This window comes from Eurosta solidaginis, chromosome 1 (genome assembly GCF_040869045.1).
Source record: "Eurosta solidaginis isolate ZX-2024a chromosome 1, ASM4086904v1, whole genome shotgun sequence".
In the NCBI taxonomy this organism is placed as follows: Eukaryota; Metazoa; Arthropoda; class Insecta; order Diptera; family Tephritidae; genus Eurosta; species Eurosta solidaginis.
The window spans coordinates 149,437,419-149,509,507 of record NC_090319.1 but is presented as its reverse complement, the minus strand read 5'-3'; positions in this window follow the sequence as shown (position 1 = coordinate 149,509,507).

Here is a 72,089-nt window from a genome sequence, read left to right as displayed (position 1 = left end):
CACGGGGAAAAGGTGTCAATAAAATATGACACTATGGCAGCATTGCCATTAAACAAATCCAATTTTCGAATTCATTCTGCAACAGATGTCGCAGTGTTGTGAATATCAATTGGCAAGAACCAGAATAGAAGTAGGATTAATGACGACAAACAAAAAACCGCAGTGATGGCTGAATGGTTATAGCAGCGGCGCCTAAACGTTGCCGATGAAGGAATTTAGCAGTTCCAGAAATGGATCTATACAACGAGCTTTGGCAGTTGTCTAAATTTTTTCTTTCTTCTATTCTAATTTAATAAGTTTTTTAATTAAGAAAAAGTTATCATAACAATAATAATGATAAAATAAAATTTGTTAGGCCTTGAGCTCGATTCAAACCCGCGATCTTACAAATCAGTAGGCCGATATAACAACAAAAATTGTTAATACATCCCAGAGCACGGGGAAAAGGTGACAATAAAATATGACACTATGGCAGCATTGCCATTAAACAAATCCAATTTTCGAATTCATTCTGCAACAGATGTCGCAGTGTTGTGAATATCAATTGACAAGAACCAGAATAGAAGTAGGATTAATGACGACAAACAAAAAACCGCTGTGATGGCTGATTGGTTATAGCAGCGGCGCCTAAACGTTGCAGATGAAGGAATTTAGCAGTTCCAGAAATGGATCTATACAACGAGCTTTGGCAGTTGTCAAAATTTTTTCTTTCTTCTATTCTAATTTAATAATTTTTCAATTAAGGAAAAATTTATCATAACAATAATGATGATAAAATAATTATTGTTAGGCCTTGGGCTCGATTCAAACCCGCGATCTTACAAATCGATAGGCCGATATAACCAAAATTGCTAATACATCCCAGAGCACGGGGAAAAAGTGTCAATAAAATATGACACTATGGCAGCATTGCCATTAAACAAGCCCAATTTTCGAATTCATTGTGCAACAGATGTCGCAGTGTTGTGAATATCAATTGGCAAGAACCAGAATAGAAGTAGGATTAATGACGACAAACAAAAAACCGCTGTGATGGCTGAATGGTTATAGCAGCGGCGCCTAAACGTTGCCGATGAAGGAATTTAGCAGTTCCAGAAATGGATCTATACAACGAGCTTTGCAGTTTTCTAAATTTTTTATTTCTTTTATTCTAATTTAATAATTTTTTAAATTAAGAAAAAATTTATCATAACAATAATAATGATAAAATAATTATTAATAGGCCTTGAGCTCGATTCATACCCGCGATCTTTCAAATCAGTAGGCCGATATGACAACAAAAATTGTTAATACATCCCAGAGCACGGGGAAAAAGTGTCAATAAAATATGACACTACTGCAGCATTGCCATTAAACAAATCCAATTTTTGAATTCATTCTGCAACAGATGTCGTAGTGTTGTGAATATCAATTGGCAAGAACCAGAATAGAAGTAGGATTAATGACGACAAACAAAAAACCGCTGTGATGGCTGAATGGTTATAGCAGCGACGCCTAAACGTTGCCGATGAAGGAATATAGCAGTTCCAGAAATGGATCTATACAACGAGCTTTGGCAGTTGTCTAAATTTTTTCTTTCTTCTATTCTAATTTAATAAATTTTTCAATTATGAAAAAATTTATCATAACAATAATAACGATAAAATAATTATTGTTAGGCCTTGAGCTCGATTCAAACCCGCGATCTTCCAAATCAGTAGGCCGATATAACAATAAATTTTTTTTATATATTACCTATATAAATTTACATTTTCTACCAAACGATATCCGTTACTATTTGCACATAGTGGCTAGTCAGAAAGTATAAATTGTAGCGGATGGATATTAATGTCCTGGCGCCGAAGAGCAAAGCTGAAGTTCCATTTCAATTCCACCGTTTCCCCAAGGCGAATTTCTTGTTTTTAGCCAAATTTTATCTTCTGAATATATTCCTGATACCGAAATAGCACTCACTTCTCGACTTTTCAATTCGAGTTTATTATTTGTTCTTCCGCGGGGATATTTAAAAAAACAACCTGATTTTCTGAAGGCTCTGGACATCGAACGGTATTTGTTGTACAGTTTTCCGTTCCGCTTTTCCTTTTGAAAATATTCCTGTAAACAATAAAATAGGATCAAACAGTTGTATATGTATTTTTCCTGATGCAAATCGTTTTACTATGTCTCATGTTATACTATCGAACATAGCATAATTCATGGGCACGTCTTTCTCTAAATGATCTCTGACTATATTTGATATAAAAGTCTCTCTATCTGATGCACCCAATTCATTGTTTGCGTTGTAATTAGCGCAAATTTTTATTCCAATTGTGGAATCCAAGTAATTACGTAAACTCTGCAATATTAAAAATTTGTTATATATCCAAAATTTGTGAGAGGAAAAAAGTGTCATACAAATTTGTATGTAGAGCTACCCGATTTTGAAAATGAAGAAATCGACTCCGACTGACTGATTGAGCCACTAGCTGAAGATTGGTCTGTATGTTTGCAAGAACATGTTGAAATTGGGGCCAATTGCTGCGATTTAAAAAATTCAATGTATTATACTATTATTCATATAAAATTTTCTTTCTCACATTTGCAAGTCGCCACTTATTGACTAGGCCACAAAACTTTATGCGAGTGCCAATTTCGTCATTAAAAATCTCTTTAATGTCAGCTTCTGTCATAGCCTTGAAGCAGTCGATATTTATTTTGGCATTTGTTAAGGACAAATAATAGTCTTCTAGTCCATATTTATTAAATAGATTGAAAAATTCAGAGTCTACTTCTCGTACAGTGACAATATCAGCGCCTGAAAAATCGCAATTAAAAGGAAAAAAAATAAACAGAAATGTAGCATTACACTGAACCATCGCAGAAATAATAGCAAATTAAATTAAAATCTAAATATTAATACGCTAACAAAATTTCCATACAATCAATTGACAGTCTGTTTCGCATACTTAGCATACGTAAAATCATATAAAAGTTATATGAATCGATTCGTATTGATCAGCCGCAGTGCATAGGCTTATTTTTGTTAACAAATATTACTCTATTTGTTTATAATTAATAGAAAAAATTTTTTGTAAATTCGAACAATTCATACAAATATCGTAAGTCATTTTCGTGCACAAGCGCGCCGTCTTTGGGAACAATTGTCTAAGTTTTCTAATGTGAATTTAAATTTTATGTATACTCGCTAAATTCGAAAGCACAAATGTTTCACCTACATACAAATATGGTTCCCCATTGTATCCGCTTACCTATAATAGTCTCTACCAAAATCCTAAAAAATTGTATGGTTACCCATTGTTGCCGCTTACCTATAATAGTCTCTACCAAAATCCTAAAAAATTTCACTTAAACGTAAATACATAAGTCTTTATTGAACAGATTCTTTGTTTTTTATTTTAGTTGTTTTCAAAAAAGTATGAAATCACAAATAATGAGTTAACTTTAGTTGAAACTAACTAATTTATTTAAAACAATTAATGGCAAATTTGCCCGAAAATGTTTTTTCATTTGCAGATTTAATCCTCATTTTAGATAAAGTACGTATTATACTGAACGAAAAAAAAGTTACAAAAATATAACATACAATTTTTTATATTGCCTTTTATGCTAATTTATCTCAGTTCTTATTTTATTTTATTATATATTCTCTTATTTCAAATTGGTTTATTATTATTTAACTGCAACTTGACTGAATCGGAAAATTTCACTTTGTATATTAACGAAACAAAAAAACGTCCCAAAAACGTCTTTGATTTTAGGTCAAAACGGCAACCGGCATCATAGCGTGCATAGTCAGTATATTACCCACTATCTATATATTAATACGCTCACAAAATATCCATACAATCAATTGACAGGCTGTTTCGCATACTTAGCATACGTAAAATCATATAAAAGTTATATGAATCGATTCGTATTGATCAGCCGCAGTGCATAGGCATATTTTTGTTAACAAATTTTACTCTATTTGTTTATAATTAATAGAAAAAGTTTTTTTGTAAATTCGAACAATTCATACAAATATCGTAAGTCATTTTCGTGCACAAGCGCGCCATCTTTGGGAACAATTATCTAAGTTTTCTAATGCGAATTTCAAAGGCCTAAACCTTTATGCACAAGCGCGCAGTCTTTGGGAACAATTGTCTAAGTTTTCTAATGTGAATTTCAAATTTTATGTATACTCGCTAAATTCGAAAGCACAAATGCTTCACCTACATACAAACATGGTTCCCCATTGTAGCCACTTACCTATAATAATAGTCTCTACCATAATCCTAAAAAATTGTTCCAAAATAATTTGTAGCGTACCAAAAAATCTTAAATAGAATTAGTTTTTGACCGGCCCATTTTTTGTGGCAAATTTCACTTAAACGTAAATACATAAGTCTTTATTTAACAGATTCTTTGTTTTTTATTTTAGTTGTTTTCAAAAAAACATGAAATCGCAAATAATGAGTTAACTTTAGTTGAAACTAACTAATTTTTTTATAACAATTAATGGCAAATTTTCCCGAAAATGTTTTGCATTAGCAGATTTAATCCTCATTTTAGATAAAGTACGTCTTATACTGAACGAAAAAAAAAAGTTACAAAAATATAACATTAAATTTTTTATATTACCTTTTATGCTAATTTATTTTAGTTCTTATATTATTTTATTATATATTCTCTTATTTCAAATTGGTTTATTATTATTTAACTGCAACTTGACTGAATCGGAAAATTTCACGTTGTATATTAAACGAAACAAAAAAACGTCCCAAAAACGTTTTTGATTTTAGGTCAAAACGGCAACCGGCATCATAGCGTGCATAGTCAGTATATTACCCACTATCTATATATTAATACGCTCACAAAATATCCATACAATCAATTGACAGGCTGTTTCGCATACTTAGCATACGTAAAATCATATAAAAGTTATATGAATCGATTCGTATTGATCAGCCGCAGTGCATAGGCATATTTTTGTTAACAAATATTACTCTATTTGTTTATAATTAATAGAAAAAGTTTTTTGTAAATTCGAACAATTCATACAAATATCGTAAATTATTTTCGTGCACAAGCGCGCCATCTTTGGGAACAATTATCTAAGTTTTCTAATGCGGATTTCAAAGACCTAAACCTTTATGCACAAGCGTGCCGTCTTTGGGAACAATTGTCTAAGTTTTCTAATGTTAATTTCAAATTTTATGTATACTCGCTAAATTCGAAAGCACAAATGTTTCACCTACATACAAATATGGTTCCCCATTGTAGCCGCTTACCTATAATAGTTTCTACCAAAATCCTAAAAAATTGTTCCAAAATAATTTGTAGCGTACCAAAAAATCTTAAATAGAATTAATTTTTGACCGGCCCATTTTTTGTGGCAAATTTCACTTAAACGTAAATACATAAGTCTTTATTTAACAGTTTCTTTGTTTTTTATTTTAGTTGTTTTCAAAAAAACATGAAATCACAAATAATGAGTTAACTTTAGTTGAGACTTACTTACTTACTTAATTGGCGCTTAACCGTCTAAACGGTTATGGCCGTGCAACAAGGCGCGCCAGTCGCTCCTTCGCTCCGCCAACCGGCGCCAATTGGTCACACCAAGGGAGTTTAAATCGTTTTCCACCTGGTCCTTCCAACGGAGTGGGGGCCGCACTCTACCTCTGCTTCCATAGGCGGGTTCCGATAGAAACACTTTCTTGGCCGGAGCATCATCTTTCATTCGCATAACATGGCCTAGCCAGCGCAGCCGCTGCGTTTTATTTCGCTGGACTATGTTGATGTCTGCGTATAGCTCGTACAGCTCATCATTAAATCTTCTTCGGTACTCGCCATCGCCAACGCGTAGAGGTCCATAAATCTTTCGAAGAACTTTTCTCTCGAACACTCCCAAAGCCGCTTCATCTGCTGTTGTCATGGTCCATGCTTCTGCCCCATATAGCAGGACGGGTACGATAAGTGACTTGTAGAGTATGATTTTCGTTCGCCGAGAGAGGACTTTACTTTTCAATTGCCTACCTAGTCCAAAGTAGCATTTATTGGCAAGATTGATTCTTCGCTGGATTTCAGTGCTGATGTTGTTGCTAGTGTTGATGCTGGTTCCCAAATAAACGAAGTCTTTTACTATTTCGAAATTATGGCTGCCAACCGTAGCGTGGTTTCCAAGGCGCATATGCGCTGACTCTTTGCTCGATGACAGCAGGTACTTCGTTTTGTCCTCATTCACCATCAAACCCATCTTTACCGCTTCTTTTTCCAGCTTGGAGTAAGCAGAACTAACAGCGCGGGTGTTTAGGCCGATGATATCAATGTCATCAACATATGCCAGTAATTGCACGCTTTTATAGTATATTGTTCCAGTGCGGTTAAGTTCTACAGCTAGTATAATTTTCTCCAGCATCAAATTATAGAAATCGCACGATAGGGGGTCACCCTGTCTGAAACCTCGTTTAGTTTCGAACGGCTCGGAGAGGTCCTTCCCAATTCTGACTGAGCTGATGGTGTTGCTCAACGTCATTTTGCACAGCCGTATAAGTTTTGCGGGGAAACCAAATTCAGACATAGCGGCATATAGGCAGCTCCTTTTCGTGCTGTCGAAAGCGGCTTTAAAATCGACGAAGAGGTGATGTGTGTCGATTCTCTTTTCACGGGTTTTTTCCAAGATTTGGCGCATTGTCGATGGTAGATTTACCAGGTCTGAAGCCGCACTGATTAGGTCCAATCAGCCGGTTCACGGTGGGCTTCAATCTTTCGCACAATACACTTGAAAGGACCTTATATGCGATATTAAGAAGGCTGATTCCACGATAGTTGGTGCATTTTGCAGTATCCCCCTTCTTGTGGACTGGGCAAAGAACACGTAGATTCCAACCGTCGGGCATGCTTTCGTCCGCCCATATTTTGCTAAGAAGCTGCTGCATGCGCCTTACCAACTCCTCGCCGCCGAACTTGAATAGCTCCGCAGGCAATCCATCAGCGCCCATGGCCTTGTTGTTTTTAAATCTGGTTATTGCTATTCTAACTTCGTCATAATCGGGCGGGGGGACATATATTCCATCATCTTCGATTGCGGGATCGGGTTCTTCATCTCTGCGCGGTGAATTGCTGCCTCCATTTAGGAGAGCAGAGAAGTGTTCCCTCCATAATCTAAGCACTCTCTGGACATCAGTTACAAGGTCGCCTTTTTCATTCCTACAGGAGTTTGCCCCGGTCTTAAAACCTTCCGTCTGTCGCCGTATTTTTTGGTAGAATTTTCGGGCGTTATTCCTGGTGGCTAGCAGCTCAAGCTCCTCGCACTCACGCCTTTCTGCTTCTGCTTTTTTCTTCCTGAAAAGGCGTTGTTGAAACTAACTAATTTTTTTATAACAATTAATGGCAAATTTGCCCGAAAATGTTTTTGCATTTGCAGATTTAATCCTCATTTTAGATAAAGTACGTCGTATACTGAACGAAAAAAAAAGTTACAAAAATATAACATTAAATTTTTTATATTGCCTTTTATGCTAATTTATTTTAGTTCTTATTTTATTTTATTATATATTCTCTTATTTCAAATTGGTTTATTATTATTTAACTGCAACTTGACTGAATCGGAAAATTTCACGTTGTATATTAAACGAAACAAAAAAACGTCCCAAAAACGTCTTTGATTTTAGGTCAAAACGGCAACCGGCATCATAGCGTGCATAGTCAGTATATTACCCACTATATTTTTTATTAGGCTAACTCTGTTGGATTATATATCCATTAATCGGATGCTTAGGTCCCATAACCCTAATTTTTTTATGTCGCTTAAAGTTATGAAATCAATTTTATTTTAGTAAATATGTTTACGTGAATAACTTTAATGTTTTTGTTTGTTTTTCTTTTCTTTGTAATTTATTCTGCTTTGTTATATCTTAGTATTGTATTTTTCACAGACGATACTTTATGGTAGATATGGTCATATATATTCATGAAATGGAGTGTTTACAAATTTAATACAAATTAATTACGTACATAGATCTCAATGGGAATCCCAACATTAAATATCCGAACATTAGAATCTTCATATTTCCACAATGATCACATCAAACCCCGGAAAAAGTCTAAGTGCACTTATTGCGTTTTTATATGGAATTGTTTGTTCACTTCACTTAATTTTTTCGCAATTTAATTTTTTTATATTTTTATTTTATTTTTTATGAAGGTATCCTCTATTCTACTCGAAATTTTTGTTTTCTGTCACACTTACATATTATATATGTATTTATACAAAAATAAACGGGTGGCGTGAAATAGGCTAAATTCCTTTAGCAAATTTCTTCGTTTTTAACTAAAAGTTCGTGTTTTTTGAATTATGACACTATTGAAGTAAATGGGCGATATATGTATATGGGTTATATAGGCCTACTGAGGAACCGAACTCCCAAAACTAACTTCGGTAGCGCGCCAACGGGGAACTTCCGGGTGGTGTGGAAAACCCTATTTTTCAATTCAATTTCAAGTAATTTCACCATAATTCTATGTCAAATTCATTTGATTTTACATAATTTTTATTTTTTTGTTTAAGGAGCTCCATACCAAAACGTTATAATTACACGTGAAAAGTTTGTAGAAAGTGTAAGAAAATAAATTCAAAAAGTACAGAGTCTTAGATCAAATTCAAAATTTTAAAGAAAAAGTTAAGTAAGTTAGACCAGTTTGCTATATTTCCAACACTTGATGCATAGACTGAGTTGAAAAAAATACACGTTGGTCGAATTTCGACCACAGGCGATACTAGTATAAATTAATACCTTCCAAATTTGTAGAAAACATATATTCACTGCTTTGTTGACCTGCCACATTTTCCATATTTAGCACTTCAATGTATTTACACTATTTCGTTATTAAAAAAAACCATCGTAAATGTCATAACTGCAGTGATAAATATATGATAATCAGCCCTATTCTAGAATCCATCGTATACTCGATTTTCGTAAATTCTACGAAAGTACGTTTACTGAATCCATCGTAAGTTCGAAATTCGTAGAATGCCTTCACTGAACACACTCGAATTGTCAAAATGTAGAGTTTCGTACAAATTTTTTACGACGCGTATCAGCTTGCGGGAAAAAGTAAAATCATTAAAAATTCAGAATAAAAAGGCATATTAAACAAATAAAATGTAAGTATATTATTAAAAGTGATATGTATACTAATTAAATTACAATCTATCGTTATAATAGGTAAAAAATTGTCACAACTCGCCAACAAAGTTCCCCCTTACTTGACCTATTGCAGCAGCAACCTGAAATGGCGCAAGGTTTTGCAAAGTGCCCAAAGGAGGAGGTTAACAAATTTTGGGATAACATTGCAAAGGAGCTTAATAGTCTTGCGCCACCAACAAAAGATGCATCTATCTGGAAAAAAGTAATGCTTTTGTAATACGTATGCATGTATTGTATGTGATTTCATTGTTTGCTTTTGTTTTAGGTATATTTGGACGGAAGTCGTATGTATGTAAAACCGAAACTCTTGGAAAATAAAAGGGGCAGACAGCCACAGGAGGCGGAAGAAATCCACAACATGGCTTCACACATTTGGAAGAAGGCTTAAAAGAATTAAATTAAAATGAAATTACTAAAATATTTATTTTAATTTTTATGGGTGTTATAATAATGAAAATTACTAAAAAAAACCATAAAACCTGATTACACCCTGAAACTTATATTTTTCGTAGAACTCCCTTTTTACGCTACGTTTCTCTTCGTTGGTCATATCTAAGTGTATCAATTGTGGATATAGCCGCGTTTGGAAAATTAGTAAGGCATCTTTCAAAAGTTTGGAAAACGTGGACTGACACATCGGAGAGTCAAAATCTTTTCCAACTCCGTGCTGATAGCTACCTTCTGCAAAAAAAAAAACCTAATACCGATTCTAAGCGTTTTATAGAACTCATTAAAGAAGACGCACCGAACGCTGTACTTCCTTCATTTATTACAACGAGCACGTAGGTAAAGGCAGCCTTGTTTACGCGGAAGGTTTTTAAAAAACTATATTTTTTAAAACCTTTATAAGTTCATTAAAACACGGATCCTTTCACTTACATAGCCTCTTCTAATCTCAAGACTCCTCGCAATTTTTAAATCACGTCTTTCTTGCTCATTTTCTTCTAACAAAACTGCAATTGATAGGGAATCCATTTCAAACACTAAACTTTTTTTAAATGATATAATGCAATTTTAAACTAAAATTTAATTTGATATTTTTTTTACAAACACTCAGTTCACTTCGATTAACCGAAATTTCACATTTTATGTTGGCAGCACTTTTTTCGGTTTCATATGAGTTCAGTGATAGCAAATTCTCCGTATTCGCAGCGAAGGGTTGTATTCGTAGATTTTCTACGACGGATTCAAGAATAACTCAATACTTACCTCTGGTTTTCTTAATTTCCACAATTATATATTTCTAAACAATATTAATGATATATAAACACACTTCAACAACCGGCACTCTTGACACAAAGAGCATAAGTGAAACTAAGTCGCAATTAACCCTGCAGGAAATGAAGCTACTTTATAAGTCACTTTTAATTGGTGTCGGTAGAGCCTAGTGCTGACTATTTTTTGTATATTCTAATAGGCTTTGATTAACTATTTTTACGAGGCGATGGCCAAAAAGTTACATTACACTGAACTATAGCAGAAAGTGGTAAGTTTTCACAACCTCTGCATGACCTGTAAGCTAGATATTAGCCGTGTCTTTTTATACACGCGTATACCTTTACGTTTGCGCGTAAAAAAAACGCCTATCCTCGCTTAGATAATGCTTAGGAGACCCATCTAGCGGCAGTGGTTAAATAACTAGCTACAGCCACAGGGTGTACCGAAAAGCGGAGACACAACCCTCTGATGGCCATAGGGTATAACATATAGCTGAATCAGTTGCGATGAATTGTGGACACACATAGAATACATAGAATTGGTGTAGAGGGTAAAGCATATGCATATATTTCAGTTACATCTGAGTATAATGCGTATTGAAATTTAGTAGTACACATTTTATGCGCAGCGATTTCAGAGGTGTATTTAAAGTTTGGCGCTTAGCAGTCCATATAAAGTTTAAGCGTATAGACGTTTACGTGTAAAAAACAACACGGCTATTATCAAACTACCTTTACTCACATGATAACCATGTCTACATTCGACCGGTTTTACTAGAAACTAAATACTTATATGTTGCTTACTTAAAACTTTGGTTTTTTACCCAAATAATGATGGCTATAAAAAAACTAGCTGGTACTTAACTTCTTATCACCTTGTTAGTATCTGGAAATTAAATAGGCGGTTTAAAGCTCGCTTCCTTTCACTGGAAACTAAATACTTACGTGTTGCTCATTTAAATTTGGTTTAGTACACGTTACAAAATACTAGTTTTCAGTCTTTGAAATACACTTTATGAAATAATCTCAATTCACATTCCCTTTGGGAGATATGCTTATATTATTTGAGTAAATTAAAACTTAAATTTTTTTAATTAAATTTTCCATTTCGTAGATTAGTTTACATTGAATTATTAAAAATGAAAATAAAAAAAAAAACATATCTAAAATAAATGTGGATAACGTTAATTGCATTAAGTTAATTAACTTCAATTCATTTTTCCATTTGGTAGATAAGTTCGTATTGAATTATGTAAAATAAAATTTCAAAATATATCAAATTGGTATGTTATAACATTGATTGCCTTAGGCCCACTTGCTCGATGTAAATTTAAATTTTGACTTTAACCCTAGAGTTAATGTCAAATGAGGGGTTAAACACATACATTTTTGAAAAATTCTCAAATTTGGAAATTTAACTTGCAATCGAGCAAGTGGGCCTTAAGGTACATAAATCAAAAAAATGTTCCATTTGAATTATTTAACGTCCAAAGTAAATGTGGAGTAACTTAAATTGTTACATAATTCAGTTTACTTAGGAATAGATTTTCCCATTTGGTACATTTATATTTCTATTTATTTATGGTAAAAATTACACCGTTTGCAAAAAACACGATAAATGTGGTAAGTCTTGGATGCTGGATCTCCGACCAGTTGAATTTAAAATCACAATCATTCTCCCCTCCATCCAAAACGTCAAATTCCGGCAAACTTTAGCACACATCCGACATCCAATGAATTCTTGTTAAGGGAGCTAGTGGATGTGGAACATGTGCTTAAAGCTAAGATAGACGTTTCTGATTACGGCTTTTCGAGTAGCATCATCAAATGCAGAAGCGCTGAGAGGAATACCTAAATTTTCTTCATTTAAAATTAGAAGAAATGCTTCAAAAGCTTTTCGGGAAATTATGCTATCGAAGTACCATTCTTTTCCTAAATGTTTTTCTCTGCTCATGGTGTTGCACATTGAGGGTAGACACAACCTCCGGAGCGGTAAATGCAACAGAAGCAGTCACTGTTTCTTGCACATTATTACTAATACTTCGCAGTCGATTTAAATACACTTCTTGTTTTTTTTTTTTTATCAATCTACGCCGATCGCTTCCACTTGCACCTTTGTTGTACATTATTTTCTATTAACTTAACAAATTATTCACTCTAATTCACGAATTTGCACAAATTTCCACGACCGCCTCTGCAAACTTTTAGTTTACTTTTAAATTTGGCATTTTACGAACAGCTGATGTTCGATTGTCAAAACAACCCGACTTTCGTGGTGAGAGTGGGGTCGTGTATTTCTCTGCTCGACTATTAAACGACTTTGTAGTTAGCGTAATTGCGTTTGATATAGATTTGATATTTTTTCCCAATTAACACAAAGTAGTTATTTAGAAGGTTACTTTTTCAGCAATTTATAATATTTCAAACATTTTATAGAAGTTTTAGAAATCTGTCGTGAAAATTTAATAAATGTTTTACAATCTGATTATATATATCCAATAATAATTTATTTGCTTAGAATTATTTCCATTTCAGTTTATCAATTTAACAGCAACAGCTGTCGTTGATAGGCCACCATTGCATGATTTTGAAACCAGTTAATAGCTGATTTCTTTTAATTCACTAAAAGTGAGTAACTTTTCGGAATCCCGCTAAATAGTCAGCTATTAGTTAGATTGCTTTTTCCAATTGGCATATTTTTTTCTGCAGGGAATGCATACTCATTATCCATGTGTACGCATTGTTCATAATCTATGCATAAATGGGCAGAACTTATGAACAATAACTGTTTATAGTCACATATTATGCACAATGTTCATATATTATGATCAATTGTGTTTGATTTTCAAATAATTAAGCTATGAACAATGTTCACAAACTGCACATTTTTTGTGTACAACTTATGCACAATTTTAATAGATTGTGCAGAATTTATGATTATTAGGAATAATTTATGCCAAAGTTGCATATTCAAAAATGTACCTAAACATTTTAAAGTTATGAACAGCTTGTGCATAAATAATGCACAACAGTTTTCTCCGTGGACCCTTGTAACCCCTGTCCGAATAGAAGGAATATTTATTAGACAGAAAACCACTAGGGAAATAAGCGACATAGGAATAGAGAAAAGTTAATTAAGATAATAGGCTTTAAGGGAGATTGGAATTAATGTAGAATTTGGTTGGGAGTAAAAATTTTAAAGGGAAGTGAAATGGTAAGTGAACAGATAATTAATTGAGCTATTTCGTGGGTGTAACGATAGAAAAACGCACAGGATTCAATAAGGGTTAAAAGTAAAACAAAATTTAACAAAGGAGAAATGGTAAGAATTTAAGAGATAGCAAAAAAATGTTTAAGAAAATTTTGGAGAATAAGAGGTAAAATAAGAAATGAAAAGATATTGGACATAAAAGGTGATCGCGCTATTTCGTTGGGCGCCATTGTAATGTAACTGCTTGGTCCGAGGCAAGAAGGGTGGCGGGTAGGCATGGTGGTAGCCCGGCTTAGGCTCGTCGGCGTTGCGGCGCGGTTCTTGCCACCTTACTAGACCCACAGTCACAAAAATAAAATTAGGGATTCATGCCTAGGTTGAGAGACACAGGGACCTGGGGAGTTTAGTAGAAAGGAAGCAGAAAGGAAAGCGGGAGAAGACTGTCCGTGTCAGGTGGAGTCTTCCCATCCATCTTGTTCATGAGGCATGAACAACCTTGAACTCCACTTTGACTCCGATAATCGAGTGGAGTTCCCTTTGTCCTGACGTTCGTCCGTCTGTTAATGTCGGGCCTAATCCATCGTCTGTCCGTCTATTCGCAACACCTCTCTCAACCTAGGCATGAATCCCTAACTATGTTTTTATGAATTTAGGTCGAGTAAGGTGGCAAGAACCGCGCCGCAACGCCGACGAGCCTCAGCAGGGCTACAACCATGCCGCCCGGACCAAGCAGTTACATTACAACAAAACCAAGGTCTTTGATTTTATTACTGGATCTAAGGACAGTATCAGAAATAGAATACGAAGACTGAAGTGATGACTTAATTTTACAGTAGGTGACCGAGCAACATTTATCAATATTAGTGGACAGTTTATTAAGAAGACACCATTCTTGAAAATATTTTACTTCACGCTGCAATGTTACAAAATCAGAGGGAGTTTTAACCTTTTTGAATATCTTTAAGTCGGCTGCATAAAGTAGATGTTCACACGTTGTAAAGCCCTTTGTACAATTATTGATGAAAATAACAAAAAAATAGAGGACCAAGAATACTTCCTTGGGGAACCCCAAAGGTTGCTCTATATTAAAATGATTTTACACCATCAACAAACACAAGGTTAACTCTGTGTGTTAGATATGATTTCACCCAGGCTAATGAGTGAAACCCAAATAACTGTAGTATGTGAATTAATAAGGTGTGAGATACTCTATAAAATGCTTCAGATAGATTCGTATAGATGGAATTGGCTTGCAAATCAACTGCAAACGCTAAGAAGCTGGAATTGGAAAAACACGGCTAGACAGTAGATCGACCAAGTATAGAACAATGTTGGGATAGCGATATGTATGGTGTGATAGCGCATGAAAGCTTTGAGCCAATGATCTTCGAACAATTTGGCAGTATTAGTTATTTTAGAAATTGGTCGATAGTTCGATGCATAATTTTTACTTTTAGATTTAAAAACTGGAATTACTGAAGTATCTTTCCACTCATCCAAAAAATTACCTGAACTATCGATTTCTTGCTTAGTAGGAGGATTGTATAAACATTTTTGAGCTATAGTGTTGAAAAATAAATATTCTGTGTTAATACCCTTAAAAGGATCACAACAGCAATTAAAAAGTTTTTCTATTTTACATTTTTCATCCGACGGGACTATCGGAATGATTATGTCTGACAATAATGTAAACATCTGTTTGGTTATTATATCTGTAAAATATGCTAATATTGATTGAATAGCTTTCATGGTCATACGATTTCCACTGAAAATATTGCTAACAAATACTGTAGATTTTGCTTCAATTGGAAAATGTGATTCATTTGTTAAGATTTTAACCTGGCAAACACTTAAAATATGTTTGTTATAGATAGAAAGGTCATGAAATTTGAAATGACATTTGGAACATACTAATTGGTTATGCTTTTTGAGGGAGTGTATTAGTTTCAAATGGCTTATTAGTACATCCGCAGATGCGAACGACGAATTGCAAAGAAAACAGTTAAAGCTCATGATTATAAATTTTTTTTGTTCAACAATACTTAAATTTCTGTTTTAATTGTGTGAAAATATCTATTTTTGGTGAGTTAATTGTAGTGGTTTGTATATCATAAAAAAAATGTTGAACAAAGTTCCAGAAAATTGTGTTTTCAAACGGGTATTCTAGGTTGAAGACGAAAAAAGACTTGAAATATATATCAAAAGCATTAAAAGCGTCAGCAAAAAGATAAATTAGACTTTCCACGATTAGAATATATTGATATGAATTTATATCATTTCGATCGTTAAGAATGATCAAAAAGGGTTGAAAATTTATGTTCTTGGCCTCACAAAATTCTTTACGTTTATTTATAGTGCTTTGCATGTCAGCAGCGCTGTTTATTTCAACGACGAAGGAATTCCAAGCGTCGCCTGTGCTAACGCTGCCCGTCTGTTTCGCAATTGTTTTTCTTGCCACAGGCTTAAAAATTGCTGCCAGCACCTTCGAGACTTCAATTAATTCTAAATCTGGAAGAAAATTCAAAAATAATAATTAACTTAGTTCTTTATATCATAAGTTTAAATTGTTTTTTTTTTCTTTGTTTGTTGGAAGATTATTTATATTTTTTTTAGCAGCTGGCAATTAAACAATATTTTTGCATGCTGCTATGATGTTATCCTTCAGTGAATTCCAGTTGTTAAGAAATAAGTTTGACTTTTCCGTGTACAAATTATGGAAGTCAATATCGATCTAAATATAAAAATATAAATTTTTTATTTATATATTACCTATATAAATTTACATTTTCTACCAAACGATATCCGTTACTATGCGCATATAGTGGCCAGTCAGAAAGTATAAATTGTAGCGGATGGATATTAATGTTTTGGTGCCGAAGAGCAATGGATCCATTTCAATTCCACCGTTTCCCAAGGCGAATTTCTTGTTTTTAACCAAATTTTATCTTCTGAAAATATGCCTGATACCGAAATAGCACTCACTTCTCGACTTTTTAATTCGAGTTTATTATTTGTTCTTCCGCGGGGATATTTTTAAAAAAAAAACCGGATTTTCTGAAGGCTCTGGACATCGAACGGTATTTATTGTACAGTCTTCCGTTCCGCTTTTCGTTTTGAAAATAATATTCCTGTAAACAATAAAATAGGATCAAACAGTTGTATATGTATTTTTCCTGATGAAAATCGTTTTACTATGTCTCATGTTATACTATCGAACATAGCATAATTTAGGGGCACGTCTTTCTCTAAATGATCTCTGATTATATTTGATATAAAAGTCTCTCTGTCTGATGCACCCAATTCAGTGTTTACTTTGTAATTAGCGCAAATTTTTATTCCAATTTCGGAATCCAAAAAATTATGTAAACTCTGAAATATTAACAACTTGTTATATATCCGAAATTTGTGAGGTGAAAAAAGTGTCATACAAATTTGTATGTAGAGCTACCCGACTTTGAAAATGAAGAAATCGACTCAGACTGACTGATTGAGCCACTAGCTGAAGATTGGTCTGTATGTTTGCAACAACATGTTGAAATTGGGGCCAATTGCTGCGATTTAAAAAATTAAATATATTTACACTATAATTCATATAAAATTTGCTTTCTCACATTTGCAAGTCGCCACTCATTGACTAGGCCACAAAACTTTATGCGAGTGCCAATTTCGTCATTAAAAATCTCTTTAATGTCAGCTTCTGTCATAGCCTTGAAGCAGTCGATATTTATTTTGGCATATGTTAAGGACAAATAATAGTCTTCTAGTCCATATTTATTAAATAGATTGAAAAATTCAGAGTCTACTTCTCGTACAGTGACAATGTTAGCGCCTGACAAATCTCAATTAAAAGGAAAAAAATAAACAGAAATGTAGCATTACACTGAACCATCGCAGAAATAATAGCAAATTAAATTAAGATATAAATTAATACCTTCTAAATTTGTAGAAAACATATATTCACTGCTTTGTTGACCTGCGACATTTTCCATATTTAGCATTTCAATGTATTTACACTATTTCGTTATTAAAAAAGCCATCGTAAATGTCATAACTGCAGTGATAAATATATGATAATAACCCAATACTTACCTCTGGTTTTCTTAATTTGCACAATTATATAATTCTAAACAATATTAATGATATATAAACACACTTCAACAACCGGCACTCTTGACACAAAGAACATAAGTGAAACTAAGTCGCAATTAACCCTGCAGGAAATGAAGCTAATTTATAAGTCACTTTTAATTGATCTCGGTAGAGCCTAGTGCTGACTATTTTTTGTATATTCTAATAGATTTTGATTAACTATTTTTACGAGGCGATTGTCAAAAACGGGTAAGTTATCACAACCTCTGCATGACCTGTAAACTAGATATTAGCCGTGTTTTTTTATACACGCGTATACCTTTACGTTTGCGCGTAAAAAAACGCCTATCCTCGCTTAGATAATGCTTAGGAGACCCATCTAGCGGCAGTGGTTAAATAACTAGGTACAGCCACAGGGTGTACCGAAAAGCGGAGACACAACCCTCTGATGGCCATAGGGTATAACATGTAGCTGAATCAGTTGCGATGAATTGTGGACACACATAGAATACATAGAATTGGTGTAGAAGGTGAAGCATAGACAAATATTTCAGTTACATCTGAGTATAATGCGTATTGAAATTTAGTAGCACACATTTTATGCGCAGAAATTTCAGAGGTGTATTTAAAGTTTGGCGCTTAGCAGTCCATATAAAGTTTAAGCGTATAGACGTTTACGTGTAAAAACAACACGGCTATTATCAAACAACCTTTACTCACATGATAATCATGTCTATCTTCGACCTTACTTAAAACTGTGGTTTTTTACCCAAATAATGATGGCTATTAAAAATCTAGCTGGTACTTTACTTCTTATCACCTTGTTAGTATTTGAAAATAAATAGGCGGTTTAAAGCTGGCTTACTTTCACTGGAAACTAAATATTTACGTGTTGCTAATTTAAATTTGGTTTAGTAAACGTTACAAAATACCAGTTTTCAGTCTTTGAAATACACTTTATTAAATAAATTCAAATCACTTTCCCTTTGGGAGATATGCTTATATTATTTGAGTAAATTAAAACTTAAATTTTTTTAATTCAATTTTCCATTTGGTAGATTAGTGTGCATTGAATTATTAAAAATGAAAATTAAAAAAAAGCATGATTAAAATAAATGTGGATAATGTTATTTGCATTAAGATAATTAAATTCAATTCATTTTTCCATTTGGTAGATATGTTCGTATTGAATTATGTAAAATAAAATTTCAAAATATATCAAATTAGTATGTTATAACATTGATTGCCTTAGGCCCACTTGCTCGATGTAAATTTAAATTTTTAACCCTAGAGTTAATGTCAAATGAGGGGTTACATTTTTGACAAATTTTCAAATTTGAAAATTTAACTTTCAGTAGAGCAAGTGGGCCTCAAGGTACATAAATCCAAAAAATGTTCCATTTGAAATATTTAACGTCCAAAGTAAATGTGGAGTAACTTAAATTGTTACATAACTCAGTTTACATAGGAATAGATTTTCCCATTTGGTACATTTATATTTCTATTTATTTATGGATCTATCTGCGCAGCTATGGCAGGTTGTCTGAAAAATTTTCTACTTACTATTCCAAAAACAAAATACAATTTTTCAAATTTAGAAAAATTAAAAAATAACAATAATTATCATTAGAAAAAATTATTGTTCTGGCCTTGAGCTCGAATCGAACCTTGAATCTATTTATTTATGGTAAAAATTACAATACACCGTTTGCAAGAAACACGATAAATGTGGTAAGTCTTGGATGCTGGCTCTCCGACCAGTTGCATTTAAAATCACAATCATTCTCCCCTCCATCCAAAACGTCAAAATCCGGCAAACTTTAACACACATCCGACATCCAATGACTCCTTGTTAAGGGAGCTAGCTTAAAACTAGGGCATACGTCTCTAATTACGGCTTTTCGAGTAGCATCTTCAAATGCAGAAGCGCTGAGAGGAATATCTAAATTTTCTTCATTTAAAATTAGAAGAAGTGCTTCAAAAGCTTTTCGGGAAATTGTGCTATCGAAGTACCATTCTTTTCCTAAATGTTTTTCTCTGCTCATGATTGAGGTTAGACACAACCTCCGGAGCGGTAAATGCAACAGAAGAAGTCGCTGTTTCTTGCACATTATTACTAATACTTCGCAGTCAATTTAAGTACACTTCTTTTTGTTTGTTTTTTTTTTTTATCAATCTACGCCGATTTCTTCCACTTGCACCTTTGTTGTACATTATTTTCTATTAACTTAACAAATTATTCACTTTAATTCACGAATTTGCACAAATTTCCACGACCGCCGCTGCAAACTTTTCGTTTACTTTTAAATTTGGCATTTTACGAACAGCTGACATTTGATTGTCAAAACAACCCGAACACAAATGAATTTCGTGGTGAGAGTGGAGTGGTGTATTTCTCTGCACGACTTTGTAGTTAGCGTAATTGCGTTTGATACAGATTTGATATTTTTTTCCCAATTAACACAAAGTAGTTATTTATAAGGTTACTATTTTCAGCAATTTATAATATTTCAAAAATTTTATAGAAGTTTTAGAAATCTGTCGTGAAAATTTAATAAATGTTTTACAATCTGATTATATATAGCCAATAATAATTTATTTGCTTAGAATTATTTCCATTTCAGTTTATCAATTTAACAGCAACAGCTGTCGTTGGTAGGCCACCATTGCATGATTTTGAAACCAGTTAATAAAATTAAATTTCTTTTAATTAACTAAAAGTGAGTAACTTTTCGGAATCCCGCCAAATAGTCAGCTATTAGTTAGCTTGCTTTTTCCAATTGGGATTTTTTTTCTGCAGGGAATGTATACTCATTATCCATGTGTACGTATTGTTCATAATCTATGCATAAATGGGCACAACTTATGAACAATAACTATTTATAGTCACATATTATGCACAATGTTCATATATTATGATCAATTGTGTTTGATTTTCAAATAATTAAGCTATGAACAATGTTCACAAACTGCACATTTTTTGTGTATAACTTATGCACAATTTTAATAGATTGTCCAGAATTTATGATTATTAGGAATAATTTATGCGCAAAGTTGCATATTCAGTAATGTACCTAAACATTTTAGAGTTATGAACAGCTTGTGCATAAATAATACACAACAGTTTTCTCCGTGTACCCTCGTAACCATAACCTGTCCGAAGAGAAGGAAAATTTATTATACAGAAACCCACTAGGAAAATAAGCGACATAGAAATAGAGAAAAGTTAATTAAGATTAAGATAATAGGCTTTAAGGGAGATTGGAATTAATGTAGAATTTGGTTGGGAGTAAAGATTTTAAAGGGAAGTGAAATGGAAAGTGAGCAGATAATTAATTGAGCTATTTCGTGGGTGTAACGATAGAAAAACGCACAGGGTTCAATAAGGGTTAAAAGTAAAAAAAATTTAAACAAAGGAGAAATGGTAAGAATTTAAGAGATAGCAAAAAATGTTTAAGAAAATTTTGGAGAATAAGAGGTAAAGTAAGAAATGAAAAGGTATGGGACATAAAAGGTGAACGCGCTATTTCGTTGGGCGCCATTGTAATGTAACTGCTTGGTCCGAGGCAAGAAGGGTGGCGGGTAGGCATGGTGGTAGCCCGGCTAAGGCTCGTCGGCGTTACGGCGCGGTTCTTGCCACCTTACTCGACCCACAGTCACAAAAATAAAATTAGGGATTCATGCCTAGGTTGAGAGAGACAGAGGGACCTGGGGAGTTTAGTAGAAAGGAAGCAGAAAGGAGAGCGGGAGAAGACTGTTCTTGCCAGGTGGAGTCATCCCATCCCTTGAACTCCACTTTGACTCCGATAATCGAGTTGAGTTCCCTTTGTCCTGACGTTCGTCCGTCTGTTAATGTCGGGCCTAACCCATCGTCTGTCCGTCTAGTCGCAACAACTCTTTCAACCTAGGCAATCCCTAACTATGTTTTTATGAATTTAGGTCGAGTAAGGTGGCAAGAACCGCGCCGCAACGCCGACGAGCCTCAGCAGGGCTACCACCATGCCGCCCGGACCAAGCGGTTACATTACAACAAAACCAAGGTCTTTGATTTTATTACTGGATCTAAGGACAGTATCAGAAATAGAATACGAAGACTGAAGTGACGACTTAATTTTACAGTAGGTGACCGAACAACATTTATCAATATTAATGGATAGTTTATTAAGAAGACACCATTCTTGAAAATTTTTTGCTTCAAGCTGCAATGTTACAAAATCAGAGAGAGTTTTTATCTTTTTGAATACCTTTAAGTCGTTGGCATAAAGTAGATGTTCACACATTGTAAAGCCCTTTGTACAATCTTTGATGAAAATAACAAAAAATAGAGGACCATGAATACTTCCTTGAAGAATCCCAGAGGTTGCTCTATATTAAAATGATTTTACACCATCAACAACCACAAGGTTAACTCTGTGTGTTAGATATGATTTCACCCAGGCTAATGAGTGAAAGCCAAATAACTGTAGTATGTGAATTAACAAGGTGTGAGATACTCTATCAAATGCTTTAGATAGATTCGTATAGATGGAATCGGCTTGCAAATCAACTGCAAACGCTAAGAAGCAGGAATTGAAAAAAAACGGCTAGACAGTAGATCGACCAAGTATAGAACCATGTTGGGACAGCGATATGTATGGTTTGATAGCGCATGAAAGCTTTGAGCCAATGATCTTCGAACAATTTGGCAGTATTAGTTATTTTAGAAATTGGTCGATAGTTCGATACATAATTTTTACTTTCAGATTTAAAAACTGGAACTACTGAAGTATCTTTCCACTCATCCAAAAAATTACCTGATCTAAGGGACAAATTAAATAGGAATAGTATTGCCCTATAGGCATTAAAATAAATTCGCTTTCTTTCATCGTTAAAGTACTTCGACTTTTTTATATATACATATGTGATACAGAACTATCGATTTCTTGCAACAGCAATTAAAAATTTTTTCTATTTTACATATTTCACCCGACGGGACTATTGGAATGATTATGTCTGACAATAATGTGAACATCTGTTTGGTTATTATATCTGTAAAATATGCTAATATTGATTGAATAGCTTTCATGTTCATACGATTTCCACTGAAAAGATTGCTAACAAATGCTAATGCGTTGTCTCTCATATTTTTTAAAAAAATTTCAATATCTGCCTTATTTATGATTTAAAGTTTCTGTCTTTTTTCAAGGATCACAATTTCTGTAATATTGCTTTGTTGATCACGATTCATGTTATTATATATTGTTGGAGATTTTGCTTCAATTGGAAAATGTGGTTCATTTGTTTGCATTTTAACCTGGCAAACACTTAAAATATGATTTTTATAGATAGAAAAGTCATGGAATTTGCAATGACATTTGGAACATACTAATTGGTTATGCTCTTTGAGGGAGTGTATTAGTTTCAAATGGCTTATTAGTACATCCGCCGATGCGAACGACGAATTGCAAAGAAAACAGTTAAAGCTCATGATTATTAATTTTTTTTTCAACAATACTTAAATTTCTGTTTTAACTGTGTGAAAATATCTAATTTTGGTGAGTTTATTTTATTTTTTATTTATTTATTAAACAATTTATTTACATAATTAAATTACATAAATAAACGTTAAATTAGGCAACTAACTACTGTGGTCTTCGGCCTAATAGAAGTCATTTCGATACGTATTCATAGTAATCTGAATTGAGTAATAAATTCTACATCTTTTCAAGAGTAATAAAGTATTAGTTATATTTTCTGAGGTAGCATTTTTTAGCAATTTGGTAAAACATATTTCGTTAAAGAGATACAATTGCATGTTCTTAACATAGCTACAGTTATTAACTAAATGATCAAATGTTAGTGTGCTGTTTTGGCAAAGGTGACATAAAGGCGGTGGTACCTTCTCCATGATATGTTTGTGCGTTAGTCGTGTATGACCAAGTCTTAGACGTGTATATTTTATCAGATCTTTTCTGGAAAAGTTATTTGGATACCTTGTGGCCACTCCTTCTTCGTTTACGTTCTTGTACCAGTGTATGTAATTGTTCCATTGATATCTTTTAATTGCAGCATAGTGGTGTTTTACTAACCTCAGTATGTCGTTTTTGTTGGTGGTTTTTTGGGTGATGATAGGTGCAGTAGTCGCAAATTTGGCCGCTGCATCTGCTAGTTCGTTTCCACGGATACCCACATGGCTTGGAATCCACATTATTTTTATCTTGGTAGGGTTTTGGATTAATATATTTCTGATCTTCTGGATGGTCTCATTTTTATGCTGTATATTAAGCAGTGCTTTCATAGCAGATAATGAGTCAGAACAAATGAGATGTTTTCCGCGAATTATTTTACATGTTTTAATGGCTTCTAGTAGTGCTTGAGTTTCAGCTGTAAAAATGGAGCTGCATTCGTCAAGGCGGAAAAATTTTTCAATTTGTAAATCTCTACTAACCACTGAAAAGGAGGTAGCGTGATCACTTTTAGACCCATCTGTATTTCATTAAATTTTGCTATAAAAACAGGTGGGCTCATTGTTGATTTTGGTAGACCCATTAAGTCGGTAACTATGGAGTTATTATTGAAGTGCCAAGGAGGCTTCTGAGGAAAGAAGACTTTGTGCACTCTTATAACAATGCCTATTCTATGCGCGTATATAATGGCGGCCACCGTGGTGTGATGGTAGCGTGCTCCGCCTATCACACCGTATACCCTGGGTTCAACTCCCGGGCAAAGCAACATCAAAATTTTAGAAATAAGATTTTTCAATTAGAAGAAAATTTTTCTAAGCGGGGTCGCCCCTCGGCAGTGTCTGGCAAGCGCTCCGATTGTATTTCTGCCATGAAAAGCTCTCAGTGAAAACTCATCTGCCTTGCAGATGCCGTTCGGAGTCGGCATAAAACATGTAGGTCCCGTCCGGCCAATTTGTAGGGAAAAATCAAGAGGAGCACGACGCAAATTGGAAGAGAAGCTCGGCCTTAGATCTCTTCGGAGGTTATCGCGCCTTACATTTATTTTTTTTTATTCTATGCGCGTTTTTTATGATACGACATATTGCTGCGGGATATCGTGGAACTCTGGTCCTTACGGCGACTTGGTGTATATTTGTTACCAAATGGTTGTCCGTGTATAGAATAAGTTTGTGAGTCTGTTTGGATGTGACCTCGTTGTATCTACTGAGGATATCTGGAATTGCAGTCTCTATATATATATTTTGAACAGGTGTTGTTCGAAACGCTCCGATGCTGTGTCTTACCGCAGCATTGTAAACGCCCTTAAGTTTATTAAGTTGTCTTTTCGAAGTATTGCCGTATATAGTAAGCCCATAATCAACTTTCGATAGCACCAACGCCTTTGTTATGTTGATAACGCTATTAGGATGTGCACTGCTGTGATACGAAGTTAAACATCTAACTAAATTTAATCGATTAAACAATGACGTTCTTAACGCATCTATGAGTGAAGACCACATATACTTATTATTAAAAACTAGGCCTAATATTTTAAGTGAGGTGACATTCTCTATTCGCTTATTATCTATAACGACATCGCTCAATCTACATCTAGTTTTTTTGCATACATGTAGAAGATTCGTTTTCTGAAATGAAATCCTTGATCCAGAGTAATTGCACCAGTCCAAGATTTCTTGGAATAGTGCATTTAATCTGTTCTTAAATTCTTCTTTGTTCTCAATTTTCGCTAGCACATAAAAGTCATCTGCGTAAATACAGTAGTTAAAGCAAGGGTACCCAAGCATTATCTTGTTAATGTGTTCTGTGCCAATTTGAAATAGTATAACTGACAATGGCGACCCTTGGGGTATTCCATTGTCAAGCGGATAAGTTTTAGAATGTATACCGTTGATCCTAATACAAAACTTTCTGTTTGACAGAAATGAGTGAATATAATTGAGTATTCTTGGCCCCACTCTCCATTCCATCAGCTGATTGAGAATTGCGTGTTTGCCAACCCGGTCATATGCTCTCTCAAAACCAACTGATAAAATGGATACGTGATGTCTCCTGGATATGGCTTGTGAAATCTGGTTATCAATGTACAGGAGTGCATCTAAAGTACTTTTCCCTGCCTCAAATGCCATTTGGTGTGGGCTTATGAGTTTTCGCTTCAATAGAAACCAAACCAGTCTTTTGGCTACTATCTTTTCGAGGATTTTTGCGGGGCAAGATAAAAGGGAAATGGGTCGGTATCCATTCACTTCTGTTTTAGATTTACCTGACTTTTGTATAGGGAGAACTGTAGCTGTTTTCCACTCTTGTGGGATCTGTCCTAGCTGAAATATTTTATTGTAAAGCTCAATGTATCGATTTTTTATATTATATGGAAGGTGTTTTAGCATTAAATAAGAGATCTTATCGAAGCCGGCAGATTTGCCTTTGGCAGTGTTAAGAGCAGAATCGAATTCAATTTGTGTTATAGGATTTTCTAAAAAGTTGGCAGTTGCTTCGACTGCATACTCTACTGATAAGTTTATATTTGCTTTGTGGGAGGTGAAAGACGTAGAGAAATGTGTATCTTTAGCTTGCTCCGACCACGTAGTGGCGAAAGTTTGGGCAATGTCGATGGGATCAGTTACCGCTCCACCATCTTTAGTTTCCAGTGAACGAACATGGAGGTTAGTTGACTTCCCATATAATTTGTTCACTTTATCCCATAATAGCTTTACTGATGTTTGTGGGTTGATTGTTTCAGTGAATGTGGTGAAGGCTTTGAAGCCTTGCATTCCCGCTTAAAAACAGCATTTGCTTTTTATATGCTATTCTGTTAGCCATAGTTGGATGTTTTTTAAAAGCTTTCCAAGTAGCCGTCTTCAGATTGCGCAAATTAGAGAGATCCCCATTCCACCAGTATGTAGTGTTTCTATTATAGGATTTAGTAATATGGGGCATGGATTCATTTGCTGCTACAGTAACTAGTCTGTGAAATACAGCTGCATTTTTATTTACATTGGAAGATATTTAAAATTTTTCACCAAGACTTACAAGCTTATTTTCGAACTTGAGCCAGTCAGCTTTGTCAGTATTAAAACGATTGGGTATACTAACCACTCCATTTGAGTTACGCGTTTCCCTCATTTTTGAAAATTCGATGTAGATAGGGAAGTGATCACTCCCATGTAGTTGTGGGTCAGTTTCACAAGAGAAAAATGGGCGGAGATTTGTGGGTACAATTGAGAGATCTATATGGGTATACGTAGACCTAGTCGAAAAATGGGTAGGAGATCCATCATTTAAGGTACACATGTTCGAGTTTAGCAGAAAGTTTTCCACAATAGTTCCTCTTCTGTCTGTTCGAGGAGAGCATTAAAATCACCCAAAATAATAGTGTTACACTGATTATTCCCACATATAGTTTGTAACTCGTTAGAGGGTATATTTTCCCCAGGGGTTATATAAATAGAGCACACTGCAATTTTGATTTCCGCAGTTATTATCGCTGTCACCGCGCATATATTAGGGTGTATTGGTAGAAAAGAGTGTTCTAAGGTTTTCTTGATAAATAAGGCAGTTCCACCCTTTGCATTTGTTTGTGTTGGTGTATTACATAGAGAATTTGTATAATTGTTAAGATTAATAAGAGTGGTAGAAAGATGTGTTTCTTGAAGAGCTATGATATCAGGAGAGTAGTTGTTAACAATTAGTTGTAGCTCATGTAGATTATTATAGTAACCATTAAGATTCCATTGTAGAATCTTTAGGACCATAAAAAAAAAAAAACAAACAGAGAGAAAAAAGTCTCAATAAGTATATATTTCTAATATATACCTGAGACTGACAAATTGACGGGCTCAGAGCGGGAATGATGAAACTCACTGGTTCTAGCCCAGTGATTCTCATCGTTTCCGCCTTGAGCCCGCCACTTAAGTTTACTGATCCGTATACATATCTATATTGAGAGAGCTGTTGCCAAAGTTGAGTGCTTGTGGTGGGTTATATTGTAAATATTGTTGTATGACTGAGGAGTCGGATTGGTGTAAAAGAGAATAACCTTTGTCATTAGTTGTGTTTTCTTTGTTAGAAATTGATATTGTTGTTGAAGTTTTGTTTACTGTGTTTATATTTTCTTTTGTTTGATTTTCGTAAGTGGAAGAAGAAAGATTTGTTTCGTAAATTGAGTTTGGTGCAATGGAAGATTTGTCGTTTTGTATGATTTTTGATCGAGAAGAGAGCCGTTTTTGTCTAACTCAGTAGCTTTTTCGAGTGTTTCTGTTGGGATGTCGTAAACTTTGGCTTGTGATTTGACTTTCTCAATAGCTGTTTTGTATGTACATTTTGTTATTGTTTTTATTTTAATTGTTTCTGCTCTTGTTTGAATGGCTGGACAATTTTTGTTGTTGGCTCTATGGGCATGACTGCAATTTATGCATTTTACCTCTTTGCACATCGTAGGGTCATGGACGTTTGTACTACATACCTCGCATTTCTCTTCACTACTACAATATTTTTTGGTGTGACCTAATTTGAAGCAGTTTTTGCATTGGATAGGTGCTTGTATGTATGAAGGAGATGATATGTAGTGAGGTGTTCACAAGCTCCCCATTTACATATTTTTTTATCTTTTGACAGTCTGTAACAGCCTGGTCTCTAAGACCTTCAACGATATCTGCATCAGATAGGTGTCGTAGGGAGGGTGCAAATATTACGCCCTTGATTGTGTTCAAGGTTGGGTGCAACTCTGTTTTTATGGGGCAGACATTTACTAGGTTCTTTGCTCTAAGAAATTTATTTGTCTGTATATCATTTTTAGTTATCACTAACAAGTTTCCGTCCCTTGTGAACGAAATTTGTTGCGGCGGTTCGGCACAAATATTTTCGAGTGCTTTTGAAACGAGAAATATATTGTAGTTGGTAATAAGTTTTCTGTCCTAGTAGTGGGAACGAAGTAGTGCTATTAATGTTCACTTCACTTTTCTTTCTCTTCTGATTAGGAGATTTACAGGCACTATCTCCTGGATCAAGTAAAGAAAAATAGTTTCCTCCAGAGGAGGACGCCATCTTACACTAAAGATAACTCTTCACCACTTATTTAAAGCACCAATAATTATAGATAAGTCAAGCACCCACGTGCGAATTAAGTGTTAAAGGAGAATGTAAAAAATAGTAGCAACAGCTAAACTGTTAATGACAAAGCGATCGACTATGACTGTTCTCTATGAGCACCGATTATCGACTGTTTTTGGTGAGTTAATTTTAGTGGTTGGTATATCATAAAAAAAATGTTGAAAAAAGTTCCAGAAAATTGTGTTTTCAAACGGGTATTCTAGGTTGAAGACGAAAAAAGACTTGAAATATGTATCAAAAGCATTAAAAGCGTCAGCAAAAAGATAAATTAGACTTTCCACGATTAGAATATATTGATATGAATTTATATAATTTCGATCCTTAAGAATGATCAAAATGGTTGAAAATTTATGTTCTTGGCCTCACAAAATTCTTTCCGTTTATTTATAGTGCTTTGTATGTCAGCAGCGCTGTTTATTTCAACGACGAAGGAATTCCAAGCGTCGCCTCTGCTAACGTTCCACGTCTGTTTCGCAATTGTTTTTCTTGCCACAGGCTTAAAAATTGCTGCCAGCACCTTCGAGACTTCAATTAATTCTAAATCTGGAAGAAAATTCAAAAATAATAATTAACTTAGTTCTTTATATCATAAGTTTAAATTGTTTTTTTTTTCTTTGTTTGTTGGAAGATTATTTATATTTTTTTTAGCAGCTGGCAATTAAACAATATTTTTGCATGCTGCTATGATGTTATCCTTCAGTGAATTCCAGGTGTTAAGAAATAAGTTTGACTTTTCCGTGTACAAATTATGGAAGTCAATATCGATCTAAATATAAAAATATAAATTTTTTATTTATATATTACCTATATAAATTTACATTTTCTACCAAACGATATCAGTTACTATGCGCATATAGTGGCCAGTCAGAAAGTATAAATTGTAGCGGGTGGATATTAATGACCTGGTGCCGAAGAGCAATGGTTCAATTTCAATTCCACCGTTTTCCAAGGCGAATTTCTTGTTTTTAGCCAAATTTTATCTTCTGAAAATATTCCTAATACCGAAATAGCACTCACTTCTCGACTTTTTAATTCGAGTTTATTATTTGTTCTTCCGCGGGGATATTTTTTAAAAAACCGGATTTTCTGAAGGCTCAGGACATCGGACGGTATTTATTGTACAGTTTTCCGTTCCGCTTTTCCTTTTGAAAATAATATTCCTGTAAACAATTAAATATAGATCAAACAGTTGTATATGTATTTTTCCTCGTTTTGTACTTTTTTTGACACAAATCGTTTTACTATGTCTCCTGTTATATTATCGAAAATAGCATAATCCATGGGCACGTCTTTGTCTAAATGATCTCTGATTATATTTGATATAAAAGTCTCTCTGTCTGATGCACCCAATTCATTGTTTGCGTTGTAATTAGCGCAATTTTTTATTCCAATTTCGGAATCCAAGAAATTATGTAAACTCTGAAATATTAACAATTTGTTATATATCCGAAATTTGTTAGAGGAAAAAAGTGTCATACAAATTTGTATGTAGAGCTACCCGACTTTGAAAATGAAGAAATCGAGTCCGACTGACTGATTGAGCCACTAGCTGAAGATTGGTCTGTATGTTTGCGACAACATGTTAAAATTGGGGCAAATTGCTGCGATTTAAAAAATTCAATATATTATACTATAGTTCATATAAAATTTGCTTTCTCACATTTGCAAGTCGCCACTCATTGACTAGGCCACACAACTTTATGCGAGTGCCAATTTCGTCATTCAAAATCTCTTTAATGTCAGCTTCTGTCATAGCCTTGAAGCAGTCGATATTTATTTTGACATTTGTTAAGGACAAATATTAGTCTTCTAGTCCATATTTATTAAATAGATTGAAAAATTCAGAGTCTACTTCTCGTACAGTGATAATGTCAGCGCCTGACAAATCTCAATTAAAAGGAAAAAAATTAACAGAAATGTAGAATAACACTGAACCATCGCAGAAATAATAGCAAATTAATTTAAAATATAAATTAATACCTTCTAAATTTGTAGAAAACATATATTCACTGCTGTGTTGACCTGCGACATTATACATATCACTGGACCACGAATTTCAACTTTTTCTCTTTACCAGAAACGCCGTTATGAAATTCGTATGTAAAATCACCACCTGATTTCGAAAATTGAGTTCATTTTTCTATGGTACCGTTTTTGAGATATTTGCAATTTACCGTTATTCGAAAAAACCAAAAAGATGACTCCCTTTAATTACGTATATCTCAAGAACGGGTAAAGCAATTGCAAAAGAGTTTACAGAATCGGAAAGACGATAAAATTTTCTATGAACACATCATACACTGTTTTTTGCTCAACCAAACAGTTTTCGAGATATTAGCTTATCATTTCAGATTTTTGTTTTTTTTTTATGAAAAAATATGAAAAAAATTACTTTTTGCGAGGGCAACATTCCAAAACCACAACTTTTTATCCAGCTATTTTTTCTTTACGTAAAGATCTGTTTAATTAGAAAAAAGATAAGCTATCATCGAATAAAATCGATGCAAAACTACGTAAGTTATAAGCGATCAAATAAAAATACCCAGGTTGCGCAACTTCAATGTATGTATACATACATATATTAAAGGTATAAAGTGCAAATGGGATATTATCCGGATAAACGAATAACACCATAACAATGATAATACTTTTTCTTTAAATAAATCAAATAGTACTTTTAATACTCGAATTGTTTTATAGTAGGTAGAGAGGTTGCATCGAAAGGAAGAGTGGTTGGGTTCGAAACCTGCTGTAGGCATGTAGTTATAAACATGTATTTCCGTCACTTATGGGTAAGTATGCAGGTAGATTTTCAAAATTATAAGACACAACAAATTTTTAAAGCCTACATCTAAAGCAGGTAGTATTTTCTTTTCCCGGCTTCGTATAAAAAGGAACCTTTCTGTCTAGGTAAGATTTGATTTTTTCAATTTTATTCTTGTTCCGAGTATAAATATGAGTTAATGCGCCTTGAAGCTTCATAACATCTGCAAGGCTCGCCGAAGATAGTTCAGTTCATAAGTCAAATTTCAAAACCGTGATTTATTAAAAAAAAATAAAATGAGTAAAAGGACGCGAGAATTTGTTTGTAATAACGATCCAGATATGTTCTGTTTCATGTGTGGCCAATATACTATCATAAGGCGACGACGAGTATTCTCAGATCATATGAAAACTTTATACTCCAAGTATTTTGGCATTGAGCCTAAAAAGATGAAAAACCATGGACACCGAACACTTTGTGTACATCGTGTCGAGTATAATTGATTAAGTCGGAATCAGGACAAGAAATAAAATTTGATACACCAATGATATGGAGAGAACCTACTTGCCATTCAATGGAGTGTTATATTTGTCAAACAAAAGTACTTGGCATTGGAAGATCAAGAAGAGTAACCTATGCCAGCGTACCTACAGTGACATTACCAGTACTACATTCAACGGCAGTTGCGGATCCAGTTCCATTGTCAATAGTAATATCTGAGTGCGGGGAATCAAGTTGTACTGAATTTCGCATGGGAAATGAGAGAAACGTTCTGTCACAAGCACAACTTAATTATTGGATAAGAGATTTGGAACTATCCAAGGAAAAGGCCGAGATCCACGCTTCTCGTATGCAACAATTTAAATTTGTGTCATCCTATGTTAAGATGATATATTGTAGAACTCTTCACGAACAATTTTCCAAACACTATACCAAGAAAGACAGTATATGCTACTGCAACGACACTCCTGGTTTATTCAAAGAGTTTGGTCAAACATATGATTGAAAAGACTGGCGATTGTTCATAGACAGCAATAAACTGAGTTTGAAGGCTGTATTATTGCATATTGGTAACAAAAAGCCTTCTATCCCGATCGTACATGCAGTAAATACACAGGAAACCTACGAGGAAACGCAAAAACTACTCAAATTTATCAAATATGAAGAGCATGATTGGAAAATATGTTCGGATCTCAAAGTCGTTGCAATGCGATGCGGTCTACAAAGTGGCTACACCAAGCACTGCTGCTTCCTTTGCAAGTGGGATAGCCGAGCTCGTAAGGACCACTACGTCAGAAAGGATTGACCGGAAAGAGTGGAGTTTACCGTTGGTGTGGATAACATCAAATACACCCCTCTTGTCAAGAAAAAGAAAATCATACTTCCACCCTTACACACCAAGCTCGGTCTCATTAAAAACTTGGTTAAGGCTTTGGGCAAAGAAGGCGAAGCATTCGACTATATGAAAACAATTTTTCCGATATTTCTCAAGCCAAGATAAAGGAAGGTATTTTTGTAGGAGCACAAATAAAAGAGTTGATCAACAATAATCAATTCAAAAGACCACTCTCATCAGTTGAGGCTGCAGCGTGGGAATCCTTTGAAAAGTTCGTTGTTTCTTTTCTCGGTAGACACAAAAGCCCTAACTACGAGCAGATAGTGAACGACTTAATCAATAATTATGCGAAAATGGCTTAAAGGCTTATTAAAATTAGTTTCCCAAAATTCTATAAATTCTTTACTTAAAAAATTCACTTTCTGCACTCACATTTGAGTTTTTTCCGGCAAATCTTGGCGACGAAAGTGACGAACATGGCGAAAGGTCTCATCAGCAAATGAAATTAATTGAGAATCGATATAAATGATTCTGGGACGTCGCAATGATGGGTGATTACTGCTGGTTTCTCATAAGAGAAACCGATCCTAAACTGATTAAGCGTCAAAGTAGAACACATAATTATTTCGACTACATAGTAAAATCAAATTAAGATATGATTGTTAGAATATAGTATAAACATAAATAAATTAAAAAAAAAGTTAAAAATATGGGAAATTTCATTCATAAATTGAACTTTTAACTAAATAGAAACAGAGCATAGCTAAATATTTCACTCTTCTTTATACCATACATACGTTTTGAGGCGCTAGCTTCCTTTTACTAGAAACTAAATACTTACATGTTGCTTACTTAAAACTGTGGTTTTTTACCCAAATAATGATGGCTATAATCAAAAAAAGTAAGGAAAGAGATCAGACTTTTTGGTTTGAGATTCTCACGGTAGTTGCAGGATGTCCTATCTCTTTTTGGTATTAAGACTACCTTAGCCTTAGTGCATTCCATGGGAATTAGCCAGGTTGAGGCATGCTTTGTAGTTTCAGCTAGTAGCGGATTTATAAGTTCGCTCGCTGCTTGCAATTCAGCGGGGAATATTCCACCCAAATCTGGAGGTTTTTAGTATTAGGACTTAGTTTCCCAGATAACCCCTCTTTTGTGTTTGTGTTGCTTTCATGTGTTTGTATTGCTTGAGGCCTATGCGAGGTGGTGTGCGTTGGCGTCGGCCACAATAATTATAATTATTGGGTGCCCTTCGAGCTGGGCTTCCCTTACTGCTTTGCTAAGCCAATCCTGCGCAGAAATGGGGCGGTCGTGCGCAAGGTACGTGGGCCTCAGCCAAAGAGTGTAACCCTGCAGCATGAGGCTAATGCAGGTAAAGACTTCATCACTGTAAAGAAACAGTAGAATATAAGATAGAGTTTTTTGACCAGAATGTATGACCTGACTCCACCTGTAACTGATAGTATCACCAATGGTAGTCATCAGATTTGAGTCAACAGGCCCTGGTATCAAGAACCCAAAGCTCCTGGACTAGAATGATGTTTAATAGAGGCGCAAAAGTAGTGCAGCCGAAGTTGCCTACATGATTGTATCGTCGAAGTTGCCGTCAGATGGATCGGATTGCAGGAGAAGGTGTTCGTTCACGATGGTTAAGAGCTTGAAAACTCAAATACCGAGATTTTATCGCTCTCGGAGTCCGGTGCACTGTGCGCCAGTTCATTGTCGGCCTCATGTTCAATCAAGATGTTGCATGGGGCCGTAAAATTTGCAGTGGTGGTGAAATACTTAAATTTATAAAACGAAATGTTTGTGGTTTGAATGTCTGAACATCAATCTAATTTATTAAACAAATTCTTTCTCTTATGTAGATACATTCTTAACCTACACATTCATAATTACCTTAATACTAAAAATATGTACATTTTTATTAACACTAATCATACATGTAAATTTGTATACACGGTATGCATACATGTAGATTTGTAAGCATGGTATGCTTACCTGTAGATTTGTATGCATAGTCTGCATACATGTAGATTAGTAAAAAACTAGCTAGTACTTAACTTCTTATCACATTGTTAGTATCTGGAAATTAAATAGGCGGTTTAAAGCTGGCTTCCTTTCACTGGAAACTAAATACTTACGTGTTGCTCATTTAAATTTGGTTTAGTACACGTTACAAAATACCAGTTTTCAGTCTTTGAAAGACACTTTATTAAATAAATTCAATTCACTTTCCCTTTGGGAGATATGCTTATATTATTTGAGTAAATTAAAACTTAAATTTTTTTAATTCAATTTTCCATTTGGTAGATTAGTTTGCATTGAATTATTAAAAATGAAAATTAAAAAAAAAAAAACCATATCTAAAATAAATGTGGATAACGTTAATTGTATTAGTTAATTAAATTCGATTCATTTTTCCATTTGGTAGATAAGTTCGTATTGAATTATGTAAAATAAAATTTCAAAATATATCAAATTAGTATGTTATAACATTGATTGCCTTAGGCCCACTTGCTCGATGTAAATTTAAATTTTTAACTAGAGTTAATGTCAAATGAGGGGTTAAACTAATACATTTTTGACAAATTTTCAAATTTGAAAATTTAAGTTGCAGTCGAGCAAGTGGGCCTTAAGGTACATAAATCAAAAAAATGTTCCACTTGAATTATTTAACGTCCAAAGTAAATGTGGAGTAACTTAAATTGTTACATAATTCAGTTTTCTTAGGAATAGATTTTCCCATTTGGTACATTTATATTTCTATTTATTTATGGATCTATCTGCGCAACTATGATAGGTTGTCTTAAAAATTTTCTACTTACTATTCCAAAAACAAAATACAATTTTTCAAATTTAGAAAAATTAAAAAATATCAATAATTATTGTTTAAGTGACTTGCGTTCACTTAAATATGCAACGGTTCCGTGACTTGCGTTCACCTAACCACCCATCCGTGACTTGCGATCACGTCTCCAAGTGACTTGCGTTCACTTCACTAGTTATGACTTGCGTTCATACAACCATGGCGGTAGAGTAGACTGGAGTTGTCATCCAGTGCTTCCAGTCAACAGTGTTGGAATTGCTTTCCATCAATAACCCATGCTATAAATACCAGTGCAATGCATTAACTCGCTCTCTTGTTTCGTGGAACACCGAACACCTACCAGCAACCAACATCATCTACCTTTTTTTGGAATAAACTTGCATCGGATCAACAATGTAGGAGCGAGTACAACCATCAACACCGACGTCACCACCAAATCCATGAGAACAACAAAGGGAGTATCAGCCCAAACATCGTAAGTTATATCTTTCTATATAAAAGCAACCGAGATAGCACTTTCGTTGCGGTATTCCCCTAAACTAACCTAACCCTTGCGCGGTCATCCCTACCCTCGCGTGAGATTGGTTCTCGAACCTAACCTAGCCCTTGCGCGGCCGCAAGACGGATCAACATCCCGAATCCTACCTTTCAAATTCACTATTTAAATTCGTTTCGTAAAAATGTTCGTTCCGTTGTGGAATTAGTTATATTTCCATTTTATATATATTTGCTGTGTGAAGTATCAGCGTTTAAGTTCCCACTGTTAGCTTTAAGAGTTTAAATTCAATAAATGAATTAATATTGAAATACGCATTTGCGTCAACGCGTTAAACATTTGGTCCTTGCGAGCCAAATTTGAATCAGTGGCAACGCAACAAGTACAACACTGGATATATCGCTATCGCCCCATCGCTAACTTTTTCAATCGAATTTTTTACTCTGCGCGTGTGACAACCAAAATATTATAAGGATCATTAAATATTTGGAAACAGTCTTAAATTGTTAAAACAACTTATAAAAGTGTCGTAAAATTGTTAAAAATATTTTGTAAAGAGTTTACAAAAAACTTGTGAAGTGAAGTGGCGAAAATTGCAACGCGAATTACCATTTTGCCTCACAAGCCGCCTTGCGCGCAAATCATTGTTGACGTACACCTAAAACTTACCCAAAAATCAGAAAAGGAGCTATAAAGAACGGCGATGAGGACTGTCCGCATACGCACGTAAGTGGAAATTCATTTTTTTTCTTTTTCGTAAAGTGCATTCATAGCGGCAACCAAGCCCGTATATTCTACAGTTATTTGCATATACGGTGGTATATACATATGTATATACGGAATTCCAGTCCGCTATTTTGCGAATAGCGGGACATATTTTCATCTGTTTTTTCGATCGTTGCTTGCGCTTGCGCTAGCAGCGACGGCAGCCTATCTCCCTTTTGGCTCTTCATCATTTATGTATATGCACATACCTGGTAATACTAATTCACGCTATTTGCACTAGCATATCAAACAACTCCACTTGTTTTTCAATTAAATTGCTTCTAAATACTATAAAAGATCCCTCCTTAATGAAATTCAAATAGAAGTCCTATAAAGTGCATATATGAGTTTTTCTCAATAAACAGAAAAGTTGTGTACCTACGCATATACATACCACAACCAGTTGCTTACATACACATTCAGATAAACGCCGGTTTGTAGGAGTAAAGAGTGTGATTTGCTCTAATCGGCATAGTCATCGATATAACTAAATATATTGAAGTTGTAATAAGGATTTATCGTTGCGATTGGGTTCGTACCCAATAATTGTCTGGGAAAATTATCCCTTAATAAAAAAAAAAAAAAATACAACAATCTTACCTCTTGCGCAATTCAGCACGGGAATAAATGCGTTATTACGTTGCTTGCGTCCAACCACAACACCTTTTGAGAAAACCGCTTATCTTGGGTTTCTCAAATATTGAAGATCCCACGTTATTTTGCATATAACGTGTTTGCTGCCACTCTTATCTACATATCTCTATCATTTCTACATATACCACGTTTATTTACACATCACATAAACATTTTGTATAACAAACCATCATACGTATTTTTCAGTGAATTCGGGGGGAATTCCCTAGTAAACAGTGCTGAGTTCCTTTTTGTGAAATCCGTTCGATATCTGTGGGGCATTCCTTTATTAACATTGCTTAGTTTCTTTCGGCGAAGCTATCCGTGAGCAGTGCAAAACCGATTAAGTGCCCATTCGTTTTCGAAAAATCGTTATCCCTCTGAGCGACAGACGGAAAGTCCACTCTCCAAATTAGTGTTTCTCGGCTTGCGTCTATAGTGTTGAAGTTTCCAATCATCAACCCTAAATTACGTGCACAATACTAATTGTGAACTCAAGTAATCTCCTCCCAGTTTATATTTTGTCAAATCAAAAACTTGATACAGTCTCCAATCATGCCTTCTTCAACAGACATCATGTCAAAATTTATCTTCGACTCCAACAATGTGGTGAAATTTTGCACCAATTTTCAAAAGGAAGATCCTGATGACCAAACGGACTCTTTATTGGAGGTCAAGTTAGAGGACCTCAACGGTCGCTGGTCTTCGTTAAAAAACGCCTATGAAAACGTATGCATCGCTGACGACAGCGCAGTTTCTGGAGAGTTTAAAGAGGAAGCCCACAACAATTTTCAGCTTTGTGCTGACTCTTTCTACATCTGTAAATCACATATATTGGACCAATTAAAAATCCTCCGTGGGAATTCATCCGAGTCTGGCAATACCTCCCAGGGGAATCCAACAGGGCCAGGCAATAATTCCCGTTATTCTCTGCCTTTCGATCCAAGCTCGGTGTCATGTCTCAAGGTGGCACCGTGTGATACAGAAATATTTTACGGTAGTTATGAGGAGTGTCCATCCTTTCGTAATATGTTCACGGCCGTGTACCTCAACCATCCCAGACTGACTCCCGTACAGAAACTCTATCACTTACGAAATAAGACTCGAGGAAAGGCAGGCGCGATCGTAAAGCAGTACCCTTTGTCCGATGACAATTTTTCATTAGCATGGGAAGCGCTAAAAGCCCGATTCGAAAACAAACGAATCTTAATAGACAAACAATTGAAATTGCTTTTCAATGTTCCTCAAGCTACCTCGGAGAGTAGCGAAGGAATTCAAAAAATACAGAACACCATCAATGATTGTCTTGTGATCCTAAAGACGCAAGGAATTTCCGTTTCCGAGTGGGACCCCATTTTAATTTATTTATGTTCCTAAAAGCTACCAGAGGAAACGCTGTCTCTGTGGGAGCAGTCCCTCGAATCTAGGAAGGAGCTTCCTAACTGGTCCCAGATGAACCAGTTTCTGATCAAACGTTACGAAGTGGTTGAACGCCTACATGAATATAAAGGCACTAAATCACGCACTTCGTTCCCATCGAAATCCTCACCTAAAATCCAATCCTATCACTCTCAAGAAAAACTTGCGTTTACTTGTAGATTATACAACGACAGTCATCCCTTGAAATCTTGCCCCGAATTCCGAAAACTCAGCGTACCAAATTTGTGAAGGATATCCGGTTTTGCACGAATTGCTTCGCTTACAACGATTCATCTACCAACTGTCCCAGTGCCTTCCGATGTCTGCACTGTAAGAAAAGCCATCACACCATGTTACACCCTCCCACAACCAACCAGCCCGAATCAAAGGCTACGCCTAGCACATCCGCAAAAAAGGCAACCAATCTATTACACACCGAATCTTCCCAAGAGCCCAGACATCCCATCTTCAACCTCACCGAGGGCAATTGGGAAGAGTCTCCTTCTCCCACAAGACCTGACTTCGAAGTTCAGGCTAATTTCTCCACCAACAACGAGAAAACACTCCTTCCCACCGCCCTAGTGAGCATCGAACACCAGGGTTCTATCTTCACGTTACGAGCACTCATCGATCAAGGCTCACAAAAAACCTTTGTGTCCGAAAAAATACAACACCGTTTACAACTACCTACCTATAAAGAAAACTTCTCAGTCACGGGGATGGGCGGAAAAGTAGTAGAAAATGCCAACCGTGTCTGTCAACACACGTTGGTACCGAAATTCAATCACACCCGTATCCATACCAACGCCATCGTCTTAAAACAGCTGACCAGTTTTCTTCCCTCCTTTAAACTATCGAAACCAAATCTTTCGGAAATTCAGGATTTAGATCTTGCGGATCCATACTTTTATACACCCGGTCCCATTGATCTCATCATTGGCAGTGACCTTATACCCCAGATCCTCCTACAGGGAATGAGACACGGAGTTTTTGGGAGTTTGCTTGCGCAAAATACCGTTTTCGGGTGGTATCTGAGCGGACCACTGACCTCCACCCAATGCTCTACATTTCATACCCATGCCACAACAGTTTCAAACGAGGATCTGAGCTTCCAGCTGAAACGTTTCTGGGAATTAGAGGAAGTCGCTGAATCACATCTCCCATCCGAGGACGACCGTGCGTGTGAGTCGTTCTATCAAGAAACCACATACCGACAAGCCAATGGACGTTACGTCGTACACCTCCCCTTCAAAGCAGGGTTCCCATCCCAGATTTCTCTCGGTTCGTCTCGGTCGCAGGCGATGAAACAAGCGATTCGTATGGAACACATGCTCAAAAAAACTCCGCTCCTTGAATCGGAATATAATCATGTGCTAGAAGAATATCTAGCCCTGGAACATATGAAACCGACTTCTCCTGAAAAAATCTATCAAAACGGAAAGTATTTTTCGTATTATCTTCCTCACCATTCGGTAGTGAAACCAGACAGTGCATCCACCAAAGTCAGAGTGGTTTTTAACGCCTCCAAGCCGACGTCTTCAGGCACGTCGTTGAACGATATCCTCCATATAGGCCCTGCTTTGCAAACCGATCTTATGTTCATCATTCTCAACTGGCGTCTTTATAGATATGTATTCAATGGCGATATTCAAAAAATGTACCGTCAGATCCTCCTACATGAGGACGACCAGCAGTATCAGAGAGTTATTTTTCGTCGACCCCAGGACACAAAACCTACCGATTTCGCCTTAAAAACCGTAACATTTGGAGTGAACTGTGCGCCATACCTGGCTATCCGAACATTACACCAGTTGGCCAAGGACTTGAGGGAACCCTACCCTATAGCTGAGAGAATTCTCACCAAAGAAACTTACGTTGACGACATCTTGTCTGAAGGACATGACCTTCGCTCCTGCATGCAAGCCCAATTCCAAACCATTCATTGTTTAAACTCCGCAGGATTCCCCCTCAAGAAAATCACAGCCAACCATCCAGAGCTTCTTGTCCATATTGCAACAGAAGACTTGCTTGAATCCGACTTCTTGAAATTTGATTGCTCAAGTTCAACGAAAACCCTCGGCATTAGATGGAATGCATTAAACGATTCCTTTTCGTATACCATAGAACCCACTCAAGTACCTTCTCAGGCAACTAAAAGGCAAATCTTATCTTCGGTTTCGAAACTTTTCGATCCCGCAGGGTGGCTCGCGCCTATTCTGATTCAGGCAAAGATATTGCTACAGCAGATATGGTTAGAAGGTACTGAATGGGACGAATGTGTCCAACCACCCTCCCTCCAAAAGTGGATTTAATTCGCATCCGACCTACCGGTTATCGGAAAACTTCGAATACCCAGATGGACTGAGTTTTCTCCAAACGAAAACATCCAAATTCGCGGATTTTGCGATGCCCCCGCGAAAGCATATTGCGCACCTGTATATATACGTTGTCAATCGGATGAAAAAGTCTCATGTCATCTTCTCTTTTCTAAAACAAAAGTAGCACCTTTGCAAACAGTGAGCCTGCCGCGCTTAGAACTGTGCGGTGTAGTCCTATTATCCAAATGCATAAAAAATCTAATCAATCAACTACCTTTAAGAGATATTGAAATCTTCTTATGGTCGGATTCATCAATAGTCCTTGCGTGGCTCGAAAAGCCACCATGCAATTGGAAAATATATGCAGCGAATCGTACGTCACAGATTATCAACAACGTAGGTAACATTAAATGGCGCCACGTATCCACTAACCATAACCCAGCAGACCTCGGCACCCGAGGATGTAGACCACAGGATTTAATTTACCAATCACTCTGGTGGACCGGACCAGACTGGCTTCTAAAACCACCCGAGCAATGGCCCCTTTCACCGCGTCAGAACGTTGTTCCTCACGAAGAACGAAAGGTTGAGGCGTTCCATATTTCGGAGAATGAACCCGACATCCTAGACCGATTCTCATCTTGGCCGAGGGCATTACGAGTGATAACCAACATTTTTCGTTTCCTCCATCGAATCAAGCCCATACAGTCCACTCAGTCGATCAATTACGAGTCTTTAGTTATCACTCAGGCTGAAATTAACTGGGTAAAACACGTCTCATAAAACTTGCGCAGACCAGATACTATCCCGTGGAATATGCCCAACTTTCCAATGGACAAACTATCTCAAAAAGAAGTTCACTTCTCCCCCTGAATCTCCTTCTCGACGCAAATGGCCTTCTCCGGGTAGATGGCCGACTAATCAACTCTGATATCTCGTATAAAGAAAAATATCCAGTCATCATCCCTGAATCCTCACGTTTCTGCTACTTATTTCTCTAATATCTACATAATTTATTAATGCATGCTGAACACCAACTCATGGTGAGAACTGCTAGACAGGAATATTTCATTCCGCGATTGAAATCAAAAATTAAGTTTTGCATACGTAATTGCAAAACATGTACCATCTTCAAAAAAGCCTCGAGATCACAAATCATGGCAGCCTTACCACCTGAACGTACTAACTATTCCTTACCATTCACCTATACCGGACTGGACTTTGCAGGTCCCTTTGACCTTAAATCGTCAAGTATGCGTAAAGCACCAATAATTAAAGGCTACGTCTGCGTCTTTGTGTGTTTCTGCACCAAAGCAATACATTTAGAACCCTGCTCCGACCTTTCAACCAAAGCCTTTCAAGCCGCCTTTTCCCGATTCGTCGGAAGACGCGGTCTTCCCTCACGACTCTTCTCCGACAATGGGAAAAACTTTGTCGCCGCCAATAGGGCATTTCAACGAGACTTCAAACAATTCCTGAAAGAAGCTTCCGATGATATCAAGGAAAAATACTCCCTTCAATCTTTCGAATGGCACTTTTTACCACCCAATGCCCCCCACATGGGTGGCCTCTGGGAAGCCGCCGTTAAGAGCTTTAAATTGCATTTTAAACGCATTGCTAGCGGTCACCATTTTACATTCGAGGAGCTGGCCACATTGCTTGCGCGCATTGAAGCCATACTCAACTCCCGACCACTCTCCCCTATGTCCGACAATCCACAGGAATTACTCGCGTTAACTCCAGGACATTTCCTACGCGGTGCGCCATTGCTGGCTGCGCCGGAGCCCCAACTCGATAATCTATCTCTCCATAACAAATGGGAAAAGCTTAAAAGGTTACATCGCCAATTTAGTCAAAGGTGGAAAGATGAATACTTCAAAGAGCTTCATAAAAGGTATAAATGGAAGACCGCTCAAAAGGACCATTCTGAAGGAGATTTCGTCGTTCTTAAAAATGAATTGCTACCCCCAAACGAATGGCGCCTAGGCCGAGTAGAAAAGGTGTACCATGGAGTTGACAATCGTATACGTGTCACCGACATTAGAACGCAACAGGGAATTTTCACCCGACCAATAGTCAAACTATGTTCTCTTCCCATCCAAGCTGAGGTGCCCAGCCCTTAACCCGAATTCACACATACTTTCACCTTCCAATTACCACCGCCAAAATTGTTTAATACTTTTACTAAATCGCATCTCTCTTACAGAAGCCGTGACACCCATCGATCGTCATCTTCGGACGTCTCCGTAGGCAATCGGTCCCGTGTACCCCGTGACCCCAACGTGCACCAGTGCTTGGTATGCTTCCGCTACCACGCCCTGCGTTTTTGCCGGGAGTTCAATCTGATGGATATAGAGGAGCGTCGCGTCAAGGTACGCTTCCTCGACTGCTGCCCTAATTGCCTCGCCCGAACACACAACCATGTCCGAGACTGTCGATCCGAACAAAAGTGTAAGATATGTCGTCAGTGGCACCACACCCTACTGCATCGGCCATCCACGGAAGAGGTGGAGGTGGAACACACAACCACCGAAACGGCACGTCAACGAGCAAGAACCCCAGCGGCCCGACCAACCTCACAGCCCGCCGCCTCCACCTCTCGATCGGCTTCAAGACCCGCCACTTCACCTGCTCGACGTAGACCTCAGCCGTTGGATGCTCGCTGGTGCCTTGAGCTCGACAATGCCATCACTGCCTTACAACGCAACGGTTCCGTGACTTGCGTTCACCTAACCACCCATCCGTGACTTGCGATCACGTCTCCAAGTGACTTGCGTTCACTTCAATAGTTATGACTTGCGTTCATACAACCCTGGCGGTAGAGTAGACTGGAGTTGCCATCCAGTGCTTCCAGTCAACAGTGTTGGAATTGCTTTCCATCACTAACCCATGTTATAAATACCAGTGCAATGCATTAACTCCCTCTTGTTTCATGGAACACCGAACACCTACCAGCAACCAACATCATCTACCTTTTTTTGGAATAAACTTGCATCGGATCAACAACGTAGGAGCGAGTACAACCATCAACACCGACGTCACCTCCAAATCCATGAGAACAACAAAGGGAGTATCAGCCCAAAAATCGTAAGTTATATCTTTCCATATAAAAGCAACAGAGATAGCACGTTGCGGTATTCCCCTAAACTAACCTAACCCTTGCGCGGTCATCCCCACGCTCGCGTGAGATTGGTTCTCGAACCTAACCTAGCCCTTGCGCGGCCGCAAGATGGATCAAAATCCCGAATCCTACCTTTCAAATTCACTATTTAAATTCATTTCGTAAAAATGTTCGTTCCGTTGTGGAATTAGTTATATTTCCATTTTATATATATTTGCTGTGTGAAGTATCAGCGTTTAAGTTCCCATTGTTAGCTTTAAGAGTTTAAATTCAATAAATGAATTAATATTGAAATACGCATTTGCGTCAATGCGTTAAACAATTATCATTAAAAAAAAATTATTGTTCTGGCCTTGAGCTCGAATCGAACCTTGAATCTATTTATTTATGGTAAAAATTACAATACACCGTTTGCAAGAAACACGATAAATGTGGTAAGTCTTGGATGCTGGATCTCCGACCAGTTGAATTTAAAATCACAATCATTCTCCCCTCCATCCAAAACGTCAAAATCCGGCAAACTTTAGCACACATCCGACATCCAATGACTCCTTTTTAAGGGAGCTAGTGGATGTGGAACATCTGCTTAAAACTAGGATTGACGTTTCTAATTACGGCTTTTCGAGTAGCATCTTCAAATGGCGGCCACCGTGGTGTGATGGCAGCGTGCTCCGCCTGCCACTCCGTATGCCCTGGGTTCGCGCCCCGGGCAAAGCAACAACAAAATGTTAGAAATAAGTTTTTTCAATTAGAAGAAAATTTTTCTAAGCGGGGTCACCACTCGGCAGTGTTTGGCAAGCGCTCCGGGTGTATTTCTGCCATGAAAAGCTCTCAGTGAAAACTAATCTGCCTTTGCAGATGCCGTTCAGAGTCGGCCGTCCGGCCAATTTGTAGGGAAAATTAAGAGGAGCACGACGCAAATTCTAAGAGAAGCTCGGCCTTAGATCTCTTCGGAGGTTATCACGCCTTACATTTATTTTTTTATTTATCTTCAAATGCAGAAGCGCTGAGAGGAATATCTGAATTTTCTTCATTTAAAATTAGAAGAAGTGCTTCAAAAGCTTTTCGGGAAATTGTGCTATCGAAGTACCATTCTTTTTTTAAATGTTTTTCTCTGCTCATGGTGTTGCATATTGATGTTAGACACAACCTCCGGAGCGGTAAATGCAACAGAAGCAGTCACTGTTTCTTGCACATTATTACTAATACTTCGCAGTCGATTTAAGTACACTTCTTTCTGTTTATTTTTGTTTTATCAATCTACGCCGATTTCTTCCACTTGCACCTTTGTTGTACATTATTTTCTATTAACTTAACAAATTATTCACTTTAATTCACGAATTTGCACAAATTTCCACGACCGCCGCTGCAAACTTTTCGTTTACTTGTAAATTTGGCATTTTACGAACAGCTGACATTCGATTGTCAAAACAACCCGAACACAAATGAATTTCGTGGTGAGAGTGGAGTGGTGTATTTCTCTGCACGACTTTGTAGTTAGCGTAATTGCGTTTGATATAGATTTGATATTTTTTCCCAATTAACACAAAGTAGTTATTTATAAGGTTACTATTTTCAACAATTTATAATATTTGAAAAATTTTATAAAAGTTTTTGAAATCTGTCGTGAAAATTTAATAAATATTTTACAATATATATGAATAATAATTTATTTACTTAGAATTATTTCCATTTCAGTTTATAAATTTAACAGCAACAGGCCGTTGATAGGCCACCATTGCATGATTTTAAAACCAGTTAATTGCTGATTTCTTTTAATTCAGCTATTAGTTAGCTTGCTTTTTGCAATTGACACTTTTTTTTCTGCAGGGAATGCATACTCATTATCCATGTGTACGCATTGTTCATAATCTATGCATAAATGGGCACAACTTATGAACAATAACTGTTTATAGTCACATATTATGCACAACGTTCATATATTATGATCAATTGTGTTTGATTTTGAAATAATTAAGCTATGAACAATGTTCACAAAATGCACATTTTTTGTGTATAACTTGTGCACAATTTTAATAGATTGTGCAGAATTTATGATTATTAGGAATAATTTATGCGCAAAGTTGCATATTCAAAATGTACCTAAACATTTTAGAGTTATGAAAAGCTTGTGCATAAATAATGCACAACAGTTTTCTCCGTGTACCCTTGTAACCCTAACCTGTCCGAAGAGAAGGAAAATTTATTAGACAGAAAACCGCTAGGAAAATAAGCGACATAGGAATAGAGAAAAGTTAATTAAGATTAAGATAATAGGCTTTAAGGGAGATTGGAATTAATGTAGAATTTGGTTTGGAGTAAAAATTTTAAAGAGAAGTGAAATGGTAAGTGAACAGATAATTAATTGAGCTATTTCGTGGGTGTAACGATAGGAAAACACACAGGCTTCAATAAGGGTTAAAAGTAAAAAAATTTTAAACAAAGGAGAAATGGTAAGAATTTAAGAGATAGCAAAAAAATGTTTAAGAAAATTTATGAGAATAAGAGGTAAAGTAAGAAATGATGTAACTGCTCGGTCCGAGGCTCATCGGCGTTGCGGCGCGGTTCTTGCCACCTTACTCGACCCACAGTCACAAAAATAAAATTAGGGATTCATGCCTAGGTTGAGAGAGATATAGGGACCTGGGGAGGTTAGTAGAAAGGAAGCAGAAAGGAGAGCGGGAGAATACTGTCCGTGCCAGGTGGAGTCATCCCATCCCTCTTGTTCATGAGGCATGAACAACCTTGAACTCCACTTTGACTCCGATAACCGAGTAGAGTTCCCTTTGTCCTGACGTTCGTCCGTCTGTTAATGTCGGGCCTAACCCATCGTCTGTCCGTCTAGTCGCAACACCTCTCTCAACCTAGGCACGAATCCCAGCTATGTTTTTATGAATTTAGGTCGAGTAAGGTGGCAAGAACTGCACCGCAACGCCGACGAGCCTCAGCAGGGCTACCACCATGCCGCCCGGACCAAACAGTTACATTACAACAAAACCAAGGTCTTTGATTTTATTACTGGATCTAAGGACAGAATCAGAAATAGAATACGAAGACTGAAGTGGTGACTTAATTTTACAGTAGGTGACCGAGTAACATTTATCAATATTAATGGATAGTTTATTAAGAAGACACCATTCTTGAAAATTTGTTTACTTCAAGCTGCAATGTTACAAAATCAGAGGGAGTTTTTATCTTTTTGAATACCTTTAAGTCGTCGGCATAAAGTAGATGTTCACACGTTGTAAAGCCCTTTGTACAATCATTGATGAAAATAACAAAAAATAGAGGACCAAGAATACTTCCTTGAGGAATCCCAGAGGTTGCTCTATATTAAAATGATTTTACACCATCAACAACCACAAGGTTAACTCTGTGTGTTATGACTTCACCCAGGCTAATGAGTGAAACCCAAATAACTGTAGTATGTGAATTAATAAGGTGTGAGATACTTTATCAAATGCTTTAGATAGATACGTATAGATGGAATCGACTTGCAAATGCTAAGAAGCAGGAATTGGAAAAAAACGGCTAGACAGTAGATCGACCTAGTATAGAACCATGTTGGGACAGCGATATGTATGGTGTGATAGCGCATGAAAGCTTTGAGCCAATGATCTTCGAACAATTTGGCAGTATTAGTTAATTTAGAAATTGGTCGATAGTTCGATGCATAACCTTTACTTTAAATAGAAATATTATTGGTTCCACCAAAGATGAAATGCATTGCTTGAGAAAGAATGCAGATAATTGATGCACATCTACTTGCTTAGAACACTTTAAGTTTTTTATGGCGTCGATGATGCCCTCCTCCGTTAACGCTAAAGAACCAAAGTCAAGCGAAGATGGAATAAACTGAACACTCGAGACATCATCCGGTATGCAGTCATCAACAAAATTAGATCTACAAAATTCGGTAAACAAATTTGGACTTTTAATAATAGTATTGAAATTTCGACTTCGCTGCGGACGGATGTGTTTCACTCGAGCTCTGTGTTTATTTTGATTCTCGTTTTTAATCTACTTTATAATTTATCGAATAGAAATATAGTTTTTGTGACAACAAAAGAAAGAAAATTATTACAATCATTACATTTAAATTAAACAAATAAATAAATATAAATAATTAATATAATAATAATAATAAAACAATTTGTGCACGACAGAAACTTATAAATAATCAATTTGTTTTGACATTTTTGTCTGTCTTCGTATTCTACACAAACAATATGCCTTGCTTCTGTGGACAAAGAGTTGAACGCGCGCAAACCAGTGTGCAGTGCGAGAGGTGTAAGTAGGTGTGTCACCTGCAGTGTGTTGTTGGCACTTTGGCTGCTGATTTGACTTACTTTAAAAATGCCGATGAAATTTATATTTGTGGCGATTGTGCTGTCGTTCATCTTGAGGCCGAAATGTCTTTGCTGCACAACAACAACAGTGTCAATATCAGTAATAATAATTTGCAAGTCAACGGCAGTACCAACAACATCAATAATAATAACGAGCATACTAACGCCAACTACATCAAAAATAATAGCGAGCAAATGCGTCAAACAGCGACATCTAATACACTTGCTGCTCTTCTTAAAGAGAGCGCGAGTATTAATACTTTTATCACTGATCTAAAATCAGTTAACGACAACCTGCTGAAAAAAATGGATAGCATGCTTGATTGTTTTTCCGTATTACACCGAAGTTTAGCACAGAAAGACGAATTGATAACTGCGCTGGCAAGTGGGGTCAAAGGACTTCAGGTCTTACTTACTGGTTTTCTGAATGAAGCAAATTTAAAAAATCCACCCCAAACAAAAACAATAACATGTCTGCTGTGTGCAATGCTTTTATGCCATCATCGCCTTCCACTTTCTCGTCTATTGCTGCTGCCAACGTCGCATCTATTGCAATTTGTCCCATCAACAACGCCTCGGTGTCGGCATCTGCATCACATACTATTCCTACTGTGCCGTATATTTCTGATAACTCTGCGGTCGATCTTCTCTCTGGCGCTTCTACCTTGACTCCGATCTCTCAACATTCTAATAATATAGAAGAGGCAACTGTTGTTAATATGCATACCACCAAAGCACCTCAACAGTCTGATGGTAAGAAAAATAATCATATTACTGCGCGTCACATTAATTGTGTCAATTTTAATAATCGTGTGGTTGGTCGAAATGCTCCAACAGAGCTAGAAGTAGCGTAATTAGAAAATGGGTGCATCTATCTTCGTTTAAACCATCGGTATCTGAAGATATGATTGTTGATTATGTAAAGAAGCAATCTGGTATCGATAATCAATTTATTTCTTGCTACAAATTAGTTAAGAAAGACACCCCGCTTCAGAGTCTACGGAAGATTAATTTTAAACTGGGCGTGTCTCCCGACTTCTACAGTCTGCTTCTAGATCCCAACCTATGACCAACTGGGATAAACGTCCAGCCATTTCGTAACGTCCCAAGGAACTGAAGTGACCGACTTAAATAACAGCGTAGTTAATACTCCTTGTCTTTCTGATTATTATAATATTGATAATCTTAAGCTTCTTAAAATTTATTACCAAAATATTTCTGGAATGCGTACTAAGACTAAAGAAATATTTTTATTCACGTCTTGGTGTGAGTTCGATGTTTTTGTGCTAGTTGAAACATGGTGAACTAGTGACTTTTTTGATGCAGAGTTTTTTGATCCGAATATTTTTCATATTTATCGTAAGGATAGAGATGCGCAAAAAACAGGCTGTAGTAGGGGTGGGGGTGTCTTAATTGCGGTAAAACATGCGTTTAGGTCGTCAGTCGTTGCTCTTGGAAACGCAGATTGGCTTTTAGATCAACTGTGTGTCCGCATCTTCGACACCTTTGGTAGCTTGTTTATCTGCGTATCTTACATTCCGCCAAACAGTTCTGAACACTTATATGTACTCCATATCAATAACATTTTACATATCTATGAAAACCATGAAGATGACCACTTCTGCATACTGGGTGATTTTAACTTAAACAAGATCTTATGCTTATGAACGGTGTCATAACTGCCTCTAATGCTAGCCTTCCACATGAGATCCATGTTCTAGATAGTCTTTCCACCATTAACCTATCCCAAATTAATTATATTCCCGACATGCTTTGTAACTTCCTTGACCTTTTATTCGTTGATGAGAACTTGATCTTTCAGTTACAAGAGTGTAATTTCCCTATCTGTAAACTTGATATGCACCATGTGCCGCTCTTTTTATCCCTTCAGTTTTGTACATTTCTTACAATCTACACATTCGATTCCCAGTCTTTAAACTTCAGAAATGCTAATTACTGTTCTTTAAATGCAATCTTCAACGAAATTGATTGGAGCTCTATTTTCCTTTCGCGTAATGTCGCTGAGTGCTATGATACGTTTCTTGAAAAAATTTACTTGGTCTTAAACTCTAACCTAAATCTGATCCCTCCTCGGAGACATAAGTTACCTTGGCATACGAGAAGGCTTAAAAGACTGAAGAACAAACGAAATAAATATTTTAAACTTTTCATATCCAGCGTTAGTAAAGAATTTAATGAACTTGATAAAACTCTCTATAACAATTATATATCTCGCTACGAGGATGAGTTAAAGTCCAATCCCAAAGCATTCTGGAACTTCATCCGTTCTAAGAAAAGATGCTCGAATATTCCTAGCTGTATGACTCTGGATGGTCTTCCCACCCATCCACAAATCTGGTAACAAGAATGATGTCAGAAATTACCGTGCAATCTCAAAATTAACCACCGTCTCAAAACTTTTTGAAAAGGTGGTAAAAGTTAAATTATTCTTCGCAGTTAAAGAAATTATTGATCCCAACCAACATGGTTTTGTCTGTGGTCGTTCCACCGTAACCAATCTTGCGGTTTTTTCAGAGTACTGTTTATCGGCCTTTAAGAGTGGATCTCAGGTGGATACCATTTACACCGATTTCTCTAAAGCCTTTCGATACAGTCTCTCATGATAATTTATTACACAAGCTTGAGCTCCTTGGTTTCCATTCAGTCTTTCTTCTGTGGTTGCGATCCTACCTCACGAACAGAACAACGTTTTTAGAAATCGATGGTATTGCGTCATACTCTTTTGTGGTAACTTCCGGAGTACCGCAGGGTAGTATTCTAGGCCCGCTTCTTTTTGTTCTGTTTATCAATGATATCCAGTCCTGCTTTAATCACTCGCAATTTCTTCTCTATGCTGATGACTTGAAATTGTATTCTAGAGTTACCTGCGTGGCGGACACGCTTCGGCTTCAAAATGAACTCCACAATCTTACTGATTGGGATCTCAAAAACAAGCTGTTGCTTAACATATAAAACTGCTTTCATTTAACCTTGTCGCGTACGCGTAATCGTATAAATTCAACTTACTCGATTCTTAACACTCAACTGTCCCCAGTTGAGGTATTTTCTGATCTAGGCGTTCAGTTTGACTCTGGTTTTACCTTTGTCAGTCATGTGAATACAGTTATCCCTAAGGCTTTTCGAATTTGGGCTTTTTGAAGCGTAATGCGAAAGACTTTAAAGATCCCTATACAAGAAAATCCCTTTTTACTTCTCTTGCCCGGTTTAAGTTGGAGTACGCTTCAATTATCTGGAACCCATTATATAGTTCTCATTCGGACAGAATCGAGCGTGTACAGCGTAGCTTTACTCGCTTTGCTCTCTATCCACTTCATTTCGTCGATCTCTTTCCATCCTATACTGCACGGTGTTTGCTCATAAACTTGAAATCTCTCTCTAGTAGGCGCACAATCCATTCGATAATGTTCATTTTCGACATTGTTAATGGCTTAATTGGTTGTGTGAATCTGCTCGATCAACTTTGCTTTAATGTCCCAAATCGCATCCTACGTTCCCACTACCTTTCCATCTTACTACAGTTAAATCTAATTACCACTATCTCGCGCACATTACTAGAGCTGTCAGTGAAATTAACAATATTTACAAACGGCTTGATCTCGATTTCGCAATGCCGAGATCCCAGTTCGTCGATAAGATTACTTCATTTTATTCCTAGTACTCAATTCCAGCCAATTTAGTCAGTAAGTAATTTCTTGTACATTTCTAGTCTGTAAGATACTGTTATCATAGACCGAATACAGAATAATAATAAATACCTTGTAAATCTCTTCAAAGCCTTTTCTCCCGGGAGTGGGATTTGAACCCGCACTCCTACGTTGGTTGAAGTGTTACAAACGCATTCAGCCACGTCATGCCTTAGTTGTTGTAAACCTTATCCCAATTGTCTTCTTTGTATATTTTCTTCTTTATGCACTGTACATAATTCGTATGTAATTATGTGTTTAAAGTTATGCGTTGGTAAAGCGATTTAAAAAAACTGGTCTTGTTCCTTTTTTTTTTTTGTTCTATTTATGGAACTACAACTAATTAACCAATGTTGTCTATTTGTATGAGTTTAAGCGGGGATGGGGATTGCCCTATTGCTTTAAATATATGAAAACATTTATTTGAAGCAATTTTTAATTTATAATTTGGGAAAAATTTAAACAACGTGACATCAGGATGGACAGGGCGACAGCTGTTTCGATTATAACTTGTAAATCTCTTCAAAACATTTTCTCCCGGGATTTGATTTGAACTCGCACTTCTACGATAGTTGAAGTGTTACAAACGCATTCAGCCACGTCATGCCTTAGTTGTTGTAACCCTTATCGCAATGACTTCTTTGCATATTTTCTTCCTTATGCACTGTACCTACTTCGTATGTAATCATGTGTTTAAATTTAATGCAAAGAAGGAAATTGGGATAAGGTTTACAACAACAACTAAGGCATGACGTGGCTGAATGCGTTTGTAAAACTTCAACCATCGCAGGAGTGCGGGTTCAAATACCACTCCCGGGAGAAAATTCTTTGCAGGGGTTTACAAGGTATAATCGAAACAGCTGTCGCCTTGTCCATCCTCATGTCACGTTGTTTAAATTATTCCGAAATTATTAAATAAATTATAAATTAAAAATTGCTTCAAATCCATGTTTTCATACATTTAAAGCAATAAGGCAATCCCCGCTTAAACTCATACAAATAGACAACATTGGTTAATTCGTTGTAGTTCTATAAATAGAAGAAAAAAAAGCGACAAGACCAGGGGTAGTGAATTATCTGTGAAAAACTGAAAAATGTACACTTACTGAAAACTCATTTGCACTGCCAGTTTTCACTGTAAATTCTCATGCGATTCTGTAAGGCGAAGGGAACACTGTTTTGCTGAATGAGTGCTGAATGCGAGTTGACAGAAGGAATGCAAAATAAACATAAACATTGAAAACGAAAAATATTGTAGAAAAGTATAATATTTTAGATCAATAGTAAAAAAAATGCAGAATTCATTTGTGGAAACAAATATAGCACTGCGGCGACGATTGCAGATAAGAAGAAGGTAATAAAGAGAAGGAAATGCAATGGCGCATGCATTTTTTGTTTTAAGTTCTTTGATGGTTTCAACAAAGAATATATTTTCGTTAAAATATGTTTATTTATAATAATAAATGTGTTGTGCTGTGGTTTACTACGTCTGGCGCAGCCGAAAGTATTTGAAGGAAACAATGCTAACCGATCCGAATATGTTTTTGCAATCCACGGCAAGTCCGAAAAAACTTGTAGTCGCTTGCTGTTTGCGTCCAAGGAGATCCGCTGGCGCTCGCACCAAACTAAACGGAACCTCCAGCGCAACCGCCGCTTACCACTACTACAACCTCCGTTGCATTTGATAGAGTAATGCTACAACAACAAAAAAGCACACGCAATGTGCATGCCAAAATAGCGAATTTACACAAGCGTTTATTAGACATTAAAAGGGGTTTTGTATAACATGTTTGCGGGCGCACTTCCGAATTTGGCAAAGCTTTACATATTTGAGTACGTTATGTACCTAGCATTCCAACTTAAGTTCTTTATTTCTCTTTACACAGGAATGCAATGATGGTTAATCGGAGAATGTTACGTGATACTCAAGATCCTCTCGAAGTGAGTGACCGGCACTTTCAGGATCTTTATCGCTTTCCAAAGACAGGTTTCACAGATTTGTTTGATAAACTGAAACCTCATTTTGGACAATCACAACGAAACACAGCGATTCCGTCGCAATTAAAACTACTTGCAGCTTTACGGTTCTTCGCATCAGAAAGTTATCAAAGATGTATTGGGCAAGACTTTCTCGCATGTTCGTCTCAAAGTTCTGTAAGTCGCTGTGTAGATGAGGTAACGAAAATTTTGAATCATGTCCAAAAGGATTATGTGAACTTCCCTACTGGCTCTGAAGCAAGCGTAGTTAAGATTCAGTTCTACGAAATCTGTGGTTTCCCCGGAATTTTGGGACTGATGGATGGTACTCATATCAAGATTGTTGCTCCAGAAGCCGCCATCGAAAGCGCTTATTATTGTCGCAAAGGTATTTTGTAATATGTATAATGGTCAATATTTAAAATTCTAACATTTTTAGGCGGACTCTCTATAAACTTGTTAGTAATCTGTGACGCAAAGTACATAATAAGATACGCGAATGCCAAATTTCCGGGGACGTCTCATGATTCTTACGTATGGCGCTGTTCTCAATTGCAAAGCTACTTGAAAGAAAAGTATTTAAGGGGAGAGAGGAATTTTTGGCTATTGGGCGACAGCGGGCACCCTCTGCAGCCTTTGTTAATGACACCCTTCTCTGAGACCTCGAATGAGGAAGAAGAGCGTTATTACATAGCACATAAAAAAACCCGATGTCTCATTGAACGTTGTATAGGAGTGTCTAAAGCGCGTTTTCGTTGCCTCTCCTACCAAAGGTGCTTATACTATACGCCAGAAAAGGCTGGGAAAATAATTAACGCTTGTATTGTTTTGCATAATATTTTAGTGGCAGCGAATGTTCCTGTAATTGAAGCCATAACTCAAGAGGATGAAATATTTGAAGCGGAATCTTCAACAAGTCAGTCTGCAATACAAAGCCAAGCCAGATCAACTCGACTGCAGATTGTGAATACATATATTAGGCGTTGATATAATTGAAATCTGTCAGAGGATCTTGTTTTTATCACTTCTAATTACCCTGTACAAGTATTTTAGAGTATTTGTCTGCGGTTTTTCTCTGGATGAGAGACCTAGACCCATACAGTTAACATCAAAATCATCATGCATTCTATGGTCGTTTTAAATTTGGAACAATTTGCCTATTTTTCTAAAGACTGCCTTTTGAACAGCGCGAATAAAATAAATGATATTTTAGAGATCGGCAAAAGGTTACAATGTTAAATAAAATTTTTTTGAGGACAATTTCCATAAGATTGCTCAAATAATCTTCTAAACCATCTCAACATAGTATCCACCACTTAAATGGCTATTCTAACAAGTAAGGAAGGCTAAGTTCGGGTGTAACCGAACATTACATACTCAGTTGAGAGCTATGGAGACAAAATAAGGAAAATCACCATGTAGGAAAATGAACCTAGGGTAACCCTGGAATGTGGTTTTATGACATGTGTATCAAATGGAAGGTATAAAAGAGTATTTTAAGAGAGAGTAGGCCATAGTTCTATGGATGGACGCCATTTAGGGATATCGCCATAAAGGTGGACCAGGGCTGACTCTAGAATGTGTTTGTACGATATGGGCATCAAACGAAAGCTGTTAATGAGTATTTTGAAAAGGAGTGATCTTTAGTTCCATAGGTTGTACGATATGGGAATCAAATGAAAGGTGTTACTGAGCATTTTAAGAGGGAGTGGGCATTAGGTCTATAGGTGGACGCCTTTTCGAAATGTCGCCATTAGGGTGGGCCAGGGGTGACCCTAGAATGTGTTTGTATGATATAGGTATCAAATGAAAGATGGTAATGAGTATTTTAAAAGGGAGTAATCCTTAGTTCTATAGGTGGACGCCTTTTCGAGATATCGCCATAAAGGTGGACCAAGGGTGACTCTAGAATGTTTGTACGATATGGGTATCAAACGAAAGGTGCTACTGAGCATTTTAAGAGGGAGTGGGCATGAGGTCTATAGGTGGCCGCCTTTTCGAGATATCGTTATTAGGGTGGGTCAGGGGTGACTCTAGAATGTTTGTACGATATGGGTATCAAACGAAAGGTGTTACTGAGCATTTTAAGAGGGAGTGGGCATTAGGTCTATATGTGGACGCCTTTTCGAGATATAGCCATTAGGGTGGGCCAGTTGTGACTCTAGAATGTTTGTACGATATGGGTATCAAACGAAAGGTGTTACTGAGCATTTTAAGAGGGAGTGGGCATTAGGTCTATAGGTGGACGCCTTTTCGAGATATCGCCATTAGGGTGGGCCAGGGGTGACCCTAGAATGTGTTTGTATGATATAGGTATCAAATGAAAGATGGTAATGAGTATTTTAAAAGGGAGTAATCCTTAGTTCTATAGGTGGACGCCTTTTCGAGATATCGCCATAAAGGTGGACCAAGGGTGACTCTAGAATGTTTGTACGATATGGGTATCAAACGAAAGGTGCTACTGAGCATTTTAAGAGGGAGTGGGCATGAGGTCTATAGGTGGACGCCTTTTCGAGATATCGCCATAAAGGTGGACCAAGGGTGACTCTAGAATGTTTGTACGATATGGGTATCAAACGAAAGGTGCTACTGAGCATTTTAAGAGGGAGTGGGCATGAGGTCTATAGGTGGACGCCTTTTCGAGATATAGCCATTAGGGTGGGCCAGGGGTGACTCTAGAATGTTTGTACGATATGGGTATCAAACGAAAGGTGTTACTGAGCATTTAAAGAGGGAGTGGGCATTAGGTCTATAGGTGGACGCCTTTTCGAGATATAGCCATTAGGGTGGGCCAGGGGTGACTCTAGAATGTTTGTACGATATGGGTATCAAACGAAAGGTGTTACTGAGCATTTTAAGAGGGAGTGGGCATTAGGTCTATAGGTGGACGCCTTTTCGAGATATCGCCATTAGGGTGGGCCAGGGGTGACCCTAGAATGTGTTTGTATGATATAGGTATCAAATGAAAGATGGTAATGAGTATTTTAAAAGGGAGTAATCCTTAGTTCTATAGGTGGACGCCTTTTCGAGATATCGCCATAAAGGTGGACCAAGGGTGACTCTAGAATGTTTGTACGATATGGGTATCAAACGAAAGGTGCTACTGAGCATTTTATGAGGGAGTGGGCATGAGGTCTATAGGTGGCCGCCTTTTCGAGATATCGTCATTAGGGTGGGTCAGGGGTGACTCTAGAATGTTTGTACGATATGGGTATCAAACGAAAGGTGTTACTGAGCATTTTAAGAGGGAGTGGGCATTAGGTCTATAGGTGGACGCCTTTTCGAAATGTCGCCATTAGGGTGGGCCAGGGGTGACCATAGAATGTGTTTGTATGATATAGGTATCAAATGAAAGATGGTAATGAGTATTTTAAAAGGGAGTAATCCTTAGTTCTATAGGTGGACGCCTTTTCGAGATATCGCCATAAAGGTGGACCAAGGGTGACTCTAGAATGTTTGTACGATATGGGTATCAAACGAAAGGTGCTACTGAGCATTTTAAGAGGGAGTGGGCATGAGGTCTATAGGTGGCCGCCTTTTCGAGATATCGTCATTAGGGTGGGTCAGGGGTGACTCTAGAATGTTTGTACGATATGGGTATCAAACGAAAGGTGTTACTGAGCATTTTAAGAGGGAGTGGGCATTAGGTCTATAGGTGGACGCCTTTTCGAGATATCGCCATTAGGGTGGGCCAGGGGTGACTCTAGAATGTTTGTACGATATGGGTATCAAACGAAAGGTGTTACTGAGCATTTTAAGAGGGAGTGGGCATTAGGTCTATAGGTGGACGCCTTTTCGAGATATCGCCATTAGGGTGGGCCAGGGGTGACTCTAGAATGTTTTTGTACGATATGGGTATCAAATGAAAGGTGGTAATGAGTATTGTAAAAGGGAGTAATCCTTAGTTCTATAGGTGGACGCCTTTTCGAGATATCGCCATAAAGGTGGACCAAGGGTGACTCTAGAATGCAGATTTTTTAATTTTTATAAGCTTTTCTGATCTAATTGTTGATAGTGCGAATAAAAGAGACTTATTCCACCTTATAACTCAACGTTTCGCCAAATTTCCTTGGCATCATCAGGAGTTGAGATATCTATATTTATTTAATATAAGAAAGCGAACATTACAATAAGTTTTTATTTTTTTACATCCATATATATAGAGATATGTAAGGAGACGGTGAACATGATTACACATCAAACAAAAATTACACTTGACAATAATGTTAATTTTGCACTTACTTACATAAAAATGTGTTGCTTTAAATATTCAAATATGTTAAAACCATTAAACTATTAAAACTAAATCAAAAATCGATACCATCGTTTTTTGTGGTAAACTTGTCACTATAAATGCTATAAACATAATAAATATGAAGCGGCAATATTGTCAGTGTCTTCTCTTCTGTTAATCGTATGTTCTCTTTTTTGAAGTATTCGAAGGCTCTCTATGGTGTATCTCGTTTTTTCTCTTTTCTCTTTGTCCAATATTCTTGTATTTGCAAAGTCAGCTGTGTGGTTGTTTGTTACCGCGTGTTGAGATAAAGCTGTGCTTTGTTTTTGTTTGCGTATGGCGGCTTCGTGTTCAGCTAATCGCGTACCTAGTGTTCTTTTTGTTGTGCCAATGTACACTTTGTTGCATTTTTCGCTGTCGTTACCTTTGCACTGTATTTCATATACTACATTACTTTGTTGTTGGATATCTATAGGGCTTTTTGTTTTAGTGAAACACGTCGCTAGAGTGCAATTCGATTTGAATGCCAATGTTGTGTGGGATGTTCTCTTATTGTTATGATCATGTGCAAGACTTTCTGTCAGCCTGGGAATGTATGTGACACTGAAGTATCGCTTTGTTTGGTTATCTATATTTGGGGTTTGTTTTGTTGTGTTTTTTATGTCCATTAGTTTTTTGTCGATTAGATTGGTTATTAAGTAGTCAGGGTAGTTATTCTTTTTAAGCGTGTTTTTAATATTTCTTACATTCGTCTCATGAAACTGTTGATGGCTTATTGATAATACTTTATGTATAAAATTATTTGCTGTATTAATTTTATATTTAAAGGGCTGAGAAGAAAAATAGTTCATTAGGCGCCCAGAAGCCGTTGGTTTAGAGTACCAATCTAAAATCAAATTATTGTTGTTGTTGTGAATGCGGGTGTCCAAGAAAGGGATACTGCCATTTACTTCTTTCTCTATAGTAAATTTTAACTTGTTGTGGTATTTGTTGAGTGTATCTAAAATTATATTTGCGTCGTCCTTTTCAATAATCGCGAAGATGTCGTCTACGTATTTGACTAGAAATTTTATTTGTATGCCGTGTTGTTTTTGGAGTTCCGTGAATGTGAAGTTGAGTACATCGTCCATGACTATGTCGGCAATAGTGGGGGAGAGGGTGGCCGCCTTTTCGAGATATCGTCATTAGGGTGGGTCAGGGGTGACTCTAGAATGTTTGTACGATATGGGTATCAAACGAAAGGTGTTACTGAGCATTTTAAGAGGGAGTGGGCATTAGGTCTATAGGTGGACGCCTTTTCGAGATATCGCCATTAGGGTGGGCCAGGGGTGACTCTAGAATGTTTGTACGATATGGGTATCAAACGAAAGGTGTTACTGAGCATTTTAAGAGGGAGTGGGCATTATGTCTATAGGTGGACGCCTTTTCGAGATATCGCCATTAGGGTGGGCCAGGGGTGACTCTAGATTGTTTTTGTACGATATGGGTATCAAATGAAAGGTGGTAATGAGTATTTTAAAAGGGAGTAATCCTTAGTTCTATAGGTGGACGCCTTTTCGAGATATCGCCATAAAGGTGGACCAAGGGTGACTCTAGAATGTTTGTACGATATGGGTATCAAACGAAAGGTGTTACTGAGCATTTTAAGAGGGAGTGGGCATTAGGTCTATAGGTGGACGCCTTTTCGAGATATAGCCATTAGGGTGGGCCAGGGGTGACTCTAGAATGTTTGTACGATATGGGTATCAAACGAAAGGTGTTACTGAGCATTTTAAGAGGGAGTGGGCATTAGGTCTATAGGTGGACGCCTTTTCGAGATATGGCATTTAGGGTGGGCCAGGGGTGACTCTAGAATGTTTGTACGATATGGGTATCAAACGAAAGGTGTTACTGAGCATTTTAAGAGGGAGTGGACATTAGGTATATAGGTGGACGCCTTTTCGAGATATCGCCATTAGGGTGGGCCAGGGGTGACTCTAGAATGTTTGTACGATATGGGTATCAAACGAAAGGTGTTACTGAGCATTTTAAGAGGGAGTGGGCATTAGGTCTATAGGTGGACGCCTTTTCGAGATATCGGCATTAGGGTGGGCCAGGGTGACTCTAGAATGTGTTTGTACGATATGGATATCAAATTAAAAGTATTAATGAGGGTTTTAAAAGCGAGTGGCCCTTAGATGTATATGTGAAGGCGTGGTGGACCAGGTGATCCAGAAAATCATCTGTCGGGTACTGCTAATTTATTTATATATGCAATACCACTAACAGTATTCCTGCCAAGATTCCAAGGGCTGTTGATTTCGCCTTGTAGAACTTTTTCATTTACTTCTACTTAATATGGTAGGTGTAACACCCATTTTACAAAGTTTTTTCCAAAGTTATATTTTGCGTCAATAAACCAATCCAGTTACCATGTTTCATCCGTTTTTTCTTAGTTGGTATAGAATTATGGCATTTTTTTCATTTTTCGTAATTTTCGATATCGATAAAGTGGGCGTGGTTATGGTCGGATTTCGGCCATTTTTTATACCAAGATAAAGTGAGTTCAGATAAGTACGTGGGCTGAGTTTAGTTAAGATATATCGGTTTTTGCTCAAGTTATTGTGTTAACGGCCGAGCGGAAGGACAGACGGTGGACTGTGTATAAAAACTGGGCGTGGCTTCAACCGATTTCGCCCATTTTCACAGAGAACAGTTACCGTCACAGAATCTATGCTCCTACCAAATTTGAGAAGGATTGTTAAATTTTTGTTCGACTTATGGCATTAAAAGTTTTCTAGACAAACTAAATGAAAATGGGCGGAGCCACGCCCATTTTGAAATTTTCTTTTATTTTTGTATTTTGTTGCATCATATCATTACTGGAGTTGAATTTTGACTTAATTTACTTATATACAGTAAATATATTAAATTTTTTGTTAAAATTAGAATTAAAAAATTTTTTTTTTTTAAAAGTGGGCGTGTTCTTCATCCAATTTTGCTAATTTTTATTTAGCACATATATAGTAATAGTAGTAACGTTCCTGCCAAATTTCATCATGATATCTTCAACGACTGCCAAATTACAGCTTGCAAAACTTTTAAATTACCTTCTTGTAAAAGTGGGCGGTGCCACGCCCATTGTCCAAAATCTTACTAATTTTCTATTCTGCGTCATAACATCAACCCATCTACCAAGTTTCATCGCTTTAACCGCCTTTGGCAATGAATTATCGCATTTTTTCGGTTTTTCGAAATTTTCGATATCGAAAAAGTGGGCGTGGTTATAGTCCGATATCGTTCATTTTAAATAGCAATCTGAGATGAGTGCTCAGGAACCTACATACCAAATTTCATCAAAATACCTCAAAATTTACTCAAGTTATCGTGTTAACGGACGGACGGACGGACGGACGGACATGGCTCAATCAAATTTTTTTTCGATCCTGATTATTTTGATATATGGAAGTCTATATCTATCTCGATTCCTTTATATATGTACAACCAACCGTTATCCAATCAAACTTAATATACTCTGTGAGCTCTGCTCAACTGAGTATAAAAAAACCCCAACAAAATAAGGCAAATTGAAAAAGACCATACCAAATTTGGCCAAAGAATACAAAAAGATTTTAGTAAACAGTAACAGTGGGCCTATTTAATCAGATTTCGTTAGTTAAAAATCTTTTTATTTGTTTTCGATAATTTATGACAAAACTATGAATTTTGAAATTTAAACCATGCAAACCAATCTCAAACTCGCTCTCGAAAACTCGAACGATAATTTCGAACTTTTACTAAAATTTTTCTGAATTAGTTTGAGTGTGTGTGTTTGTAACACAAACAATCCTAGGCTTATTCGGAAAAATCTAAATAAAAGTTCAAAATTGACGTAAAATTTTCTCGTAAAAGTTTTGACAAAAATTATAGAAAATAAAATAGGTAGTTTAATTGAAGAAATTTTATAACAAATTTCGAGTGCTATTTTCGTGTTGACTGCTGTAAGTGTCTGAGTCTTTCACGCTGAGGTTGATTATCGAACCATATATGGATATATACACATATATATATTTATACCTTTAATACAACCCTACCTTAATACGTTATTTTATGTGTATACAAAGATATTGTAGAAAGTTCATATCCTATCAGTTTTCCTAAGCAGGGAATATTTCAGACATTCTATTAAAAAGGTCGTATCTGAGCGAAATAGTCAAAGGTTGTAACTGAACAAACACTTTTTACAGAAACGATTTGAAATTAATTTATTTTCTTTTCTACTCTAAGAGAGAGAGAGAGAGAGAGAGAGAGAGAGATTTGAATTTTTTAACGAGTTTGTTGAGATACGACCTTTTTAACAGAATGCCTGAGATGCGTCCTCAAATAGGCAAAATGCTTGTTCAGAGTTCATAAATTTATTACTATTATTAAATTACATTGAATAGTAATTATTAACTTTTTAAATCTTTATGAATCCATGGGGAAATAAGTATTTACTTGTATCTTGTTGTCGCTTTAAAAAATAAGAATTTGTTTATTTTTGTAGAACGATATAATACTGGATTATTTATTTATTCATATGTAAAAACAATGCAAACAAATTATTTTCGAGACCAAAGCTGTAACCAATAAGTTATGGAAAGACTGAATTAAACAATTACAGCAATAGTTGAATAACACCGGCCACAAAAAAGAAGTGGTCCATTCATCGAACTAGAAAATTTTTTGAATTATTGTTTGTTTACATACCTTTTTATCGCAAAGTGCACGAAACTCGCGTATTTTGAAGGTAATTCATTCTCCCGCTTACTTCACAATTATTTTAAGCAACCTTTTGTCTACTTTTGGATTCTTGATTCGAATTCGTGCTCAATTTATAATAATAACCTGAAGAATTATCTTAAAAATTTGCAAGTTTCATCCACTTGGCGATAAAAAGGTATGTAAACAAACAATAATTCAAAAATTTTTCTAGTTCGATGAACATACCACTTCTTTTTTGTGTGCCAGTGTTATTAAACTATAACAAAAACAAATATATGACTTACTCATTTGGCTGTGGCTGAGAAGCCCTTAACATTAGAAATATCTAAAAGTCTAACTACCTAATTAATATTTAAGAATCTAAAGGTACGTCCACACCGGCAACGAAATAGCAAAGTTGTATAACAATTGTTTAAAAACAATTGAAACTTGTTATACAACCAAGTTATCTAATTCCTTTGATCTTTACCGACAACCTCTGGGTAACATGTAACCTGCTATGAAAACAGAAAAAAAGCTACACAACATCGTGTTATACAACATTTTTCAGATGAATTTCTACCAAGTTACATAACATTGGATATATATAACTGTTTGTAACACGTTTTGTTACTGGTGTGGGCGCACCTTAAGAACTAACAAAACAACAAAATTTATAATTCATTATAACGACTGTAGGGTTCTTATTATTTTTATTTAACTTTTTATTTTAGTTACATTGTTCAATTATTAAAAATTTTCATTGTTTTGAAGTTGGTAAAATAAAATAATTGAAAAAAAATCAAAATAAATTATAATCCATAATATAGGAATTTTTAATTATAACCTACAACGGCAACATTTTTAATACGGGTCACCTAAAACAAATTTTCCTTGGATAACTTAAATAGTTACCTTGTTTGATAGAGGATCAAAGATTTGGAGTTTCCCTATACTTTGGTTTTAAAAAAATTGCATACAAAAAATTGCGAATTTAGAGCGAAACCTTCATTTCTTGTGTTGGTCATAACTTTACAAGACAAGAAATGGAAATTCCACTTTAAATTAACAATTTTTATAATTTATTAAATTTTGATGAGCTCGAGGCAGTTTAAAAAATTGAAACACAGTTTAAATGTTTATATTTCAATTTTATTTGGTCGATATTTCGATCTCATTCTGAGATCATCCTCAGGAACTGTGGACAAAAACAACAATTAGTTAACATGTAATCAATTTTCAAACCCTAAACATAATACCACTTACACAGCTTATGTTTAGGGTTTGAAAATTGGTTACATGTTAACTAATTGTTGTTTTTGTCCACAGTTCCTGAGGATGATCTCAGAATGAGATCGAAATATCGACCAAATAAAATTGATATATAAACATTTAAACTGTGTTTCAATTTTTTAAACTGCCTCGAGCTCATCAAAATTTAATAAATTGTAATATTTGAATGCAAATAAAAATATTTTTAAAATTAACAATTTTTTGTAAAGTATGCAATTTGCAAACCAAAGTATAGGGAAACTCCAAAACTTTTGATCCTCTATCAAACAAGGTAACTATTTATGTTATCCAAGAAAATTTGTTTTAGGTGACCCGCATTAAAAATGTTGTCCCTATAATGATGTTTTTTTTATTAAATTCTAGAGCTGGGCCTCCTTAATGGCCAATTTTCTCAATTCCACTTCGTGCTTCATTTTCCTCCACTCCTTATCTGCGCGAAGTTTTTCCCTTTTAAGTTCACTTTTTTCCCTTAAAATTTTATTATTTTCTTCCATGAGTTAAATTTTTTTTCTTCAAATTCGAGCATCTTCTCTTTGAAAGAAGATATCCTTCGTTTTTTTTTTGTTTTTTTTTTTGTCGAGTTTGATATCCGCGGAGGAGAGGGTGGGATCGTTTGTGATGTTTGCACCACACATTCAACATCTTCCGCATCTTCCTGATAGTCTATTACACTTTCGTCATTCTGCAAAGCTGCAAGCAAGCGTTAACAAAATACATACTTCCATATATCTGTGATCACAAGCAAAAACAACCTAGATCTTAGATAGTTGACAATTGCAAAGGTGTACTGCCGATTTTGAACAGTATACCTTATATTTTTAAGAAAGTTTTATAGATCTCACAGTATTTTATTTTTACACTTTGCAATGTACTTAGGTTATCAATTGCTTAGGCAGACATCGTCGGTTTTATTCAATATCCTCTATCAGCAATTTAACCAATGAGTTTTTAGTTGTAAAATTACCTTTGACTCACCTTTCATATATATATGACATTAATGCCAGCTCATAAACTAGCGGCCACCGTGGTGTGATGGTAGCGTGCTCCGCCTACCACACCGTATGCCCTGGGTTCGCACCCCGGGCAAAAACAATATCAAAATTTTAGAAATAAGGTTTTTCAATTAGAAGAAAAGTTTTGTAAGCGGTGTCGCCCCTCGGCAGTGTTTGGCAAGCGCTCCGAGTGTATTTCAGCCATGAAAAGCTCTCAGTGAAAACTCATCTGCCTTGCAGTTGCCGTTCGGAGTCGGCATAAAACATGTAGGTCCCGTCCGTCCAATTTGTAGGGAAAATCAAGAGGAGCACGACGCAAATTGGAAGAGAAGCTCGGCCTTAGATTTCTTCGGAGTTTATCGCGCCTTACATTTATTTTTTTTTTTTTTAAACTTAGCTCAAATGGTATTAATATATACGTACACAGGGGTTTATAGCTTTAATCGGATAACGTTGGGTTGAAATGGTGTGAAGAATTCGACACAGTTATAATATTTTCTTTGCCCCTCAAAAGCAAACATTTTTTATAGGAATAGCGAAATGCTGTATCTGGTTTTAAAACTAGTAAATTCAACTGAGCTTAAAAAAACTAGATTAAACACGTGATGGTAATTTGTATCACTCAATGGTGTACTTCACCATGCTTATAATAAAGCACTTTTCAATATAGAATGTCAAAACTGTGTGTTGCGCTTCAGAAAAATTTAGTTTTTACTGATAGAGGGTACTGAACTTAACCCAAGGACATATACTTATGCTTTTAGTACGTTAGTATTTAAATGCTAATATTACCGTAAAATTTAACATTTCTGGAATGTTGTCGTTTCCCGATACAACGACTGGTGCCATCAACTGAAGGACCCTTCTATCAAACTCAGATGCCTCCTTGGGACGCCCGGGCCCGTTCTGCCCTGTTTTTTGCAGTGATGCCCTTCGCAGCACTTCCCTTTCCTTTATATGGCTCCTGGCACGAGAGATTAAGATTAAGTAATACAATCTATGAATGTATCAGAAATAATTGTATACTCACTTTTGGTCCTGCCAATATTTGCACCATTTAGCTGGATTCTTCACTGCACCGCCCAAACTATTGAGGTACTCAGCAAGATCAGCCCATTTTTGAGACCTGACGTGGGCCCCATCAACTGACTCAAACCTAGAAAATTTTTAAATACAATTTACAGAACTCAGCGATCTAAATGGATCTTTAGATACTTTATTCGAAGAAATATTTAAAATTGTATCACTACTTAGAAGTATCTCCACTGTAAATGTGCTAATTTATTAACGGAAGATCATTAACTTACTCAATTTGACTATTATCCAGCAAACTAGAAGGATGCCAAAATTTGTATCCTTGGAGCACTTGGACTACTTTTCGGGTCAGGCATCTAATTTTAACCCGTACGAAATGATATCTTCTAGTCTATCAGGAATTCAAGGGGTTGGTAAGCGCAATACAAAACTTTATAACTTCGTAGCTTCCCCAACTCACTACATGATACATTCATACTTGTAAAAGGATTCGTCTCGGGTAGCTTCATGGCTTCCCAAATAAATTGTCAACCTTACCTACCCCAGACGAATGGCTTCCCAAAAAAATGTTAACCTCCCCTACCCGAGACGAATCCTGTTACAAGTATGAATGTATCATACACATATTTAGCAGACAAAGGACCATCAACATCGATAGCAAAACGTTCGGGGAGTGTTTTAATCGCTGCAAGACTATTGAAGTGAAGAGTGCTATGGTATAAACAGATATGTCCACATTTTCTTCGTGTTTTTCCTCTAATATTCTACATAGAAATTGCCACGGGATAACTCCTTACGCCATCAGAAAGGCAAAAATTTTCAATGTTGAAGAGTGAAATGATGTTAAATATTTACAGCAGTGGTCGACTGCTAAAACACATCAGAAAATGTCGGGAGAGATTAAAAAAGACGAGATTTACTCTCGGAATTAATACTCCGAAGACTATTATTTCTGTAAAGAAATATTTACACAAAAATGGAACAAGTTGTCATATGGTTGTTGTATTTTTCATGATTTCGTTGTACACGTACTTATATTTCGAAATATTGTGGATCTACAAATATCCTTTTATGGATTCATAATTTCCATTACCGCCCTAGAATTATAGATACCCAGGTAAAAACGTATCCTTTTATACATCACCAGACATTTATAAAAGTGAACAATCAATTTCGGCTAAATGTCCACGCACCCCGACATCCTAGAAATGGGCTTGATACAGCTCCGCCTCCCAAACGCGTAAGGGGCATCTTGCACTTAGAACACAAGCATATTTTATTTAATACACTTACCTATCATTTGCAAACTCCACGTTGTTCTCCATGAAGCAAATTAAATGCAAATTCCTTTTGTTCATTTTAAGCCTTTTTTGCTTTATTTTCCATTTTTATTTACTTTTATTGTCGTTTTTTTTTTTAAGAATTTTTAAATTTGGTATTCAAATTTTAACATAAATAACAAAACGAATCAACCATAAAGCTGTGAGTTTTTTTGACAATCAGTGTACAGCCATTTGACAGTCAAAACTCATACGCACTGCTACAGAATCGGAATATTAGAATTTGCACGATTTTGAGTGTACACTTTAAAACTCCCAGGTAGCGAATAGGGCCCCAGTTCTTTGAAACCGCCTTACCAACGCATAGCTTTAAACACATGATTACATACGAAGTAGGTACAGTGCATAAAGTACAAAATATGCAAAGAAGGCAATTGGGATAAGGTTTACAACAACTAAGGCATGACGTGGCTGAGTGCGTTTGTAACACTTCAACCATCGTAGGAGTACGGGTTCAAATGCCACTACTGGGAGAAAAGGCTTTGAAGAGATTTACAAGGTATAACCCAAACAGTTGTCACCTTCTCCGTCCTGATGTCACGTTCTTTAAATTTTTCCCAAATTATTAAATAAATTATAAATTAAAAATTGCTTCAAATAAATGTGTTCCTACATTTAAAGCAGTATGGCAATCCCCGCTAAAACTCATACATAAAGAAATTTATTTAGACAGTTATACTCCACAATATGTTTCTCATACATTATTTTAAATTGTAAATTACGAGAATTTTTATAAAGCTTGTAGAATTGATTGCGTAGATTCTTAAGCTTTTTTAATTGTCTATTTGTAACGACAGCCTTTGAGGATTTCTCTGACGACACGCAAGCGGGTATATGAACAGATGTGTAAGCAACCGCTAACCAAATCTCCTTCTCCGCTTTACGATATTAACAAAGCGGATGTTTGATTATGTGAGTGGGTTGAACTGTTGCTTGCACATATGTGTATATACGTGCCGCTTAAGGGCGAACGAGGATTGGTTCAACCAAAGCAGGAAGGCGATTCGTGACTTACGGTGTCCTAAATGCCGCAAGGCTTAGTAGGTATAAAAGGGGGTCCCGCTGATCAACAGCATTAAAAATCGAAAAGTCGCGGTCTTAATTAGTGCCACAAGTGAAGTGAAAAGTTATGTGTTCAAAGTGCGTTTTTTCATCTTAAAGTATGGGTGCGCGAGTGACAAAGTTTTTTTTTTCAAAGTGCGGTTTCACGCTAAAAGTAAACGCGAACGAAAAAAAATAATAGTGAACTTTGATACCAGGGAATCCTCCCTAGGTGCACCGCAGAGCAAGGAGTATCGCCACCACTGGGCGCGGAAAAATCCCCTCAAGAAAGCAGCAAAGGCACAGGTAAGTCAAAGTGTGAGATATGAAATTATTTTTTTGTTGTGAAACCTTTGTGTTTTTTTTTTACACGCGATTTTTCTTTACACCTTTTTCCTTTTATTAGAACATTTTTTTCTTCTTCTTTTTTTGAACCTTGGTTTAAATGATTTTTGTTTGAAATTGACATTTTTTTGGTAAATTTTTGTGAAACCAGAGAGTTGTTAGTAAGCCCTTTTATTTTCGGAATTTTATACAAAAAAAAAAAAATTACTGAATTAAAAATAGTTTTGAAGCGCTAAATCGGCTCAACCTAAAGTCCACTTCGCGAAAGTAGAGTTTTTCTAGGTACTTTTCTCCAAAGATCATTCCTCTATTATCAAGCTAAACATTCTTTGACCCAAAATCCCCTTTTAAATTTTGAACGTTCTCGTTGTAAACAACATGTTACTTTGTATTTCCGTCGAAATATTTGTTGTGAATTTTTACTTTTCTTGGATTTTCATTCGATCGAATTTGGTTTTAATTTAAAATTCATAAATATTAAATATGCATAAGTGCACTTACATGTACATATGTATATACATCTATATGTACACGAGCACATATGCAAGCAGAAGGTAGATTAAAAGAAGAAGAAGAGAGGAGATAATTGAAATATTTTTGTTGTCATTTTTAAATTTAAAAGAAGAAAAACGAAATAGCTAAATTTATCTCAAAATCCCGAAACAATTTTAAACAAAAATTCTTTAAAATAAAAATATCTGAAAATATATATGCGTTCTCTTTTTGCAGCGCACGAAGCCAGCCGAAGGCCGCGACATTTTTTTCACATAAATTTACACAAAATCACACGCAAAAACATACAAAAAGATACGAGGTATTTGGTCGAAGAAAACACACAAATCAACAACAGACACCAACCACACATACAAAAGGGGTCAATCGTCAAATTAAGGGATTGGGTTCTGGTCAAAAAGCCAGCCAACGAGGCTATATTGGCCAAAAGCGTCCAAACGCATTAGCGCCAAGATTTCGCAAACACATACACAAACACGCACACACAACATAATCAAAAAGTCACCAACATCACACCAACAAGAAAATAAGAACAAACCCGAACATCAAAGGCAAGACACGCAACTTCACACTAATACAAGGCAAAATCCATGAACACGACACAAAACATTATATACTAGCACACATGAACACAAAATCCCTCAACATAACTACGGCGACATACTGGTAAGTGGCCCAGCAACATCCTGCACAGGTGGCTGGCAACAAGTCAAGACAATACCCAGCAACATAGGTAACATTACGAATCCACCACCACGAAAATATCAATACATGTAACAAGCAACATCACTCACCAGCAACAACGGAGCAGAACATCACAAATTTAACGAACGGGAGAGCCAATGAAATTTCCACCACTGGCGCTCTCATCATCTCACCTGCCCACCACTCCGATAAGTCATTAGGGCTCACCAGGAAAATTTAAGAATTTAATAATACAGAAAAATATTATTAATTTTTTTGCTAAGTAATCACATTTGCGTTTTTTTCTTTTGTTTTAATTTTTTTATATTTTTGTAAAACTTATATAAGAATCGAAGCTGTAAGATAGAATTTTTTTTAGTTTTGCAAAACTTATTTGCTTTTGAATTTTTTCCACTGATTGCGCTTTCTTTTTAATTAGTTTACATAAGCAGTCACTTGTGTGCAAAAGGTCATAAGTGGGCTTCAGTTAGATATTCTCTTTGGGATTTTTCTTCTGCTTTGTTTACAATAAGAATTTTTAGACTATTGTAGTATAATTTTTTTCTTAATTACATTAATTGAGTTGGTTACTTCTAATGAAACTTACTCATCCCACTTTTGCACACAAATTTCTTTTATTTTGGTAAACATTTTTTTATTTGTCAAAGTTATGAATTTTAATTTGTTTCTTTTGATCATCAATATTATGGAGATTTTTTACACTATTCACTCCATCTGAACTTTAAATTCAATTAATATTTTTTTTACTTTTTGCGATTGCACTTAACCTTTTTTTATCTCTCACTTAATGCACTCGCGCGATTATTTTTTCTTAAATTTTTTTATTTCACAAAAACTCATATTTTTTTTGACGTCCGCGCAACCGAAGTAAAATCGAAACTAAAAGAAAACTTAAACATCAAAAAGACCAAGAACTAAAACTGTCCTTGATCTTGGTTATTCGGCCAATGCCCCAGTAACTGAGTACCCTACATGTATTGTTGTTGTATATTTTTCTTCACTTTCAGCTTAATACGCCGTCTTTGGTACCAAACCCGGTTGACAAAAGCGAGGTGAGTTCACGCTAACATAATAACACATATACATCACAGGTACATATATTTATTGGTTTTTTAACTAAACGTACACATATGTATGTATGTACATGTTTCAAAGAAATTGAATTTGCATACGTAGGCTTTGTGCAAGGAATATTAAGCAAGATCAGAATTTTTGAAAGTTAATTTATGGGACTTAGTTGGATAATGATAAATTATAATTTTTTTTGCTTTTGAAATAAAATAATTAGAAATAACTCTTGTTGGGGTAAGCTGTCAATTGATGATCGTTAGAAGAATTGAATTTCCTTTCTTGGGTTAAATCATTAAGTTAGGAAGATTTATTTTTGGATATTTAAATTTT